The following is a 60,948-nucleotide window of genomic DNA, read 5'->3' as shown; positions in this document are numbered from 1 at the left end:
GCTGCTAATGCTGCTACTAATGTTCCTGCTAATACTGCTACTGCTAATGTTCTGCTCCAGCTAATGTTCCTTCTAATACAACTACTGCTGCTACTGCTAATGTTCCTGCTAATACAACTCTTGCTGCTACTAATTATTATTATCATTATTATTATTATTATTATTACCTGCTACAGCTAATGTTCCTTCTAATACAACTACTGCTGCTACTACTAATGTTCCTACTAATACTGCTACTGCTAATGTTCTGCTACAGCTAATGTTCCTTCTAATACAACTACTGCTGCTACTGCTAATGTTCCTGCTAATACAACTCTTGCTGCTACTACTAATGTTCCTGCTAATACTGCTACTGTTCCTTCTAATACAACTACTCTGCTACTATTAATCTCCTGCTAATACTGCTACTGCTAATGTTCCTGCTAATACTGCTACTACTAATGTTCTTACTAATACTGGTACTGTTAATGTTCTGCTACAGCTAATGTTCCTGCTAATACTAGTACCGCTAAGGTTCCAGCTACATGCTAATACTATTGCTAATACTTCTATTTTTAACGTACGGAGAAGGAAGCGGGAATAGGGTATCTCACCAGGCTCGGCTTTAAAAACGACGTGATGACGTTGCGGGCCGTGCGTGAGCTGTCAGTTAACGCCGGGCAGATGCAGTCAGAGGTGAGTGTCCCGCTGTCGTTGAGTGAACCGTCTGTGTGAATGAGCTCATGCCGTTGTCGGTCCTCGTGTGAGGGATTTATAACCGTGTCCCCGCTGGAAACAGCCGGGACGATGCTCCGTTAGTCCGACAGGCTTTTACCTGCGGTGACGGCGGAGGAGGAAGAACGTTTTTTTTTACCGTGAGGAGTGCTAGTTAGCTGTTAGCCGTTTGCTGCTAGCAGAGTCCTGCGGTGTGTTTTGCTTACAGAGCTAACGGAGCTAACACACAGCAGGACTGTGAGTCTCTTCAGAGCCACGTGAAGCGTTACAACACTGAACCCAGTTTATTGTGATGACACCTCAAAATGAACATCAATACATGTCGTAAATAATCTGATAGTTGTTAAAGACACGACATCAAACTGAAGAAAACTTCAGTGATGGAAAGTAATTAAGTTCATTTACTGCAGTTTTTTGTTGTTTACTGTAGCACTCAGCAGGTGACTGCAGTCAGCCATCAATTCAGTAACTTCAAAAACAGAGTCAGGGCTCCAGTTAACTTCATGTTATCTGTCAGATGTGAAGACTAACTAGTAGTTACTAATTAGTTGCTACGAACTAGTACGACGAACAGTTAGTTGTAACTAGTAACAACTAATAGCTGAGGAACATGGGTCATAATTGAAGGGAGATATTTCCAGAGATGTTCAGGAGACTCTTTCAGTATGTCAGTCCAAATGAGATTTATATTAGAGCTGACAATCTAAATCTCACTATGGCCAATTGTAAAATCCAAATCACAGAGGCTGCAGTGTAACATGATGATGATATTGTTTATTGTTAGCACCATCAGTGTAGTGGAGCTACAGAGACGCCCCGGCCTATAAATCAAATTCTCCAGAAGTAAAGGAACATGTTTGTTTAGTACAAGACCAACAAGGACACATCATCATTTTTATATTTTATTCAGTGAGAATGAAAGAAACGACCATTTACACTGAAATCACAATATGGTTTATATTTTTTGCACATCGTGCAGCTTTAACTTAGAAGGTGTGAGATTTGTGTTTTCTTTATCATGATTAATTATTATATTATCAATATTTAATAATATAATCCCAGTCCACATTTAACCATTATGTCATGAAGAAGAATCTGTAACAATAAATACATAAAAACCAAAAAAACAACTGAAAGGCACCAGTGACTGCAGCTGTCAGATACATTTAGAGCAGTAAAAAGTACAATATTTAGAAGTATAGTAGTAGTAAGTAGAAATATGAAGTAACAGAAATATTCAAGGTACTAATAAATACTTAAGAAAAGTATTTGAGTGAATGTATTCATAGTTTTTTGGGGGTTTTTTTTATCCCAAAGGTAAAAAAACTAACAAATATGAAACTAACTACAATGAAATAAAGAAAATGTCTTTACCAGGAAAAGAATTGGTCAAACTAAAGCTCAGTAATTGAATGTAAGTGTTTGATACTCAGACCGGAGACTGAGGTGAGTGTGCAGCTCACTGATGCTGAGACTCCACATTCAGAACAGGATCACAGAACATGACTCATGTTTTAAATTGAAAGTACTCAAACACAATATGAAGCAGATTTCAAGGTTTCCATGGCTCATGTCTCATAATCACGGCAGCTCAGATCCATGATGTCCTGAGAGTTCAGTTCATTTTAATTAGAAATATGAAGCGTGTGGTTCAAGATCATTTATTGATCAACAGCTGAGTTTCTGAGGTGACAGTTTATTTAATCGGCCTGACATTTTAAAGTCCCAGAGACATCAAGAATAAACGTAAAGTAAATAATCAATATTGATTTTCTCAAATTACTCTAAATATATTTATTTATTAAATTACCAACAAACTTTGTATTATTGCAACATTATTGTTTTATTCGGATATTTAGGCTCAAACTAATAATTATTTTCATTATTGATTGATCAGTTTGATTTATTAAACATTAGTTAACAGCAAAAAATTAAAAATATCCAAAATACAGTTTAGTGTAATTAATCAATTAATTGATTTAATTTAAAATTAATTTATCAAACTATAAGACACACATCTGAAAACCTGGAACATCAAATGTTCGATATTTATGCTGTAAAAAATTCTGTAACTATTGATTGATTATCACAATGGTTTCTGATTAATTTCCTTTCAGTTGACTAATAGATAAATCAACCAATCACTGCAGCTGTTTCCAGGTCTGTGGCAAAACAATCACTATTTGTTCTGCAGCTTTCAACTGTATCACATGTTCTTCATCAGATGATTATATAATAAGATATTAATATCAATGAGATATCAAATCTGATCAGGTCTTTGTCTAAATCACAATAATGTGTAACATAATGTTATGTGTGATGTTATATACAGTACAGTACAGTGTGTCGTCTGCGTAATCAGTGTGATTATTGATTAAGTGTGTGATCGTTAGAGAGTGAGCTGTGCTCTGATGGCAGATCAAAGCTGCTCAGACTCAGTCCTGGATCTGGATCCGGTCTGAGTCTCACAGTGCAGTGATGAAGAGAATCGAGACAAATATAAAAAGGCTTTTGATATTGTATATATGTATATACACACATACACATATTTATGTATATATAATTGTCACACTGTCCAGGAAGAACAGTCTCATGTCCCTGAGACCCCGTTAGACCTCCAACTCTTCCCATCTGTTACTGAGAGAGAATAAACATCAACAACTCGTATACGTCTCCTTCATTCCTACTGAAGGTCGTTTTACTTACTGTCCAACACTGTGGATCAGGTCTGATGTGGATCAGGTCTGAGCTGAGGTCCCAGACTGATCAGACCTACAGAAGTATTTCCTGAACGGAGTCTGACACTGATTGACAGTCTGATAAAAGTGAGTGAGTCTCCATTGGCTTCAGTTCATTATAGATCTGATCAATACGTCGTCATGAGCTCACACGGGCCTGATGGGTAATACTGAGCTTTTTCATATTCACATGTTTCTACATTGACAGATATAAAAACAGTCAAAGGGCCTTTAATGTTTTAATGTGTCATATCTGTATCTGTTGGATTATTTAATGTGTGTGTGTATAAATATAAAATTCCAATGTGGATGCTGTTATAAATACAGTGGGAGTGAATGAACCTTTAATGCTTCATCCCACTGAGAGTATGAACAGTGATCACTTATAGGTGGAGCTTGACTGTTTTAAATATTATATTAATGCAGCACACAGCTGTGGTCAGCACAGTGGGGGTGAATGGGTCTGCACTGACTGTAGTGCAGGTTCTAACTCAGACACAACATGTGGCCACACTACAGCTGATCGTACACAAACACTGAGTCATGATTATCGAGGGAACGCTGAGTCTGTTGTCACTGGATAAAAGCTGATTTTTGTTGGTGTCGTCTCAGAGACGTGTGGAGGACATGACGTGTCGTCTTTGTAGCAACGCTTCCTTTATGATCTGTTGTCACACATTTCACCTTCTTATCAAACCTGTGATCTGGAAGTTACACGTGTTCTTCCAGCTGTCCAACAGACCAGGGACAGTTTCCCTCCTCAGGGTTTGAAGTGTCGTACTGGTTTTCAAAGCCTGTGTTGGTGCTAACACTCCAGGCATCGATCCATCAGAGGATCAGCTGATGGATCCACCAGAGTCCAGAAGAAGACTCAGACCTGGTTCTCAGGTGGTCTGGTCCCGTGTGGTCCACATCAAGGTCCAGCTGTCACTACAGCTCTACCTGTCTCTGGTCACATTAATTAAATTGATTAAATCATAATTAACAGAGTGACGTTTCAGTCCGGTGAATCAGGTCTGATGCTGGATCACATGTGGGTGGTTTGTCAGAGCTAATGAGAGCTGCAGAGTGATGATGATGATGATGACGTCATGAGGATGAAGCAGTCCTGCAGCCCACAGATTGATCACAGACATCAGCAGAAACATTTCCAGCCTGGTTCCACTGACTGACTGTAGTTTCCCGCCTCTGACTCAGCCTCGGGTCTCGGCTCTTATTAACCCTTCGCTGCTCGCTGGGGGGGGGGGAGTCCCCACCGGGGGAAATGGATGACATTAACCCTTTGTTTCATGTGTGTCGGCAGCTCTGAGCAGGAAAGGTGTCTAGGTGAGATGAGTCTGCGAGCTGGAATCCCCCCCCACCCCCGCTGTGGTTTGTGGGGACTGTTGTTGTTTAAGGTGGAATGAGGAGATCTCTCACATTTACTAACAAACTTCCTGTCAGGACGGTCAGGCTGGACGTGGGCGGCACATACGCTTTTATTTACTTTCTCTGTTTCCACCCTTCCTTCTCTTCCTCATTCCTTTTGTCCTTCCTACCTAACCTCGTTACAGCCTTCTCTTCTCTGTCCTCGTTTTCATCTGTCCATTTTCTCACCTTTATTTTTTAATTAATCAATTAATTGTTTTTTTTATCATTGTTGTTTTTGACCTTTGAATTTGTCTTTGTTTACTCTTGTTTTTTGCGTCAGTGTTGGTTTAAAAGACTTTAATCTATTTTTCTCTAACTTTCATTTCTTCAGTTGTCGACTGACTTTGTTCCATTTGCCTTTTTTATCATGCTGCGTCATTTTTTATTTCCATTGACATTTTTCATTTTATTCAATTTTTCCACTTTAATTTTTGTTAGTTGAGATAATTGTTTTGTCAGTCATTTGATTTGTTTGTAGTTATTGTTCCAACATTTATTTTTCCATTGAACTTCATTAGAAATGTTTTTTAGGAAACAGATGATGTTTTTCTGTCTACTATCAAAACAACATCACTGACAAATATAAATATAATGCAACAGAAAAACTTAAACTTTGGATTGTTTTCCTTTTTTGTTTAGTTTTTTTAATTAAACTGTTGTTTTCCAGTCTTGACCAGACTCAGGACCACTCTGAGGGTCACAGACAGACTCATATCATCATCATCATCATTATTATTATTATTATCATTATTATTATTATCATTATTATTATTATCATCATTATTATTATTATTATGATGATGAATGATTTGTCTTTGTGTAGTGACGGACTCTTGCTGTGTGGATCTTCACAGTGAGACACTGAGCCGTAGAAGTGGCTGATCTGGTCCAGACCAAGGCCTGAACCTGAACCCAGTCCACATTTCTTCATTTTCAAAAGGTCACGATCCACCGCGTTAATCAGACCATCTCTGCCCCACCCCCACCCCCGACACGTTCACATTTTCATATTTCACATTATTTTGACAGCATTCAGGAAATAGATTGGACCCTTTCAGCACAATAGAGGACATTACGCCAGTGTTTCCAATGAGATTCTTATTTTGAGGCATTTGCATTTAACCTGTGCTGAGCCGGGGACTGACGGAGACGGAGACAGAGACGAGCGCAGAGCAGATTGCACAGCTCATTTCCTTCTCCAGATATGAGTGGCATTACGAGCTACAGGAGCAGATATGGACTGATTGAGCAGTCTGTGGGCGAGCTGAGTGCTGCTGCCGCTGCATTAGCTCCCATTGTGGGCAGCTAAATGGAGGGCGGACTGGAAATCACTGGGAGGGGATTCAGTGGAAGGACAGAAAGCTCAGGGACTGTAAGTCCTCCACTTCCTGCTGCCGGCAGCGTAAACCTCCTGGCATCATAATGGAGCCGGAGCTGCTCTATCAGGACACGTCGCACACAGAGTGTCTTCCTGCTCATTGTGGTTGGTTACTGCTCAGTTCACTTTGTGCAGCAACAATAGTTTTTCATTTAGTGGCTGAAAGGAGGGAACGTTCAGGGAGATCAGCTCCTGGTTCAGGACTACGTCGCCTCCATCAGGCTGCAGCTCGTCTCACATTGAAATGAGTCGACTCACTGAGGTCACGACCTCTGTGTCCTCTGTCTCAGGGTTTTAACTTGTTGTTGTTGTTGTTATTATTATTATCATTATTATTATTATTATTATTACATGTGTATTGTATAGTAAATAGATCAATCAGTTTCCTGATCAACTGTGATCAGTTCTACAGCAACAACGTGGAACAGATGTTAATCATCCACCTGATGAACGACCAGGATCGTCCTGAGTCTCTGACAGGAAGTGGACGCAGATCTGTTTCCTGTTTGAGATGATTATTTATTAGATCACTCAATTCCAGTTCTGATAAATCAATAATCATTAGCTCGTTAAGAGTTTGTTATTGATCCTGAGACTTCGTCTCAGTCAGTGACGTGTCAACAACCAGGAAATGGTCACATGACGATGAACCAGAAGATTATTGGTTTAAACTCATTGATTTACTAAAATAGTTGTTGATTAATTTGTTAATCAATAACATGCCCCCCCTCTCTGTCAGCCCCCCCCCTCCCCCAGCGTCCTGCTGCTGGAAGCGTTTTACGGAGGATCTCACAAACAGCTGATTGACCTGCTGAAGGAGAACATCGACGGCTGCTCGGTCTTCACTCTTCCCGCCAAGAAATGGCACTGGAGGGCGAGAACCTCGGCTCTGTACTTCAGCCAGAACGTCCCCGCCTGTCCGTCATACAGGTGAGTCAGTGACATCACAGGATGTGGAGCAGTGAGGAGAGTCTGACTGCAGGTCTCAGTGGACCCCCTTCTCCACAGCCTCCTTGTGGTTCAGTGGAGGTGGTCACAGAGCCGGACCTGGTTTGAGCGACATGGAGGGACAGACATGGAAACTGATCCAGATCAGACCTGGATCCTGATCCACATGTTCTCTAAATATCTGAGATCAGGCTCAACAAAGGGTCTCCTTAACAAAGGTGTCCTGGTCTGTGTGAACCGTCCTGATGTCTCAGACCAGACCAGAGACTAAAGACCAGACCCTGATGCTTTAGCTGTGTCTGATAACTCAGTCACTCAGAGAAGATACTGTGTGTGTGTCTGTGTGTGTGTCTGTGTGTGTGTGTGTGTGTGTCTGTGTGTGTGTCTGTGTGTGTCTGTGTGTGTGTTTCTGTGTGTGTGTGTCTGTGTGTGAGAGAGATGTAGGACTTTGATGTGGTCTCTCACTGACACCCAGATCTGGATTAGACTGGCTTCCTGGACCTGGTCTGTAGAACAGGTCTGACTCAAACCAGATGAGTCCTGTCCTCAGAGGAGAGAGGACTTCCTGTGGATCAGGACTCATGTGGTCTAACAGGCTGTTTCTGTGTCCAGTGGATCAGACTGATCCTCAGATCTGGTTTCTTACTGCAGCTCTGAGCTCCTGGTCCTGGTCTGAGTCTAGGAGCAGGATCTGACTGAAACATGACTCTCTCACCAGTTATGATGGGTCCACTGAGTCTGTACTGGTCTTTCTTTGCAGAGTCCTGTTCAGCAGCTCGGTCCTGAACCTGTGTGAGCTGGTGGCTCTCAGACCAGATCTGGCCCGTCTGAAGAAGGTCCTGTACTTCCACGAGAACCAGCTGGTTTACCCGGTCCGCAAAGACCAGGACCGAGACTTCCAGTACGGATACAACCAGATCCTGTCATGGTAAACTCCAGAGTCCTGCTCCTCTTTGTGTCCTTTACTACAGGTGGTCTTTACTGGTCTGACTCTGTACTGGTCTACATCACCATGAAGTGATGACATAGCTGTGATGTCATCAAACATCACAGTGTGTTTCCGTGGTTACAATCATTAATTAGTAGTAATTGCAGAGTTGATTTTTAATAGACCAACAATATAAAAATTAAGAGCAGCATCAACTCACTGTAACTGTTTGTTTCAATTAGCCTGTCAGGTGATGGGTTAACGAGCTGGGCTGACATGATTGGTTAATGAGCTGACGTGCTGCAGTGAGTCATGCGAACTCACAGCTCTAACAGATACTGATTGTTGTTGATCTGCACAGCAGCATGTCAATAACCCCCCCCCCCCTAACCTCGTTAAGACTGATCATTAAGACTGTGACTGGACTGAGGCCAGATTACTTTACTAATGTGAATTATAATGAAACTCAGAGACTCAGCCTGAGCTGCTGCTGTTTGATTCCCGGCCCTGCAGACGACCAGAGGAGTGATTGGTAACAACAAACCAATGAAGATAATCAATTAGTCGATCGAGTGAAAAATAATGATAAACTACTTCACAATCAAAACATCAGATTTTCTTCGGTGACTTTGGTGAGAGGTTCACACAGAAACAGAAGTGGACCAATCAGAGAATTTGTTTTGGTTCATAACCCTAACCAAAGAAGAAGAAAATATAAACAAAGATGAAACAGGTATTGATACAGAGAGCTTCAGTGTGATGTTAACACTTCAGTTCTCTCATGTTCCATGTTTCATTTGTTCTGATCTCAACAGATCAATCATCAAATCATGTTGAGAACCAGAACCGCTCAGTCCCTGTCAGATCAGGTCTAAACAATACAGGACTTTAGACCAGGTCCCACAGGTACTAGGTCTTGGTCTCTGTCCCATTAACAGTAGCTGTGATCAGCTGTGATCAGCTGTGTGTATCATGATGTTCAGAAACTCAGAAACAGGAGGGTTCTTAAGTTCCAGGTCACTTCCTGTTTATCCAGAGTCATAGAAAATATTAAATATGAACCATCTGCGTAAAGTTTGTCATACTTAATGTGAAGTCTTGAGTAATGGCTAAAAAGTACTTTGTAAGGTCACACTGATTTTGACCTTTGACCTTTGACCACCAAAATCTAATCAGTTCATTAAGTCCAGGTGAATGATTGTGTCAAATTTGAGGAAGCTCCTTCAAGGAGTTACTGACATGTTGTGTTCATGTACAGACGGACAACATGAAAACAAAATGGCTGCTGCTCTGACTGTCGCTGACATGACATGAGGAAGTCTGTGAACCATCTCCACTCCTTTCTCTTTTCTCTTTTCTAGTGCTGTTAGCCGTTAGCTAAGAGATAAGACACAACATGAATGTCTCAGACTGTCTTTGTGTCCTCAGCCTGGTGTCAGATGTGGTGGTCTTTAACTCTCTCTTCAACATGGACTCCTTCCTGTCCTCCATCTCCTCCTTCATCAAGAAGATCCCAGACCACAGGCCCTCAGGCCTGGACCAGCTGATCCGTCCTAAGTGTGTGGTCCTCAACTACCCAGTCCAGTTCCCTGATGTCAGCAGGTCAGTGTGAGGCTCCTCCTCCCCAGACAGTGATTACATCCTGATCTGCAGGTCTGAGATCAGCTCAGTGGTTCTGACCTGGACCCTGGTTCTGGTCCTGATCTGCAGGTCTGGTCTCTGTTAGTTCAAATGAACAGCAGCTGTTGGTTCACATCAAAGTGACCCAGATCAGGGATCTGGTTAGACTGGGAGCCCACCAGCAGAGTCCTGGTCCAGGTCTGTAAGGGGGGGGGGGGTGAGTGGTGAGTGTGAGAGAGCCTCCTTCTCATGTAGAACATTTAAACATGTAACGTACATCATGTTGTCATGGTAACAGTTATTATGTTACACTGACTGTAACTGAGTGTTGCCACGTTCTAAACAGTTCATCCCAGTGACTGAATGTAAAGAGGAAACTGAAGGATCTGGATCAGGGGAGGTCCTCCTCAAACCCAGTTCAGTCCTGTGAGTCACAGTGAAGTGAATAAAAATGTTCAGCAGAAGAAGAAAAGAGACGGAACAAAATGGTGTCTTTGTGGGGGGGTCTGGTGTGTGAATGCTGAACCCCCCCACCCCTCTCTTTGTGGTCTGGGTGTTTGTCGTCTCCATCTATCAATCTGCCTTTGACTGGTGGACTTTTGTAATCTAATAGTGATTGACCTGAGCCGGCAGAGACCTGCAGCGGGACACAAAGACATCCCATCCATCAGGCCGACGCTGACTTCAGTCCGAGACCACATCGATGTGGACTCACGTGACCAGCAGGTGTCTGAGTCAGACTCGGCCTTTTCTTCTTCTCTGCTCAGGCTGTTTGGTCTTTGTTCAGCTGTCGGACTCTGCTGGTTTGCCATAGACCAGGATCTGATCCAGTCTGATGATGATGGATCTCCTCTCCGTCTGCTCCATTCTGGTTTTGTTTGTTTGAGGTCTCCTTGGATGTTTTGAATCCAGGTGGGTCCAGTTCTGTTGCAGCAGGTCTTAAGTCTGTAAATTAGACATTAAAGTTTCTTCAGGTCTCCTCAGGATCAGGTCTGATTATCCACTGGTCTAATCAGGATCTGGTCTTCCTATCATGGGTCTATCTAGGACCAGGTCTTGGTTCTGACATAGAGTGTCTTGGGCCCCTTATTTCGGTCTCTGTGAAGACTGGCACTTCATGGTGTTAGCTTAACAAGCTAATGTGGGATAAGCTAATGGTAGCTTGTTAAGCTAGCTTGTTAAAAAAAAAAAACATTGGCTTAAAAAGCTGTTAGCCTAAACAAGCTAATATTAGCCATAACGAGCTATTTTAGCCATAACAAGCTAACATTAGCCTAACAAGTCAATGTTAGCCTAAAGAGGCTAATGCTGTTAGCCTGAAGAAGCTAACGTTAGCCTCTGGACATGAACATGATGATATCTCTGAGCTGCTGGGTCTGTCTGACCTGGGATCTGATCCTGAGCTGCATGTGTTGGTGTCTCTGGAGTTTAGAGATGTGATTCAAATCTTTATTGATTGGTCATTGTTGATCCTGATCAGGACCAGACTCTTCTTCGTCTCTGGTCTGAGAATAATCCTCCTGACGTCACAGTTTTCCCTCCTTATGAATCTTACATAACCTCATGTTGTGGTCCAGACACTCCTTTAAACGACGAGACTCAGACCAGGACTGATCAGGACTTTGGTCCTTCTCTGTGGTTCCCTGCTGGTCTCTGCAGGTCTGACCTGGTCTCTGCAGGTCTCTGCTGGTCTCTGCTGGTCTCTACAGGTCTCTGCTGGTCTCTGCAGGTCTGACCTATTCTCTGCAGGTCTGACCTGGTCTCTGCAGATCTCTTCTGGTCTCTGCAGGTCTGACCTGGTCTCTGCAGGTCTGACCTGGTCTCTGCTGGTCTCTGCTGGTCTCTGCAGGTCTGACCTGGTCTCTGCAGGTCTCTGCAGCTCCTGCAGGTCTGACCTGGTCTCTCCTGGACTGTGGTCTCCAGCCTCTTGTGATTAAATGGTCTAAAGTAAATGGAGCTGTGACCTTCATCTCTTCATGTTTAATCAGACTCAGAGGTGAGGTCATCACACAGATTACTGTTGATTTATCAATAAGATAATTGCCCCCCCCATGTTTTTATTGCCTCCAGTCAAACATCTAATTTCTAAAATGGATTATTGAATCACGTTTTCCCAGAGGCCTTGAGGCAGAGACATCGCTGTGACCACAGCCGTCCATCTGTCTGTCCAAATGTCCACCTGTCTTTCTGGAGTTGTGTTCAGTGTCTGTGTCTCCACGTCTTGTTATTGTCTCCATGTGGTGAAGTCTGTCTCCTTGTTCATGTTTCAGTGGTTAAATGTCTTTGTCTTTATGACTGAATGTCTCTGTCCAGATGTCTCAATGTCTTTGTGACTAAATGTCTTAATGTCATGTTGTAGTCCTGTATTGTCCTACTGTCTCACTGTCTTCACACTGTCTCCATATATTTTTCCTTCATGTCTTCACGTCCTCATCTCAGCGTCTTTGTTTTTATTACATGTTAAAGTTTTGCTGTTTTTCTTTCTCCACGTCTCGTTTCTTTAAATCATCTTTACTCTTTAAAGTCATGTGATGATTGTCTCTCTTCCTCTTCTCTCTGTTGAGGCGGAGTGTCTGTCCTCAGGACCCGCAGCGTCTCTTTGATCTGATAATAACAGATATAATAATTCTGCCTCAGGTGACGCTCCTTAACATAACGAGCTGTTTTACCTCAGAACGACCTCCTTCATCCTAACTGGAAATGTTCAACTGTGAAGGTGAAACAGGGACTTGTTGGTCCTGGTCCTGGTCCTGAGACTGATTGGATGAAGACTTGATTAAAGTCGTTGGTCTTGACTCTGGACTCTGACTGAGAGATTAAATCTTTTCTCTGAAAATTTTTAAAGACCCAAAATGTTTCAGTCTTGAACCTGAAGAGGGACTTGACTGTCTGGACTCTGGACTCTGGAACATCGGGTCTGCTGATGAAAACCTTCAGACACTGACAGTCTGGTCTGGTCCGGTCCTCAGTCCTCGTAGATCTGATCTTCCTCATGAATCATGTTGCAGATCCATCAGTGGTGATGAGGCATTCAGGGGTGTTCAGGAGAGTTGGAAGCTGCTGTGTCGATCTGCAGTTGTTGACTGATTTCTTCTTCCTCTTCTTGTTGTTTTCAGGCTGCTGCCCAAACCCAAACTGGTCCTGCAGCAGCAGAACAGACCTGAGGAACCTCAGACTCCACGGTGAACACGCCTCACATATTCTCGCCCTCCACAACAGGAGACAGGGGTTTATTATTGTGAAGGTTATACTCCACACTGACACACTGTATCTGGGTTTCTGCAGGTCTTAGTCAAGTCAACTTTTATTTGTATAGCGCCAATTCACAACATACGTTATCTCAAGGCTCTTTCCAGACAGAGCAGGTCTAGACCTTCTCTTTATATTATTTACAGAGACCCAACGGTTCCCACCAAGAGCAGCACTAGGAGACAGAGGCAAGGAAAGACTTCCTTTAAAGAGGCAGGAACCTCGAGCAGAGAGAGAGAGAGAGAGAGAGAGAGAGAGAGAGAGAACGTACAGGGATAACAATATTAATTATAGTGACAGTAGCAGCAGTAACAGCGATAGTTATGTAGTGGCAACTGTAGTGCTCCTACTGATAACAGTAGTAATGGCAGCTAATAACATTAATAATAATCATTGTTAATTACAGTAATTTGAGCAGGTTCAGCAGCAGGTGAGAAACAGGATCATGGAGCAGTAGCTGGTCTGCAGCTGCAGGTCCAGACTCTGCAGCTCCGGAGGCGGGAGGAGCTGCAGGGAGGAACAGGGAGGAGAAGGAGAAGGGAGAGAGAGGCACACAGCCTGGGAGCTTCATGTGCTTGAGGGAAAAAACAAACAGTTAAAATGATGCAGTGATTTTCCGAAAGTTTACAGTGATCTCGTCGGCATGACAACCTGGACTATAGTGTACTGAGTTTACTGGTTTATTGAGACTGAGGCCCACCTGCTGGTGGTAGGATGGCAGCAGGTACAGAGCCTGGGTCTGTAAAAGAATAAGAAGCTAACTGAGAGTTAAGGCATGAAAATACATTTTAGGTTTAGATTTGAAAGTCTGAACGGAGTCAGACAGTCTGATGTCAGCAGGGAGGTTGTTCCAGAGCAGAGCAACTGAGAGGAAAAGGCTCTTTAACTCTGGGAACGGAGGGCACGAGCTGGAGTATAAGGTTTAAGCAGATCAGACAGGTATGAAGGAACAAGTCCATGTAGAACCTTATATGCCATCAAAAGCACCTTTAAAGTCTGAAAGGAAGCCAATGAAGGGAGGCTAAAATCGGTTTAATGTGGTCAACTTTTCTTGACTTAGTAACACTGAGTTCAGTTCTTTAGAAACAAAGACGTCAGAAGGTTTGAATATTGCAGACTCACCTACAGCTGCAGGTGATGTCACTGTCTTGCATCCTAATAGGTCAGGAGTCATTTCAGTGCAGTCATTGGTCACTGTGTTACAGAACAGCTTTTAGGTTTTTCTCTTAAATAATTAACCTTTTAAAATGAATCTTAAAATGACGAGATCCATTTCACAAAGTGAGAAAAGATTAAAAAAAGATCCTTATTATTATAAAAGATGTTAAACATCTAAAGAAAGTGGTTTTATTTGAGTAAAGAACATCATGTTGTTAATAGACAGATAATATAATAATAATAATAATAATAAACTTATTTTCTTGAAGTCCACTCGTTTGTTGATGGATGTCATTCTGACTCCGACAGGTGTGAGGAGCATCAGCAGGATCCACATCAGTCCACATCTGAACCCAGACCAGACCAGAACCCTGTTCCTGAGGAGGACTCTGAGGACCGGGTCAGACCTCTGCATATCGTCTGGCCTCACAGGTGGTGAGTTCGATTCCTTAGAGGAACAGAGACGTGGTTCCCGCCGTCAGTCACATGATGCGTTCAGGTCACACAGACTTCGTAAGAAATGTTGATTTATATTATATGAAATCAACATTCATAAAATTTAAAATCATTCTAAATAAAACCATTGTTAAAATTAAAAGTAATTTACATGAAAACAGTTTAAAAAGTCATATTATAAAATATTTATTCATTGTAATATGTTAAAATATGAAAAATGTACTTTTATAAATATGTGATTTAAGAAAACATAAAAACATGTATTATGAATTTCATATGAAAAGTCATGGTGAGATATAAAAAGAAAATCAAGTTGGAAAGTGATGATGTCATTTTAGTTTTAAAATGAGAATACGAGTCCTGCCATAATTTACAATAACAACATTAAACAACATTGTAACAACAAAAGTTGTCCAGACATTATGAACATATAGATGCAATTTACAATTATGTCATAATATAATAAAATCAAAATGTTTATAAGGTTGTAATCTGTGAAGACTGTGATTTAAGTCACTAGAAAATGAACAAATCCTTCAATTCCAAAAATAAAGAAGAGTCAAAAGATACAGGTACAGATATTCATTTAAATATGAAAACATTGTGTAAAGACATGATGGTGATTTAATCCTCTGAGAGAGAAGTCCTGATGTTTATATAAACCTGAGTTGAACATGTTTTAAATCAGATTATAGAACGTGAAGTGGAGCGTCGTCTCTCTGTTTTTCACCTTCTCTTGTATCAGTAACAAAAGCAGCCGCCATGTAATCTGCTCTGAACTGAGCAAAACACAGATGGATTAGAGCTGCGACGAGCAGGCCGCTTTTATTCTGGTAGGATGGAGGATTTCCACAGAGATGTTCTGTTAATCTCTCTGATTGAAGCTTCTCTCCATTTCATCTGTTTTTATGTTTAATCTGTGTGTGGCCTGGATCCTCAGATTACAGCTCCGTCTTATTGCTGCTGCTGCTTTTCGGTGGGGGGGTGGGGGGGAGGGAGGGGGGGGGGGCGTGGCGGGATGAACAGAACTAGTTTCAGGTGAAATTGCTGCAGCCACCTGGAGCGTTATCGCTGTCCTGCGCGAGGGGGGGGGGGGGCGGGGGGGGGGCTGAGGTTAAATCTGTGTGAGAGCTTTATCTTGATCAGGATCAGCTTTTACCTCTAGAGGATTGAAGTCAGACTCTGATTGAAAGAGAAAAAATAAAACGACAAACAGCAGGTGGTGAAGATGCAGCCGTTCGTCTGTGGAGGGAAAATTCACTCTGATTTTATTTCACCGTCAAAATCACCTGAATTCATCAGGATTGATTTGCTCTCTGATGGTTTTTTACAGTTCATCACTCAGAAAATAATTCATGTTGCTCAGTTCATTTTCTTCCGTCCAGTCAATTGTAAACTGAACCTCTCTACTGCAAGATAATCAATCGATCCTGTCATTGATCAGACATCTGTCCTCTGTACAAGAGAGAAAAGTTCAGCAGCTGTTTGTTCATCAGTAACAACATAACAGTAGAACAGCTGATGTTCTCTCTGTTCTGTGTTCTGATGTTCAGCACTCAGCATCTGACCTCAAACATAAAGGTTCTGTAATAATAAAGATTTTACATTTTTACAGTACAGTGTTGTATAGTGTATTTTACAGTACAGTGTTGTACAGTGTATTTACAGTACAGTGTTGTACAGTGTATTTATAGTACAGTGTTGTACAGTGTATTGTACAGTACAGTGTATTTACAGTGTATTTTACAGTGCAGTGTTGTACAGTGTATTTACAGTGCAGTATTGTACAGTGTATTTTACAGTGCAGTGTATTTATAGTACAGTGTTGTACAGTGTATATAACAGTACAGTGTAGTTACAGTACAGTGTTGTACAGTGTATTTACAGTGCAGTATTGTACAGTGTATTTTACAGTGCAGTGTATTTACAGTACAGTGTTGTACAGTGTATATAACAGTACAGTGTAGTTACAGTACAGTGTTGTACAGTGTATTTTACAGTGCAGTGTGTTTGAATTCATAACTCACCTCTTGGGTTCCACATGAAGCAGAATATTCAATGAGTCGTCAGTAAATGAGACCATCAGTTTTTCCTTTTGGTTCCTCATGAATATTAATCAGCTCACTGCTCTGCTCATCTGGGTTTATTACTAACACTGCTTCATGTGGACCCTGATGATGATGATGATGGTGGTGAAGATGAAGGACCACAGAGATGGTTGTAGACGGGGAGGTGTCAGAGTGAAACAGTTAAGTCCACAGTCTGAGGCTGGACCTTGAACACATCGTCAGTATTTAATTAGCCTGAAGAATGAAACATGTAAATGATCTAAGACCAGTTTAACATGAGTCATACAGACATGTCAGAGACATGTTGAAATGACGTGATGACCATGAATGCATCACAGTACAGGTGATCATGTCACCTGACACCTGCAGGAAGACTCGAGCCAATCAGAGCAAATGAAACTAAGTCATGATGTATCAGCTGGTGATCCGATGATGTAATCAGCTGGTGATTTGATGATGTCATCAGCAGCACCAGTGACAGCAGTGACACTGTAGAACGAAATGAGACGTTTTCCTCTGGTTTCTGATCAATCAAGACAAAATGATCGATCAATAAGTAAACAATAAATTGCTGATTCATTGATAAGATCAATCATTGGTCGGAGCTTTGGTCCAATGAAAACTGAAATGTCACGACTCGGTTTGAATTCTGAATCTGTTTCCTTCAAAACAGATGGAGCTGATTATATTATTGATTAATCAGCTGGTTATTTTCTGATCAGCTGATTAATGGTTCAGGTTGCACAGATTCACTTCCTGATTTACAGTCAGACAAGCAGAAAATCGTCTCATGAAGAAGAGACATTTAATTAAAATGGAACACTTATCATTAGTTATGTTCTGTTAACTGATAATTGATTATTGACTGGTCACAGATTTATTCAGTCTCACAAGATTTGAAGCCGTTTTTCAGTTTTCTGACTTTTTGACTGATCAACTGATCAATAGAAAATAATCAGCAGATCAATCAGTGGTGAAAGAAGCTGAAGCTTTGAAGTTTGTTTTATCAACACGTTCATTCAGAGAGAACAGCAGCTGGAACCAATAACTGATCATTTCTAATTGATGAGTCGATTGATTATTTCAGATCAACATGTGGAGGAAGAAACTTCCGTCCAGTTTCAGTTTGTTTTAACGGAGTAAAACCCTGACAGTCAGAGCCTCCCTCAGTAATTAGCTCCCACTCCTCCTCTCGGGGGGCGGGGGGGGGTATCTCCCTCTCCCTGTCTTTGTCCTGTCTGTATCAGCGCTGGGGGAATAGAGGGATTGGCTGCTCACAGAAGAGTTAAAAAGGTTTTGGGGGGGAATGAGGGAATTATCTGAGTCCGGGGGGGCGACGGGCTGAGAGCTGAAAATGAGAAGAAATAATCTGCTCACTAAAACCTCACCTTAGGAAATCCACGAGGTGCTGCTGACTGCAGGCTCCGCCCCCTGACCTTCACACTGTCAGTGTGCAGCTGCTCACCTTCGTTAACAGTAGCTTTGTTAGCAACAGTTTCATTGACAATAGCTTCATTAATAACAGCTTCATTAACAATAGCTTCATTAACAGCAGCTTTGTTAACAACACGTCGTTAACTACAGCTTCATTAACAGCTTCGTTATAACAGCTTCATTAATAACAGCTTCATTAACAATAGCTTCATTAACAACAGCTTCATTAACAATAGCTTCATTAACAATAGCTTCATTAATAACAGCTTCATTAACAATAGCTTCATTAATAACAGCTTCATTAACAATAGCTTCATTAGCAGCTTTATTAACAACAGCTTTGTTAACAGCTTCATTAACAATAGCTTCATTAGCAGCTTTATTAACAACAGCTTTGTTAACAGCTTCATTAACAGCTTTATTAACAACAGCTTCATTAACAGCTACTGCTACAATCATTTACAGGGCAAAAATCAAACGATAATAATCATTAAATATCTGCTCATTAACAAATGAGACACTGAATTCACCTGTAGTGTGAATAGTGTTTATTTATTAATCAGCTATTTTTTACCCACAATCACCTGCTTCATATTAAAAATTAGTTTCCCAGCTGATGTTGTATTAATATTGCCATGTTCCATTAATCAGCTGTGTTCTGTATTAACACTCTCATTAATCCTGATCATAACGACCAAATATCCATCTTAGATTTTAACCCTTTAAATCCCAGTTTGTTAAAGCCACTGTTGTTTTTACGAATTAAAAAAAATTTAGATCCAGGTGTTCTCTGCACACACACACACACACACACACACCATCTTATTTGCATACATTGATTCCAGTGGTCCACAGTGCTCCATGATACAATATAATATAGTGGCTCTAACGTGTGCTCCACAGGACAAATGTGACTTCATCTGGAGGGATAGAAAAACATTTGGAGCCAGAACTTCAGAATAAAAGCCTAATAAAATACAATGATGATTTTATGTTGTGATGACAGGAAATTAAGTTTTAATGGGGACGTGTTTCCTTAAGGTCCTGAGTGTAACTATTCAGAATATTTTAGAGTATAAAAAGAGCTGAGGGTGAAATTACAAAAGTAAAAAATAAAAACTGAAAACACAACAAAAATTAAATTAATTTTTTATCGTGTTGAACAATTTTTTTCCAGATACCGTGGTGATGAAACAACCTAGAGTTTGTCTCATACAGTCTTCTCTTTCCATCCTGATACCTGAGTGTCTGACTGTCTTTAAACGCAGCACCATCTGTCTCTGTAACACTCTGAATTCTGAGAGCTCTTGAACATCTCTTGAACCTCACACCTGCTTCTCTGGTTCCTGACTATCATGTGAAACCTCTGCTCAACACCTTAGAGCGTCAACTCATCCACCTGCTGCGCCCTCACCAACAGGCCTCCAGGGAGCTCCTCCTCCTGTGTGTGTGTGTGTGTGTGTGTGTGTGTGTGTGTGTGTGTGTGTGTGTGTGTGTGTGTGTGTGTGTGTGTGTGTGTGTGGGAGTGAGGTGAGTGAGTGCAGAGGTACGGGAGCGTGAGACGAGAGAGCGAGATGGTTGATGTTCATAGGGAACATGATAAAAACCCGGAGCTGTTCTTCTCCACGCTGCTGAAACTGAAGGACAAACATCTGCACTTCCACCTGTCGGTGCTTGGAGAAACCTTCACTGACGTACCAGGTACAGACACACACACACAGTCTTTACCAGGTTTGTGGTCCATGGCGGTGCTGACGGTTTTGTGTCACTTTATGGTGGCACGGAGGACTGGATCAGGACTGGACTGAAGCAGAGATTTCACATATGGATCAAAGTTTTTTTTGTTTTTTTTTAAATGGGTGTTTAATCTTTGAAGTTATTGATGGTGACAGAATCTGAGCCGATGAAAAGGATTTGTCTCGTCAATAACTGATTGATGTTCAGTGGGTCAAGGTTCTGCCATGAGTTTCAGATCTGGTCCAAGATGCTGGACCCATGAAGACCTGCTCAGTCCAGTAGACAGCAGGTTGTCAAAGTTTGCTCTGACTTTTCTCTCACCTTTAAAACTCCTCATGTTTCATTGAAATGATGGTCTGTGTTATGAGATTATGTGGAGGTCAGAGGTCACACTGCCTCAGCCTCAGGACACTTTTTAATTGATAAAACACACCATGTATCATCAGCTGATGATGCTATAATGACTCTGTGTGTGTGTGTGTGTGTTTTAATGTAATGAACGCACTCTGATCAAACACACTCTGAGATATTGAGACATAAAGTTTTACTGCAGCATAAACACACTGACCGTAAATCCAGCTTCATATTTCCTGATTAGCTTCATGAGCGCTGGAAGGCAATCACATTAGGACAATTTTAATCAACTTTGATTTTGTTAATAGGGTCAGAGTATTGATTGTGTTCACCCCTCACCTGTTTGTCTTTCTGCTGCGCTCATAAATGTCCACATTCATAAACATCAGCTGTTTGAAAAAAGACTTTTATCTCATTTCTCCTTCTCATTATTTACAGTGGGACATGTTGGATTTGATTTAAAAAAGTTGAATTCTTCTTCTTTACGATTTAATCTTCATCAGCTCTTTTATTTCTAATTTTATTTGTAATTAATAACAGGAATGAAATACAACTGACACCAGATGCACATCCAGATACTCTCATAGAATTAACTATTATTATTATCGTTATTATTGTTATTGTTATTATTGTTGTTATTGTTATTATTATTATTATTATTGATGTTATTATTATCATTATTATTATTATTATTGATGTTGTTATTATTATCACTATGATTATTGTTGTTGTTATTATCATTATTATTATTAATATTATTGTTATTATTAATATTATTAATAATATTGTTATTGTTATTATTATTGTTTTTGTTATTATTGTCATTATTATTATTGTTGTTGATACAGTGAAACAGCTGACTGTGATCACGTCAGTCAGATCAGACTCTTGACTATAAGACGATTTATTTCAGATCAACATCTGACGTCTGATTATTTCTGACATGAATATAAAGTAATGACTCATTTTTTATTCTTATTCAAATGAGACATTAGTTATTACAGAAACCTGAGTTGGCCTCTCATCAGTCAGCTGTGAATCAGCTGAGCTCATGTCACCTGGAGACACAGTCTCACCTGTGCGTTTCTTCTTCTGTGGTTGTGCAGAGATCTTCTCGGAGGCGAGACGTCTGCTGGACTCTCACATCCTGAACTGGGGCTTTCAGTCCAGTAAAGACGACTACCTCCGAGTCCTGTGTGAGGCCGACGTGGTCGTCTCCACCGCCAACCACGAGTTCTTCGGAGTCGCCATGTGAGTTTCATGATTGATGAGACTCGTTCTGTCAATACTTTGATTTACTGAGGAAATCGTTTGTTCCTGTTACAGAAATCTGTAACAATTGAATTCTAATAATGAAAACAGAAAATAACAAAATAAAATAATCTCAGATTTTTAAAGAAGAAATAAATCTTACAAATATATCTGTGTGTGTGTGTGTGTGTGTGTGTGTGTGTGTGTGTGTGTGTGTGTGTGCTTTGTTTCATATGTAGAACTAACCATTATTTTCATTATTGATGAATCTGATATTATTTTTGTGATTTAATCAATTAATGGTTTAAAAAAAAAGCCGATCACAAAGAGTGGAAAGTGAAAGGAAAGAGATCAAAGTGTTTCTGTGCAGATCTTGAAGGTTTAAGTTAAAAATAAAAAACGCTTCTTCAAATCCACAAAAACACGTTGTTTACATGAATTAGTGATCCACTTCGTTACTGCAGCTCCAGTGTCTGTGAGAAACCTCAGTGCTCCTCACACTGCAGTGACTGTTTCATCAGGTGGTCTCTTCAGATCAAGGTGTTGTTTAAAAGAGAGACCTGGTAGAGTCCAGCACGGTCCTGTGTAGTCATGTATGGTCCTGTATGGTCCTGCAGGTGTGACCTTGCTGTTTGTTTGGATGTGAATCCGCCTTCAGCTCAGACTTCAGTCACCTGGACTCTGAGGCTGACTCTCTGATCTCAGTGCCGGTCAGGTGGATCTGAGCTGCAGGCTGGACAACAACAACCAATCAAATGCTCGGCTCTCTGAGGCACAGCCAATCAAACGGCTCTGATGTGAGTGTCTGATCTTCACTTGATTCATGTCAGACGTGTTTGTAGCTGATGGAGACTCAGTTTTTATCCACAGTTCAGACCTGATCTGGTTCATGATGAAATCAGACAGATTCATGATCCTCATCAGTCTGTTTAGTGACAATGTTAGCAAGTTAGCATTTAATGCTAAGATACTCACAGATAATTAACTTTCTAACATTTTATAATATTATTTAATTAGAACAAAAATTCTGTATCATTTCATCTTGTTAGCATGCTAACATTAGCATGTTACCATGCCAATGTTTATTTTCATTACCCCTTTCACTGCAGCGGTCTCCTTAGTCCGGGACACACAGTCCACTGGGGAACATACTAACACGTAGCATAGGAGCATGTTAAAGTCATAAGACATTAGCATGTTAGCATTCCATGCTAGTGTTAATGAATTGACAGCAGATGTAGATTCAGTTTGGTCATTATTTGAAGAAAACAAACAAACAAACAGATCAAATTTCTTTACTTCAGTGTCCTTCAGACAGTAAAGACAGAGTCCTCGGTGAAGACAGAGACAGTGTCAGTGAAGAAAGACAGTGAAGACAGAGACAGTGTCCTCAGTGAAGACAATGTCTCTGAAGACAGTGTCAGTGAAGACAGAGATAGTTTCTTCAGTGAAGACAGTGTAAGTGAAGACAGAGTCCTTAGTGAAGAAGGAGACAATGTCCTCAGTAAAGACAGTCCACAGTGAAGACAGTGTCCATGAAGACAGTATCAGCGAAGTGTCCTCAGTGTTGATATAAATAATAACCATAGTAACAGTCAGAGTATTCTCTGTGTAATGAGTGCAGACCTCTCACTGTTCCCTCCCTGTGATAACAAATCAGGAGCTAATTATGGCAGAGAGAAGAAGAAGTGTCGTCCCTGAGGGGGGAGTCGTGTTTGTGTTTGTCTTTGATCCAGAACCAGGAGGGACCAGACCCTCAGCCCCCCACAGAGCTCTGCTGAACCTCAGTCACAGTCTGAAGGTTTTCATGGAGAAATGTTTTAATGCTTCAGTGTTCACATGGAGATCAGGTTCTGTTCTTCTTCTGTGGTGCTCAGTGTTTTCTTGACTCACCGTTAACGTGTCAGATTAAAACACTTTAATGTTCGGGAACATCGTCTGTGTTAAGACTACAACTAAAGTCACAGTGTCTGTTTTTATTCAGAGGTGAATATTACATAAAATAATATACGCTAACATTAGCATACCCCCAGGCTAACATTTTTTTAACAAGCTAATGTTAAGTGTGACATAATAAAATGTTACCATCTGTAAACATGTTGAAATACTAATATCAGCATTTTATCATGCTAACCTTTAGCCTTTTGGCACGCTAATGTCTAAATGTTCAAAGCACACCTGAGCCTAAGCTAAGTTAGCAGAGCTGCCATGTTAAAGGACTGATATTTTCATAGACATTACATATAAAACATGATGATTTTGACATGCTAACTGTGACGGAGGTTATTTTCTCATTTCTGACATATTAACATGTTACCTGAAAACATGTTAATGTGGGCATTCTGTTGAAGCACAATAAAGATTGTGAACCTCAGTTCAGCTAATACCTGTAACAGTTTTAGCCACCAGTGTTTGCATGTTAATCTTTACATTATCAAAAAAATTAAAAGAAAATTATCTGAGACTAGTTTTCATATTAACAGTTGTAGTATGTGTAACATGGCATAAGGATCTCTGGCAACAGCTCAGGTTAACAAAATAAAAGCTTCAGTTTGGGTTGACAAAATAAAAGTTTCAACTCCGGTCGACAAAAATAAAGCTTCAGCTCAGGTTGACATAATAACAGAACTTTTCTCTTTAGCTTTCTCTTTAGCTTAGACTCTCACAGACGGTTTAATAACGATCTCTCACCAGAGTAGAAACAATAGAAACAGTAGAAACATCTTTGTGTGAGTGGAGCTGACTGTTCATGTGTGTTCGGCTGAATGTTCATGTGTGTTCAGCTGAATGTTCGTTTGTGTGGTGCTGAATGTTTGTGTGTGTGTGGAGCTGAATGTTCGTGTGTGTGGAGCTGAATGTTAGTGTGTGTGGAGCTGAAGGTTTGTTTGTGTGGAGCCGAATGTTCATGTGTGTGTGGAGCTGAATGTTAGTGTGTGTGGAGCTGAAGGTTTGTTTGTGTGGAGCTGAATGTTCGTGTGTGTGGAGCTGAATGTTCGTTTGTGTGGAGCTGAATATTTGTGTGTGTGTGGAGCTGAGGTGCTGCAGACTTTGATCCTCATTGTCATTAATGAGTTAAACTGATTAATCATGATGTCAGTGTTTCTGCCCCTCAGTGACGATGAACTCATCCAGTTAAAGATCAGATCATTAACGAAACATTAGCTCACATCAGACCAGCGAACTGAACTGACCTCAATAATCCTGATCAGAGACTCAGGAGCCGGACCTCCAGACCAGGACCCATCAGGACTGAGGTCCTACTCAGAGCTGGGTTCCATCAGGTTCTTGGTTCTGATGAAATCCAGTGAACGAGTCAGATCAGCTGTTTAAATATGAATGTGTGAGCGTGAGCAGTCCTCAATTATTCATCAAGTAGCTGCAAAATATTTAAATAGGTCACATGAGTTCAATCAGTCCTGGTTGTCATGACGACTCACACTGACTCACTAATGTTTAACAATCTGACTCACCTGATGCAGGTGTGAAGCTGCTGTTTTCTCTTCAGCACACACACACACACACACACACACACACACACACACACACACACACACACTGACAGCGGTTGTGTTGGTTGCAGGTCTGGATGAGACCAGTCAGTCCAGACCAGTAATGAGACTCTGCACCTCCCTCACAATTATCATTTCATATCATATTATATATTTTGTGTCCTCTGGTGTTTGGAGGTCATGAACCGTCTTCACTTCAGCTGTCACTGAGAGAAAATCACTTTTAATGAAAGTTGTCCTCACACTGTATCGGCTCTGGAAAGTTTATCAGTTCCACTTCACAATAACACTCCACTTATAAAGGGTTAATGAGTGGTTTATAACTAGTTAATTAATTAACTTGTTCACGCTTTATAAATCATTTATAAGCTGTTTTAACACATTAGATAAAAAGGCCAACAGTGACCTATTTCCTGCCAAATTAATAGTCCAGTCGGACCAGAGTCAGTGTTTGTACTGACTGTCCAACAGTTAAGTGAAAACATAGAGCCTGAGCAGACATGGTCTCAGTCCTGCACCTGTATGTACAACTGTCTGAATGTTTCCATGGTGATGATGGTTTGTTGTCTGTTCATGTGTTGACAGGTTGGAGGCTGTTCACTGTGGCTGTTTTCCTCTGTGTCCCAAAGCTTTAGTTTATCCTGAAATATTCCCAGGTAATAAATGTTACAGGTCGGTGTCATACTGGACACGTTGGTACTGAACCATTTGGCCCAGTTCAGAGTCAGGTGATTATTTACTGGTTACAGTGGTTTCTTCTTCTGCTGTGCTCTTCATGCAGCAGAGTACCTGTACTCCACGCCTGAGCAGCTGTGTAAACGGCTGCAGGGACTCTGCAGGAGGCCAGACGTCGCCCGCAGACACGTCGTCAAGGTAACTACAAAGAATTTTGATTTAATTTAAATTTGTGTCAAATCTTTTCATCCAGAAACACTGCATTTCCCATAATGCATTTCATCAGATGATTTACCGAAATGTAGGAAACGCTTCTTTAAATCAGTAGTTCAGCATTTTAGAAAAATACAGTTATTTTCTAAAATGTTTAAAATCTGTAAATTCAGTTTGTGAGGCTGAAACCACATTTTAATTTCAAAAACACGTTTTATCCCTTCAGGTGAGTTTTATGATCAAATAATATCAAACCAGATTCACACTGAACTTTTTTATCACACGTGGCTTTTGTTTCTGTAGTTTTTCTTCACCAAAACAAAAATAAACTAAATTCACATTTTGAATGGGAGGTTTGCTCAGGTAGAAGCTAACTGTGCTAACTCTCAGCTAACTCTGTGCTAGCTGGAGATCATGCTACTGCTTATTATAAGTAATAAAAACATACAGTAAGTTGTGTGTAAAATGAGTCTGTCGACTTGTTTTTGTTCCTGGATCTTTCTGATGAAGAATCAAATTTATACTTTACTGAAAAGATGAAACAGGTTGGTGACATCACTTCAGACCAATTCACTCTAACACCAGACTGTTGAATAGAACTGTGTCAGTTAAATTTTCTGAGATGACTTTTCACATAAACACTAGAAACATGGAGAAGTGTGAGGATTGTGGGGGGAGCTGTGCTCAGGTCCATGCGAACTGCAGATCTCACACATGTTGAACTGATTATTCATAAATACATGTTCAGTGTGTGTGAAATGATTCTTCTGTTGTGCAGGTCGACACCTCCTCCTTCTCCTGGACCCGTCTGAAGGATCGTTTTAAGACTCTGCTGGCAGACTCATGTCCCTGAACGCACTACGGACCAGGACACTGAGACTTGAGTTCACGAGCGTTGGAGGTTTGGAGGTTTGGAGTCGGTCTTCATCATGCCTGACTCGACGCCACGTCCCGCAAAAAGCGGCGGTGACGTCCAGGCCAAGCGTCTTGGGCACCTCTGAGCTCCGTCTGCCGAGCTGGAGACGCCAAGTCTGGACCTGTAAATGTCCCCGTCGAGCAGAACTCTCTTTTATGTGTGTGGTTTGGGGGGGGGGGGGGGGGTTTAAAGTGTAATAGCTTTCATGTTTCCACAGGCAGTGCCACCTCATATATCCGCCTGGATCCATTTTTATCCTTTGTTGTGTTTCTGTTCTTCACCACACGGACTGAGTGGCAGCCAGGAGCCGGGTCCAGGAGCCGGGTCCGTCTGCTGCTCCACCTGAGCTGCCAGGTTCAGGCCTGCAACCAATTATGTCCATCAAGTGGATCTACAGACGTTTGTTACCAAGGAGATGACAGCACATCACACATGAGCAACATGTAACTTTATTATGACTTTATCCAGTCCGTTATTAAAACGGGATGAGACCTGCAGCTCCATTTATTAACATCAATCTCCTCATGAGATTGTAATCCTAATCTATATCTGATCAATAAATAACTAATAATATTTATGGAAGACAAAAGATGAAATATTACACAGATCAATCATTTAATAAATAGTGTACTATAACGAGTCACAGCATGTGAGAAGAAAAGAGCTGAAATTATTTATGGAAGTTCATTTATGACAACACAAAAAGGTCTGATTTAAAAAAAACAACAAAAAAAATGTTACTGAGCTTGAAACATTTTTGTCTTTTATTAACAAACTTTTGTCTAATAACAAAATTAATTGTTAATTTAATAAAGTCAAAGTGACGTGTCAGCACATTCCTGCAAAGTGACAAGAATCTATTAAAAAGCAGTGAATCAGACGAAAATACACATTATAAATACAATAATATGATAAAGTCAAAATGACCTGATAAATAAAATTTACCAATCACACTTTTGCAGCTGGTAAATTAATAAATTAACAGGTAAATGAAAAAAATTAAGCTATTAGGTAAAAATGTCAAAAATGATTCTTCGGTACTGAAACAAAAAATGTGATAACAGAAAATAAAAGATACTAAATCTATGATGTAGAAAATCATGTAATTGTCATTTCTGCTAAGAAAAAAAAAGTTACACGTAATAAAAAGACTTTGGTTTGTCAAAATTATTTGATACTTTAGTTTTTATGAAACTTAATTGTAAATAAAACTAAAAAAAATTCTTCTGACAAAAATTTGAGACCAATCACGTTTCATCATCATCAGTACACATGGAAAACTTCAGTCAAATCTCAAGTCAGTCAGACTCACAGTGCAAGGGGGCGTGGCCTTAACGACAGCGCCACCATGGCTGATCAGGTCACATTTCTTCACAATAAGCCGACAGGTTCTGTCCCTTCACGGCTTCAACTTTAATCATGTGATAAATTTGACAAATTAAAAACATTAAGTGGAAAATCGTTGAAAATTATAGTTTTAAGTGGAAAAACAAGATTCAAAGTCTCAAATAAAAATATTAGAAACCGGAACCTGTATGAAATATGTATATTTCTATTTGAGCGGTTTGATGGATGGTCCAGCTCTAAATTTTAAAATAAATTCTGACTTTATGATGTCACTGATCGATGAAATAAAATATAAATAAAGTAAACTGTTTGTAAATATGAAGTGCAGTAGCACCAGACTGGTTCAGGTCACGACCCGATGACATCATAAACCTCCAGAACAACACGCTGCAAATAAAGTTTTTACAGCAGAGTCTATAAAACACAGAGGCATTAAAGCTTTTCATTGGCCTGTTAATATGTGTGTGGACGGAGCTTCAGGTCGAGGACGTGGTGTCGGAGGACTCGTCTGAGCGCGCTCAGTCTGACTCTCAGGCTGCTGTCTCTGTGGATCTGTCCTCTGATGCGTGGCTGCAGTGAGTCGCTCTCTGCTGTAATTAAAGCCTTTTACTCTGCGGCCCGGGGTCACGGATAAAGTCACAGCAGCTTGTTTGTGCGTGAGATGTTTGTGTCGCTGCAGCAGCTGAATCAGTGACCTGAGGCCTGGAGCTGAGACCTGCTCTCTGAACTCAGCCTCAACACGGAGACACTGACTGTCCTCTGACACGTTCACTGACACTCGGTACACAGGATTTCATTTTCATTCATATCCAGCCCCCACCCTCTTATAGATGTCTCTGCTGTTTGTGGCCAGTTCAGTCTCTGACCATATATTTAATATCTGTGTAATTAATTATGTTTTCTACAAAGTCTTTTGGACAATTTTACATCAAATGTTAAAAGTGTTTTTTATGATCAGATGTAAAGTTTCAGACGTTTAATGTTTCCATGAGTCAGTGACTTACACTGAGCTTCAGCTTCAGACCTGTTTCTCCTCCTGTATCAGTTTGCATGGAGTCAGACTGTCTCATTACCAGCAGCTGTGATCAGCTGTGATCACTTCCTGTCTGCAGTGTATCATCATGTTTTACTGTGAAACTGAAGGAAACTTGGAAACAGGATGATTCTCTATGAAGTTCTGCAGAGATGAGAATCTTCTTTCTTCATGACTCAAACACTGTCCACATATTTAAGGTTATGAGACCATGTATTAAAAATGAATTCAGATATTAATAGTAATTATACTGATGAATAAGAATAAATGAAAGGGGGAGAACTGGCACCAAATCAAACTCATTAGAAAAGATTATAAATGTTTTTCATTTTGTCATCAGCTGCGTTTCGTTACATTTTAGGGAAATGTGAAACATCAACATGAAATGTAGAATATGTTCATGTGGTTGGACAGTGAAGCCATTAAAACCTCTGTTTAAACATAATTCAATCAAAGGCTTTTGTAAGTTTAAATTTCAGGGTGAAATGTTGTTTCACGGTGTTTGTGAACAAATGGAGCTTTAATATTCCAGCTGACAGAGTCACAGAAGAAGAAGAAGAACAGAGAAATGTATGAAAGTGGAAGAAAAGCAGTTTGGTTTGAGGCTTTTCTGAAAACTGTTGGATTATCAACAAAGAACAGCGACATTAATTTCACGCTTCAGGAGTGAAGCTGGTTTCAGTCTGACGGCTCTGCACAGCTCTGATTGTAGCAACAACACCTCCAGCATCAAACACTCAGACAGACACACAAACACCCAGAGAGACGAGGTGTTGGTGACGATACACCCGGGTCCTCCTGACGTCTGACGGACCTGCTGCTCTGCTGGCAGCTCGTCAGCAGCAGCAGAGTTAGCATCATGTAACTGTGAAGTTCAGTCCAGTTCCTGTTCTTCAACCGACATGAGCATCAAACGTTCTGGTCTCTGCTGAACCTCAGTGACGCTGCTCTGTTGGTCAATGGTGGACATTAGCCTTGCTAGTAGCTCAATTTGCTAATGTCCTGTTTACACTGTCATTAGCTGCTAGCGTTAGCTGCGTTTAGTTGATGCTGGATGTCGCTGTGGCCTGCTGCTGTTGAATTGTTATCGTTGCCCTGCTAATGTTACTGATTTTTGCTTTGGTAGCTGATTAGCCTCATGTTGTGTTGTCCATTAGATTTGTTTCCACACGACACACTCCTGGATAACTAAACATTTTACCCTGTTGAACTAAAGTGGTAAACTTTAGTTTGCTGTTAGCTTTGTGACATGTTGAGTGCTGGTAGCTTTGCCTTGCTAATATTATGTTGTATTATGATGACAGCTTAGCTTGGCTACTGTTTTGTTAGCTTTGTCTTACTAACACACGTCTAGCTGCTATATTTGCTAACTGCAGTTTTTGTATTTATTGTACCTTTGGATTGCTATCATAATTTGTGTTGTCAGCTGGTGCTGGATCACGTTAACTCAAACTAAACTTAATGTTAATTCAAACTAAAGTTTGAACCCTGCTAACTTAATCATGCAAATGTTAGCTGATGCTCAGTTGCTGAAGTGACATAAGTTTTTGAGCTTTTTGCATAAATGATTCTGGACACACCCAGAAAATAGTTTTTTTTTACCCAAGGTGTTAGCTTTGTTCCCTGTTGTTCTAATGTATGAGTGGTTATAGCTTAGCTTAGTTTGGCTAATGTACTGTTAGCTTTGTGCCCTGTTGTAATGTATGAATGGTAATATCTTATCTGCCCCCCCTCCACAGTGTCCTGCTTTGTCACACCTGCCCCCAGCCTTTGATTCATTATTGTGAACACTTCCCTGGAAGAGGAAACACGGCTGTGTTTAAACGTGTTAGATAAATGTGTGTGTGATGTGGAAATGTAATTTATCCAGTTTTGTAGAGAGAGCAGCAGAAATAAAAGGAAACTTTAACCATCAGCATCAAAGCAGCTCGACTGTCGACTGTCAGCCACTATCTGGGGATTTATTTAAAAATGCAGTTGAAGTTGAAAGACCCATTTTTAAATGAAGGCCAGCCTCAGTTTTCCTTCAGCTTCAGAGGAAGACGCCCCTCCCTGGAGACGCCACAGCATTAAAGGTGCCGTAATTATCCAAGCGAGCTGCCAGCTCCACATTAGCTTTTTACCGCTGCCATATGTTAGCTGCTGCTCGCCGGTGTGTTCGAGAAGGGACAAAAGCGCGAGAGAGAGGGAGGGAAAGACGACGCTGTCCTTGTCTGACACAGTCATATGCTATCAATATACTGCCATGTTTTTAATGGGCCCTCTGGTTAGAACGTGGCACGCTGCGCCTCCTCTTTTTCATCTGATTTTCTTTTCTGAGTGAGGCAGCAGGCAGCCATCCATCACCGCGACTCTCCTCCGCTCTCCAGAAACTCCACAGTCATTATCTGACAGCTGCTGTGAGAGGTCTGGACTGAGGAGACCGTCTACTGCAGCAGGAACACTTCAAACCCTCTGGTCACTGTTCACAGTGGAGTATGTTCTACATGACACCACATGTTAGCATGCTTACATTGACCATACTAACATGTTCTACACAACACAACAGCATAGCCAATGACGAGGATTAGCATTAATGCTAATCTAAGGCAGGCAAATTATAAGGCAAGTAAATTATTTTCATTATTGGTTAATGTGCTGATTTAATCTGTTAATTATTTGATCTATAAAAAATAATCTTGAGCAAGAGATTGTTTAGTTTTTATTCTGTTTTTGGCCAATAATCCAATTACTAGAACATAAAGACGAGGAGCTGGAACTCAAATATTTGGTGTTTTTACTTGGAAAATGATTAAACATTAAACATCAGTCAAAATATGTACTGATTGATTTTCCTCTGATCAACTAATCGATTAATGACTAATCATTGCAGATTTACTAAGGTTGTCTTTAAATTCAATGATAACATTAGCATGCTAACACGGCAAACATTAGTACGATAAAATGCTAATATTAGCATCTCTATATGCTAACAGATTATGTGACTCGGTTCTGTAGGAAATTAATTTCCTCGGATATTCACCCTGGTTACAGCTCTGTGTACAAACACTGTACTATGACAGAGCAGCAACATGCTGCTCTGTCTATCACCTTCATCTTGACCTTTGACCTCAAAAATCTGACCTGTGGTCAAACCATATAGATGACAGTCATGAACAGATATAACTTTGAGGTCCCAGAATATGGAATTTAATACTGAGTGTTTAAAACTGCACAATAATGTCTTCATGATTTATATTAAAGATGTATATATAAACACTGCAGCTTTCTGGAAACATTTTACATAATATTTAATTTTAAATATTTAGCAGAACAAACAGAACCAACCTGAGCTGGTCGTTGTCTCGTAGAGGCTGCAGTTCATTTCACACATGTATTAACTGTCACCATATGTTCATCACACTTATGTCCATGTGGCAGATTCAGATTTTTAAGTTGAATATATTAGTAAACATAACTTTATTATATATGTAAAAATTCCAGACCATTAGGAAACCTGTACATGGCCTGTATATCAGATTACTGTGTATAGTATATATCAGACTGGTGACAGTGAAAGTATGTGACACAAAAGTTTTCAGGCTGAACTGAGCCGTGCTGCTTAGAGCTTTGGTGGCCTCGTTAGTCTCGTTTGGTTTTTCAAGTGTCAGTGATCTCCAGGAGGGAGGTCATGAAACTGAGCCCCCTCCCCCCACCACCACGTCCTCTTCCCCCTCCTCTGCAGAGATTTAGTGAAACACTCGACCACAAAGCCTGTTTAAGTCTGTCACTTTCCCATCGTTCCCAGTGCCGCTGCCAAGTCCTGAGACATCTGATTGAGGGAATAATAAAACACAGAAACGGTTTTCCCATAATTACAGCGTCTCTTATCTCGGCACGAGAGGCTGGAGAAGAAAAGAAGTTGCGTCGCTCTTTAACTGGATATGAAGGAATATGAAAGTGTTTCCTGCTGATTTGAACCTGATGTGTTGAACTGAACCACAGTTTGTTTCAGCTTCACTCTCCTGCTGTCGGCTGATCGCTCTCTGACTGAAAACTTACCATCGTTACATTAATATTAATATTACTATTAATCTTTACCAGGAAGTGAGTGTTTCTCTGTCCTCACTGTTTGTGTTGTTTAATTACTGAGAAGAACAAGTATAATTTCCAAGGAACGAGATAATGATGATGATGTCACATACTGAATAATTATAGAGGTAGAAATATCAAATATCTCTTTGTATTCGTCATCACTCAGCAGGTATTCCATCAGTCTGAACATTAGTCTCTGTTTTCTTTATCTTATGTGTGACTCCGTGTTACTGTGTATGTTAAAACATACTTTACTCTGTTGTAGACCACGAAGGCTGATCTGAAGTGAGACAGTCTGGTCGAGGAGGCCTTCTCTTTGCATCACCAGCTGTTCCCGCCCTTAATGTTGCATCAGAAAGTGCAGCTCCTGTTGCCTAGCAACCTTGACAACAGGTAACTTTTTGTCACTAAAACTTTTTGTTTTAAGTGTCTTGGTTTGAACAGTTGACCCGTTAGCTGTTGAACTGAAACACTCAGTTACTGGATATTGGATTTCTCTTCATTATTGATTGATAGATTTATTTTTGACAGAAAACATCACAAAAATGTTTTTCACACAACAGACGAGACGTCGAATCTCTGGATCATGTGATGCAGCAGCGAGGTGAGACACAGAAGCTTCCTCTCTTACAACAGTTATAATTTAGGTGTTTAGTGATAATCAAGGAACGAGGATCCTCTTCCTTCATGTAACAGAACGTGTGACAGAACGTGTAACAGAACGTGACAGAACGTGTGACAGAACGTGTGACAGAACAGGTGACAGAACGTGTGACAGAATGTGTGACAGAACAGTTGCCAGAACGTGTGGAAGAACATGTGAGAGAACGTTTGACAGAACGCGTGACAGAACGTGAGACAGAACGTGTGACTGAACATGTGACAGAACGGGTAAGAGAACATGAGACAGAGCGTGTGACAGAACGTGTAACAGAACGTGTAACAGAACGTGTAACAGAACGTGTAACAGAACGTGTAACAGAACGTGTAACAGAACGTGTAACAGAACGTGTAACAGAACGTGTAACAGAACGTGTAACAGAACGTGTAACAGAACGTGTAACAGAACGTGTAACAGAACGTGTAACAGAACGTGTAACAGAACGTGTAACAGAACGTGTAACAGAACGTGTAACAGAACGTGTAACAGAACGTGTAACAGAACGTGTAACAGAACGTGTAACAGAACGTGTAACAGAACGTGTAACAGAACGTGTAACAGAACGTGTAACAGAACGTGTAACAGAACGTGTAACAGAACGTGTAACAGAACGTGTAACAGAACGTGTAACAGAACGTGTAACAGAACGTGTAACAGAACGTGTAACAGAACGTGTAACAGAACGTGTAACAGAACGTGTAACAGAACGTGTAACAGAACGTGTAACAGAACGTGTAACAGAACGTGTAACAGAACGTGTAACAGAACGTGTAACAGAACGTGTAACAGAACGTGTAACAGAACGTGTAACAGAACGTGTAACAGAACGTGTAACAGAACGTGTAACAGAACGTGTAACAGAACGTGTAACAGAACGTGTAACAGAACGTGTAACAGAACGTGTAACAGAACGTGTAACAGAACGTGTAACAGAACGTGTAACAGAACGTGTAACAGAACGTGTAACAGAACGTGTAACAGAACGTGTAACAGAACGTGTAACAGAACGTGTAACAGAACGTGTAACAGAACGTGTAACAGAACGTGTAACAGAACGTGTAACAGAACGTGTAACAGAACGTGTAACAGAACGTGTAACAGAACGTGTAACAGAACGTGTAACAGAACGTGTAACAGAACGTGTAACAGAACGTGTAACAGAACGTGTAACAGAACGTGTAACAGAACGTGTAACAGAACGTGTAACAGAACGTGTAACAGAACGTGTAACAGAACGTGTAACAGAACGTGTAACAGAACGTGTAACAGAACGTGTAACAGAACGTGTAACAGAACGTGTAACAGAACGTGTAACAGAACGTGTAACAGAACGTGTAACAGAACGTGTAACAGAACGTGTAACAGAACGTGTAACAGAACGTGTAACAGAACGTGTAACAGAACGTGTAACAGAACGTGTAACAGAACGTGTAACAGAACGTGTAACAGAACGTGTAACAGAACGTGTAACAGAACGTGTAACAGAACGTGTAACAGAACGTGTAACAGAACGTGTAACAGAACGTGTAACAGAACGTGTAACAGAACGTGTAACAGAACGTGTAACAGAACGTGTAACAGAACGTGTAACAGAACGTGTAACAGAACGTGTAACAGAACGTGTAACAGAACGTGTAACAGAACGTGTAACAGAACGTGTAACAGAACGTGTAACAGAACGTGTAACAGAACGTGTAACAGAACGTGTAACAGAACGTGTAACAGAACGTGTAACAGAACGTGTAACAGAACGTGTAACAGAACGTGTAACAGAACGTGTAACAGAACGTGTAACAGAACGTGTAACAGAACGTGTAACAGAACGTGTAACAGAACGTGTAACAGAACGTGTAACAGAACGTGTAACAGAACGTGTAACAGAACGTGTAACAGAACGTGTAACAGAACGTGTAACAGAACGTGTAACAGAACGTGTAACAGAACGTGTAACAGAACGTGTAACAGAACGTGTAACAGAACGTGTAACAGAACGTGTAACAGAACGTGTAACAGAACGTGTAACAGAACGTGTAACAGAACGTGTAACAGAACGTGTAACAGAACGTGTAACAGAACGTGTAACAGAACGTGTAACAGAACGTGTAACAGAACGTGTAACAGAACGTGTAACAGAACGTGTAACAGAACGTGTAACAGAACGTGTAACAGAACGTGTAACAGAACGTGTAACAGAACGTGTAACAGAACGTGTAACAGAACGTGTAACAGAACGTGTAACAGAACGTGTAACAGAACGTGTAACAGAACGTGTAACAGAACGTGTAAGAGAACATGAGACAGAACGTGTGACAGAACGTGTAAGAGAACGTGTGACAGAACGTGTAAAAGAACATGCGACAGAACGTGTGACAGGACAGTTGACAGAATGTGTGACAGAACATGTGACAGAACATGTAACAGAACGTGTTAAAGAACATGAGACAGAATGTGTGACAGAACATGTGACAGAACGTGTAAAAGAACATGAGACAGAACATGTGACAGAACATGTGACAGAACACTCAGTTCTCATTGTTCCTCCACCTCGTCTCTGACTCTAATGTTCCTTCTCTCTAACAACATGTTCTGTCGGTTCCTCTCAGACACTCTGTGTGTCGACTTTCAGGTTCTGGATCAGCTGCTGTGTTATTTTCCTAATCCAGCTTTAGGTATTGTGAGGTCCAGGTTCAGCCCCCCCCACCACAGATCCAGCAGCAGGACTAAAAGTGTTGTGGGCAGAGAGTCTGGCAGGAGCAGAGACCAGAGAGGTTCTGGCTCAGGGACCATGATCCAGAGCCCTGGAGGACTGTGGTGAGGACTCGGTTCTGAAGGTGAACCCTGCATTTATCTCTGTTTAGAACAATGTGGGTGAGACCCCTCCCTCCCCCAACAGGCCTCTGCAGGAAGGTGTCGCAGTAAGAGCTGGATCTGGAGTCTGGGGGGGGGGGCTGAGGCTTGGCTGGGGCACAGACTGTGGGGGGGGGGCCGCTGTGGATCCAATCCTGGAACAGGATGGAAGGACTGTGGCGCAGGGCGGCGCTCCAAGCTGTCAGCGGGCTCTTGACGGAGCTCTGAGGTGGGGGGGCCCTCGCGGGGCCTCTCAGCACATAATTGCATCCAAAAGGTGTTGTCATGGCGCCAGGCGAGCTGCGGCCGGCGAGCTGCGGCCGGCGAGTGCCGCGACGCTGCAGAGCTGCACTGATGTTATCTCTGGATACATGTCAGACACACACACACACATACTCAACCTCTACAACACACACACACACACACACACACAGGAAGAATCTAGTGAAGTAAAAGTACCAGCACCTCGTGTCAAAATAAAAGCCCTGCAGTTAAGAAGCTTTATCAGTAAAATTGATTCAAAGTAAAAGTATTTATTTAGTTTACTAAATAGCTGCTAATGCTAACGTTAGCCATGTAGCATTAGCTAAAGCTCACATGTAGCACCTTTAAATTTAAATGTCAACCCTGTTTCTATTGTAAACTGTGAACTTCATGTTCAACATGTTTTTCTCTGTTCACCTGCTGCAGAGGAAGATCAGGACGTGACATTTATTTATTTTATTTTGAAGTGCTTTACAATAAAAGCCCCAGACTGAGGTTCAGCTGCAGTTAGTTTAGACACTCTGGTTCTAGTTCAGTATTTAAAAAGTCAGCAGGTCCAGTCTAAGACCTGAACCACGACCGAGAGGACCTGAACACAGCTGTTTTAGTTCAGCTGCTTGTTTCATCTGACACATTATCAATGTTCTAACTGATAACTGATTATTGATGACCTTCTCCATCAGTCAGACTTCAGTTAGTTTCATGTCTTTAGTCTCTCAGACTCGAACACATCCATCAGTTTGAACCTGAAAATCTTAAAACAACGTTCTGTCGTCATGTTTAATCAGTAGTTAATGAAGAGTAGAAGTTCCCGCTCTTTCTGTTTCCCGCTCACTGAGCTGTGATGAGTGATGTTGTGAGGGATGTCTCAGTGTCTGACTGTGTCTTGACTTTAACCCTGCGAGCTGTAGTAACTGAACGCGTTGTTGGCGTCGCTCCGTGTCTCTGAGGGTTTCTGTTAATAAGGTCAGGATCGGGACCGATCCATCACCTTCCAGGACTCGGCTCCTAAACAGTTAATAGTGTGTGATGGCCGACATCTTGGCCTGCCATATGTCATTACTGCGGTGAGGAGGGAGAGCGAGCGTGCCATGCATATTCCTCCAGCTCATTACCGAGCCTCGTCCTGACGATCATCCACTCCGACACAATCATTCTGAATAATTATCATCTCGCCTCCGTCTGAGTCAGATGCCGCCGTTTCCTTTAAACTTTCCTCTGATGTTAAAGAAAGAGCAGGAAACTGAGGATCCTCTCTGCTGCAGCTTGTCCTCACCCAGGTCAAAGATCACCTGCGATGATGTGGAACCTTCTGCATGTAGCAGGTTTCTTTGTTTACCAGAGACCTGGTCTAGACCAGCTGGTCTCTAAACCAGCTGGAGACAGGACAAGGTCAGAACTGGTCTCCTGTTAGCGACTGAGTTAACTAACCTGTTAGCTCAGACTGACCTTCACTGGAACTCTGAGCAGGTTCTTGAACCGTCATGTTCTGATGATACAGCACAGCAAGAGAACATGGACCTGTGGACCTGCAAGTCTGGTTCTGTGCAGGTACAACCTGGTCCACAGTATCTGTCCTCATGTGGATGTGTTCCTGCGGTTCAGTGGAGTGAGATTGAAACCTTGTCAGGATCTGGACTCTGTGATTAACCTCAGCTCTGCCTGTGAACATCCAATAAGCCGCCAGGATCCCAGAGACCAGGACCCCATCACTGAAGTCATCCTGCTGGAAACATCATCCAGTCTCTACGGTATCAGGACTGTGGCGTGTCCAGGATCTGTTCTGATCAGGATCAGGACTGTGGTGTGCCCGGCAGCTGGACTGATGTGAACTGATGGATCCTGATATCTGGACAGGAGCTGACGTGTGCGGCTGAAGATGCTGATGCTGATTAATTAGCATCTAATTTTCCTGAGGGGGGGTTGACAGGGAAAGGGAGCTGGACCATGATGGTATCCCCCCTCCTCACCCATCGCCTGGGGGACTCCCACTAATTGGGTCAGGATCATTGACTTGTTCAGGATCAGGGGACAGAGGAGGAGGAGGAGGAGGGGGAGGAGGAGGAAGTTGATCTGAATCCAGAATCTTCTCAGACTGGATCCTGATCCTGAATCAGTGGTGGGAGGTCTTTAGAGACCGTATGTCTGAGTCCAGGCAGACGATCATCTGAAGACCTGATTTGATACTGTGAGTTGTTTTACTGTGATACTGTCACCACAGGAAGTACTTTACTACTGAACATGTCCGGACTTGGTTCAGAGACAACATCTGTGACTCCCACAGATTTATTCTGGTCCCAAGCACACAAGGACGGGTTTTTTTCTGGAAAAAGACAAAGCACCAGGACCAGCACCAGGACCAGGACCAGAACCAGGACCAGGACCAGGACCAGGCCTCGTCGTGCGATTAGGGGGCACAGACCAGACTGTCACTTTATCACACTGTTGGTCGGTCCTGGTCGGTCCTGGTCCTGGTCCAGAGGTCCGTGCAGAGGTGTGGTCTCTGCTGTGGAGGGTCCAAACCTGGAGCCAGTCTTAGGTCTGTGGATGTTTAGTGGTGAGAAACAGAGGAGCTACTTGGAGGTAGACTTCAGATCTGGTTTCCTCCCCACATCGTCACAACGCCGGTTCACAGCACAGAACAGATTGAAGCCAGACCCCCACAGACCGAGAGCCGCTTCACACCAGCCACAACAAAGACCTGCAGACCTCAGAGTCCATCAGGACCCAGAGCCCGAGCCAGGACTGAAATAAACCCAGCACAGACCAGGACCATAAAAAACTACAATCCAACACCGACTTCATGTGGGCGACAGATCCAGACCCTCAGAACCTCCATTAGTAAAAAAACACCGTCATCACATGACTGATAACACAGAGCAGCAGCCAATCAGTGAACTTGTTTAACTTTTACATTTTATCATCAACTTCCTGATTTCAGCATTTTACCAAACAGTGACCAAGCAGCTTAGCATTAGCATTTAGCAACATTTAGTTTTAATTCAATGTATTAAAGGAGCTATTTCTAAGTTTAGCTATTGCTACATAGCTCATGTTAGCATTAGCAGCCATTTAGTTACCAGTCTAGAAGAAACAAACTTCATTCCTCATCTGTCTCCATAGGTGGAGACAAACAACAATAATAGCGCTTGTCTCTATCATGTCTTTTCTTCTACTGAAGTTAGCATGCTAACCAGCTAGCCCGGCCCACCTACTGAAGTTGGCATGCTAACCAGCTAGCCCCGGCCCTTCTGCTGAAGGCTAGCTCTGCCCCGTCTCATTTCTGTTGGAGCTTTTAAGGTGCAGAAACCTTTAAAATAATAAAATAAAATGAAAGATTTAATTAATTTAATTTAAATCCAGCCAGTGCTTTTATGTTTTTGGGTCAGTGTATGAAGGTTTTATTCCTTAATCCAGGGATGAATCCCTCAGTTCAAACCTGTTAACTCCTGAATATGGAATAGAAGTCATTCATCTAAACACCAGATCAAACTAATATGAGATAAATAAGCATTTCAGAGCAGGTTAATGTCCATGCATCAGATCAAGTTACACTACAGTATTATGGCTGTTCAGTTGTCCACATACTTCTGGCCATGTAGTGATCTGATCCCACATCACTGACGGAGTTCTGGTCCTCAGATAGACCTGCTCTCTGAGCCACACTGACTCACACATGATCCTCATTTACTGTGGTCTGCTGCGGTTGAAGCAGCGAACGCGAAGCACGAAGAGAGGGAGACCACATCAGTCCACGCCTGGTCCTGGTCTCTGAGGACCGGGTCTCCCACAGGAGACGTTTCTGAGCTGATTACTCTGTGGGCAGAGACAGACTCAGAGACTCTGCAGGGATTTATCTTCTATCATCACAACAGGACTGACAGTACAGGGAGTGCTAGCCTAGCCTAAAATGTTAGCTTAGATTATCATTAAGAAACACACGGGGGGGTTGTTAGCCTAGCTTAGCACAAAGAAACAGGAGGAAACTGTTAGCCTAGCTTACCACAAATAAACAGGGGAAACTGTTAACCTAGCAGAAAGAAACAGGAGGAAACTGTTAGCCTAGCTTACCACAAATAAACAGGGGAAACTGTTCGCCTAGGTTAGCATAAATAAAGGGAGAAACTGTTAACCTATCTTAGCTCAAAGACTGAATGCAGGGGCAAACTGTTAGCCTAGCTTAGCATGAAGAAACATAGGAAACTGTTAATCTATTTTAGCACAAAGACTGGAGCAGGGGGAAACAGTTAGCCTTGGTTAGCATAAAGAAACGGGGAAATTGTTGGCCTAGCTTAGCACTACAAACTGGGGAAACTGTTAACCTATCTGAGCACAAAGACTGGAAGCAGGGGGAAACTGTTAGCCTAGCAGAAAGAAACAGGAGGAAACTGTTCGCCTAGGTTAGCATAAATAAAGGGAGAAACTGTTAACCTATCTGAGCACAAAGACTGGAAGCAGGGGGAAACTGTTAGCCTAGCAGAAAGAAACAGGAGGAAACTGTTCGCCTAGGTTAGCATAAATAAAGGGAGAAACTGTTAACCTATCTTGGCCCAAAGAAACAGGGGAAAAATTTTAGCCTACTTATCATGACGAAATGGGGAAAATGTTAACCTATCTTAGCTCAAAGACTGAATGCAGGGGGAAACTCTTAGCTTAGCACAAAGAAATGGGATAAACTGTTAGCCTAGCTTAGCAGAGAGAAACAGGGAAAACTCTTAGTTTAGCTTAGCACAAAGAAACAGGGGGAAACTGTTAGCCTAGCTCCATCAAGATAAAAGTCTTATTTTTATGTTGTGCTGTTTCTTGGTTTGTGTAACTGTGTCTAATGTCTTTAATTGATTTACTGTATTTACTTATTTAACACTCATCAGCAACCTTGTTAACTACATGTTAGCTAGGAGGCTAGCTACCAACAGTGTGCTGAAATGGTTCCGTGATGAACAGAAAAGATCAGAGTTCCTGAGTCTGAGCAGGAAACACATGGACAGTACAATGAAATAAAACAATGTTGATTCAGTTTAACGTCCGTCCTCGTCTGTGTCAGGCGTTAAACTTGTCCATTATATGTTAAACAGATTAAAACATTAATTTCCCTCCTTCTGTCTGACTTTCTGCCTGAGAACTCAAAGAAACCGACAGCGAGAAATTAATCCTCTCTGGTGAAATGATATTGTTTTACAGCGTCGCTCCACACCAGTCGACATGCTTACGTAACCTTAATTCTCCTCTGAAAGTTTGAATTTGCTGAGGCCACAGTTAACAGGCAGTTAATATCTAAATGGGTCGGTCCTGCCTTTTACGTTGATTAGTTCTTCAGTTTTTCCAAAATCACATTTTCTCCTGGTGCTGAGTGAAAACACAGAGCAGTTTTAATTGAGAGGACAGAGACTGAGCAGAATGAGAATCAGCTGTAAAACAAGCAGGAGAGCAGAGCAGAAATAAATTGGTTTGTATTACATCATCACACTAGCTGTGTTCAAGCAATTTAGACTTTTTACTTTATTTTCTATAAACAGGATGAGAATGATATGGAAGATCAATTTTGCCAGGAACAGGAAGAAACACATGAAAAGATCAAAAAAGAAAATAAGATTTAGAGTCAAAATTATAAGATTTGACATATAAATTTGAGACAGGAAGTCAGGATTACAGAATATTTCTGTCAGAATTACAAGATAAACATTTTAAAAGATGACAGTATGTGATTCTGATGCAAACTGTTTTTTAGTTAATAAATCTCAATTTTGACATTTTAACGTTTGATTTTTCAGATATAAACCTGAGGAATGAAATGCTCAGACTATTTTTAGTCACTGAAAAATTCAATCACATTAAAATAGTCAGTCAGGATTGTGGCATAATAACCAAAATTAAAAGATAAAATCTCAAGATTATGAGGTACTAAGAACATTGTCTACATATACTCAAAATGTTTAAATGGTAAAATTATATTTAATTTAATTTAAACTATCAGCTCGGTCAGTAATTAGGAGACGTGTAAATGACTGATGATGAGATCATAAATCCAGTTCTTGTGACAGTAAAATTTTGGGAAAAAATTTTGTGTTTGTTTGTTTTGTGGGATTTAGTAAATTAGTTTTTTCTGATAATTGAGGTAGGTCATTTTTTATTATTATTGTTTGAGAATTTTCAGATGGAAGATGTGTGTCGCGGCAGTGACGAGACGCTCAGTGTTTTGACTTCTTTGTCTTTTCTGACAGAAATCTTCTTCCAGCTGACCTTTCCTCCTCTGGGTGTACAGAGACTGGGAGGCGAGGAGGAAGACCACCTGTCAGGTGACACCCCCCCCCCGTGAGGAGAAGCTGTCACAGACACGAACTCTCCTCTTCACTGATAAAATATTGTCTTCATGTCCTTCACACATTCTTTAAATCTCCATTAGTAACAGGATCTGAATCAGGTCTACACACCAGCTCCATACAGCCCCCCCCTGCCCCCCCAAACCCAGTTCACTTTCACTGACAAGGCTTTTGGTTTTTTCTACCACTAACTGAAGGTCCAGCCTGTTTTTAACCAAACCCCCCTGAACCATGTCAAGCCTTGAACAGTTTCCCATGATCCTCCTGTGAGAAAGATGGAAAAGAAAGAAAGAAAATCTTTAGGAAGTCTTTAAATCTGAAACGTGTCTGTGTGTAAACTGTGTCTGTCGTTGAGTCTCAGTTTGACAGTTTTCACCTGAAAGAACATCGTTGATCTTTTCGACCCGTCGTCTAAAAGTCAGATGTTTATGAACAAGGATGTGTTTAATATCTGTCATATCTCTGTGTTTGTGTGAAGCTCCTCATCTGCTCTGCTGCAGAGTCTCACTGATAATCTCTGATAAAAGCTGATGATCAGTTCACAGCTGCAGAGAAAGTTGTTGACGAGGAGCAGAATGACGATGAGGAGGAGGAGGAGGATTTCCACATCTCATCAGACGCTTTCGACACTTCATCGCAGAGTGCGACTCTCCAATCTTAGAGCGGAGGAGATTAAAAGGGGAATTACAACATAATCTTAAATAATCCAAACAGCACGGACACTGGAGTGCAGAGTTATTCTGAGGTCTGACAACACTGTCAATCAACACCCGGATTACAGTTAAAATTAGCACGAAAACCTGCTGTTAATTTGTCCTGGTCGCCTCCCAGAGACGATTAATCTGAGAGAGATGACGCTGTGATTAAACACATAATGGATTTAATATTTCCACAGCTGCTGATGGAGGATTCATGTTACTCTGAACTCTGAGGAGAAAGGCCGGGTCTGGATCTGGTTTGGTTCACGTTGTTACAGGCTTCTTTAAGTCTGACAGGAATTTACATGTCGAGATTAGAAAATAAGTCTTTATTTCTGCATCGGGTCATTTTAATGTGCATCCTTGTGTACGGTGGCCAAGAGGGCCAAGTGCTGGGAGTAGTGGTAGTAATAGTTGTAGTATTGTTAGTATTTTGATCACTGTTTATTTTGGCCTTTATCTGTTTCCATGGAGTCTAAGTGTCTCAGTAACAGCAGCTGAATCAGCTGGGATCACTTCCTGTCTGCAGTGTGTCATGATGTCATCACTGGATCACTGTGATACTGAAGGAAACTAGAGTCTACTCCTCCTCCACTCAGACTAGTTCCAGGTCACTTCCTGTTTATCTATTAAACATCTCTATGAAATTTGGTCAGAATTTCAAAGTCTTGAGTAACAGCTAAAAAATGTTTCCTGAGGACACCGTGACCTTGACCTTTGACCTTTGGTACCCAAAACCTAATAAGTTCACACTTGCTTCCTAGTGAATGTTTGTGCCAAATTTGAAGAAGTTTCTTCAAGGTGTTTTTTGAGATATCATGTCCACAAGAATGATACGGACAGACAACCTGAAAACAAAATGGCCGCTGCGCGGAGGGACATCAGAGATCATGATATCCTCAGGAAGTGAGTGGATCAGATCAACATGTGGTCCAGGTCTGACCCAGTCTGGACCAGTTTAAACCTCAGCATCAGGCTCTGAGTGTTTGAAGGTCTCGTCTCTACGGTAACAACAGTAAATGATCCACAGCTCTGCTGCTGGTGAGAGGACGAGCTGTAATTTGACGTGTCCTCTCAGAGACTCTGTCCATCTCGTGTCTCAGCTGCAGGAGTTTCTCTCTGAAACCGGATCAAACTGAGACCAAACGTCTCAGGGCTTCAGCTGAAAGTTGCTGGTGTTTGAATTGATTTCTGAGAGAGGGATTAACACTGTATAGCTGTGGTCTACTCCAGGCGGCAGGGTTGGTGGGGGTGGGGGGGTTAAACACTGCGTGGAAACACACAGTGTTTGGACTGAAGTATTGGGGCTGAAAGCACGCAGGGTAAAATCATCAGGGTGTTTATCAGTAACATCCAGCCCAGTGCACACACACACACACACACACACACACACACACCCACACACACACACACACCATTCTGTATATATATATATATATATATATATATATATATATAATCCCGTCTGAGGGTCTGTGATCTCGTGCAGCAGGATTTTCATTCATGCTAATATTTTCTTTGTTACTAACCTTTTGTTTATTTCATCACAAAGAAAGAAAGAAAAAATATCTGTCTATTTCCAGTATTTTAATGGAAAAGTTGACTTTTTAAATTAGTTTATTCTTTTATGCAAACATGACTTTATAATGTTTATAGGAGGATTTTTCTGTCACCACTTCACCTCCAACTATCTGCTCACTAATAACCATGTGAGAAAACAACTTGTCAAATTAAGGAGAAAAATCTTTTTTGTTTCTCTGTTTCATGAGTTTTCATCATGGCGATTTAACATTGTTATGCTAATGTTACGTGTTTTATGCTCACTTCATTTTTTTATTACTATTTTTTTAACCCTAACATTATGTATTTTATGCTAACGTTATACAAACTTTCTGGCTAATGTCACTTTTTATGCTAACGTTACTGTCTGTATGCTCGTTACTTACGTTACTGTTACTAACATTACTTTTCTGTGCTAACGTTGCATTTTACAGCAACATACTATTATTTGTACTAATGTTACTTTTTCTATGCTAGTGTTACTTTTAATAGTAACATTATTCTTTATGCTAACAATATTTTTTATGTTAATGTTACTCTTAATGCTTACGTTATTCTTTATGCTAATGTTACTTTTAATGCTAATGTTACTCTTTATGTTTAACATTACTTTAAATGCCAACATCACTCTGTATGCTAACGTTATTCTTTATGCTAACATTACTTGTGTGACCAGGAGCTTCTGTGCTGTTAATTAATGGTTTGAGCCTCGGTTCATTTCTCACCACCTGGAGCTAAGAACAGAAAATGAAAATGAGGTTTGTACCAAATACAATTTAACCTCTAAGCAACTTTTCTAAATAAATATAAATATATATAATAATAGTGAAAACAACACAGTGGAGATGTGTTTCAACTCTGCTCGACACAGTAAAGGCAGAGGGATGAAGAGTGTTTGAGTTTCCGATGAAACAATTCATTGGTCGATGGCAACACTTGATCATTTTTTGAGTAAATTTGATTCTTTGAAGCTTTTAATTGTGAAAACTTTCTGTTTTCTGTCTGTGAACTGGGTCTCTCTGGTGGAAACAAGACGCTTGAGGACGTCACCTCAGACTCTGTGAAGCTGAGTTTCATGTTACACAGTCTGAACAATGAATCAATAAAATAACCACCAGATTAATTAATAATGGGTGTTTAACTAACCACAGTCTTAAACTAACTAATAACCTAACCAGCACATAACCAACCACAACACTAAGCCCTCTGATGACATCACACTCCATACAGGTGTGTGTGTATTAGTGTCCTGTGTGATCAGGTGAGTATGTGTTGGTGTGTCTTCTCTCTCTATGTGTGTGTGTGTCTAGTGTTTGTGTTGTTGTAAAGTTTCTTCTCACTAACTTTAAAGTTTCCTCCAGCTGCTGATCAGCTGACAGTGGAATCAGTGTGAACAGCAGATATGAGATCTGAGCTCAGATCAGTTTCTGAGAAGAGGATGACAGTGTTTACTCAGCTGCTCTTCCTCCTCCTGTCTCCTCAGTATCATCATCCTCTCCTCTATACCAGCTGTGACACCTGAGAGACTCGACGCCCCCCCAACACAAACAGCAGCAGAAACAGGAGCAGCTGGAGGTCGCTCGGTGCCGCCTCACAGACCCCACACTGGGTGCTGGTTTTCCCTCAGACTCCTCTCAGGTTCAGAGCGAGCGGGTGGGAAACACGAGTCAGAGGAAGTGAGGTCGGCAGAGGACGCCGATCTGCGGCGGCAGACTGATTCACAACAACAACGCTGACGCAGACGAAGAAGTGAAGATTTAACCTCTTAAAGTCCACTGGACGCTGCAGCCTCAGTTCAGCTGCCTCAGGTGAGTTCTGGTTCTGGTTCTGGTTTTGGTCTGGACCCAAGCTCTGTGTCCTTGTTCAGTCTGTGTGAAGTGTTTAAGATCCTCACGTCACTGCAGCAGCTGAAAGTCTTTTACCTTTTCAGTCTGTGAGAGGAGAATAAGGGTTAAACACTTCTCACTGTTGTCATGGAGATAAAGTTAAAAACATGAGTAGTTCTGTTTATGATGACTGGTTAACTGGCTAACCAGTTACTATATACTATTAACTGGCTAACCAGTTAACCAGTTTAAATAAACTCACATTCAGTGAGTTTATTTAAATGAAAACGTTAAAGTGAAACTGATCAGAACATTTCAGATGTTTGAGATAAAGATATAAAAACAAAAAAAAGATTTAAAAAATAAAGATTAAAAAATAAATTATGAACTTTAAACTACAATTAACGACTTGTAATGGTCAAAACACTTCCTGTGTTCTCCAGATATCATGTTGTGGATGGTCTGGTCTACCAGATGTTCCTGACCTTACTGTTGCGTCGCCTAGCAACCTTGACAACAGGTGACTTTCCCTCACTAAAACTTTTTGTGTTGAGTCTCTTGGTTATAACAGTTGTATCGTTAGCTGTCGAACTGAAACACAATACTGACATTTAACAGTGTGAGACTCCCTGTCAGTGTGGTTTGCTTTCATTACCGGAGCGCAGTGCATCTTGGGATATGTCGAACCAGGAGGAATCCAACATATCCCAGCCTTTGTCGTCCGGGGAACAAAGGACACACCTGAAGGAGCAATTTGATTTAAGACAGTGTGGTGTGTCTTCAGGTGAGTCCTCTGAAGGAGGAGACACAGCTACAGTGACAACACCTGAGGTCGTGACCTGTCCCAAGGTTTGACCTTCAGATATTAAAGGTCATATGGAGACGCCTTGAATTGGATGACATTCAGCTGGTTTTGACCTGTGGACAGGTGAGTCTCATGATGAAACACCACAGGTTGAATCAGTGAACATGGATAGTGAAGTAGGACGGTCCCGGTCCTGGATCAGAGGACTGTGGACCCTCTTGTTCCCGGAGGCTCATGAAACTCTGAGTTTCTCTGTTGAAATAATCAAGAAGCTGAAGTTTGAATAAGTGGTTATGAATTTTTCATGCGTGTCTGAATAATCTGAGCCAGTGTCTGGTTTGACTGAGTTAAAAGCAAATAACAGAAACAAGTCCACCCCCCCTCACCCCCCACCCCCAAGCCCCACCCCCCCTCACCCCCCGGCCTCTGTAGAAGAAACAAAAGCAGACAATAGTGTGGTGTCAGAGGCTGTGGTTTTATCCCGTGGCTGCTGCGACTCGCCTCCCTCTCATCATTAATTGATTTTTGTGACGACTCTGATCCGACAAACAATCTGCAACAACAGACTCACAACAACCACCACACCAGCGAGACCGCCACCGCCACAGCCGCCGCCTGATGAAACGCCGCCCGGGGGCACAAACTAATGAGTCCACTCCAGTGCGTGGAGACGCTAACCTGCAACGCTTTTCTAAACACTTTGTCTTTGTCTCAGTCTCCACAGGAAAATTTGAGTCCTGATCCAGCAGGACCCAAAGACCCGGATTTGAGGGGGTCAGAGGTCAGATCTGTTTGGGTGTGACTGGGGTTTAGTCTGAAGAGGGTCGACATGGTTCTGAAGTTATCTGATATAAAAAAGTGTTTGTGTCTTATCGTCCTCTGAGACCTCATACAAGAACACAACATCCAGAATCTGGTCCTGATCCAGAACCTGTCCAGGTCTGGAACTGGACTTAATGTCTGCTTCATTAAAATATTAAAATGATGATACAGAACCTCTTGATGAAAGTAACTGTCAGGTTTGTTGACATTCATATTCTTTCATAACCTGAACCCTGGATCCTGGTCTTCACAAGTCCAAAGTTCTGGACCCAATCACAAGAAGGATCTGAGGAAAACCGTCTTGTGTTACCTGACACAGATGAATCAAAGTGACCCAAACATCTGAGGATGGTGAGACCTGATCCACAATAGACCCTGGGACCTTCAGACCTGGTGTCAACCGACCCAAAGATAATTACACCGGATCCAAAAAGGACACAAGGACAGTCAGACCAGATCAAAACTAGACCTGAAGATAACGAGGCCTGTCCGAAAGGGACTTGACGAAAGTCTGATCCAGTCCTGATAGACCCAGGGATAATTAAACTGCATCAGAGAGGGATCTTAGGACAGTAAGACCCGGTCCAGAGGATGATCAAACCCCATCCAGAACTGAGCCGTGGACTGTTGGACTCATAAAACTGGATTAGATCCAGTCCAATCCTTGTTGTCTTTGTGGGACCTGGTCTTGAGGTCCAGAGGTTCAGGCCTGTGTGTCTCCATGTGTCTTGTGTGAACCGTCCTGATCCTGGATGTAATCGTCCAAAGCCTCTGACCTGAGCACTTTGATGAAATCCGTCTTAAGCGAACGGTGCCTGATTACTTCCTGTGATTACAGCGGTGAATCAGAAGCTGCAGCCAAAACCCTCACAGGAGGAAGAGGGTCTGAGCGAGACCCAAAAAACCCAGACCACATCAGAACACCAGACCTGGTCCGTCAGTCTCCTGTCGGACATCAGCTGTGACGATGTCACACTGACACCTTTTACTTTGAAAGGTATTTTTCCTCTTCATCCATTACAACGTTAGAAATCCTGAGGGACAGTTGTGAGTTTGTCCAGACCCCACCCAAACTGATTCTGGTCTGTTTTAGGGCAGCCGCTCCAGACTGCGAATGGTTAAGCTACTTCCTGCACCTGACAAAACCTGCTGACACCTGACCACAGTGTGTGTGTGTGTGTGTGTGTGTGTGTGTGTGTGTGTGTGTGTGTGTGTGTGTGTGTGTGTGTGTGTGTGTCTGAGTAAACTCTTCGTCCTCCCTCCTCCATCATCATCCTTGTGGTCATGTCGTCATGTCGTTACCTTTGAATCATCAGCAGATGAAATCCTCTGCGGACAGGAAGTTAATCTCCTGGCTGAGCAGCAGAGAAAAGGTATTTTGTGCTTCACTCCTCAAAGCTGCTTAAAGACTGAAGAGACTTTAATTTGTTCTTGAGAGAAACAGTGAGAGCAGATTTCCTCAGATTGACCTACAGATCATCAACTCACTCTTTTATTCTGAAGGAACCAAACAAACTGTGCACCTCTGTCTCAATCACATCCATCTGAAATCAATGACAGACAGCTGTTTAAAGGACCAGAGGGAAACAGAAAACTGGATTTAAATTAATTAACAGAGTCGTTAAAAACCAATGAAGAAATGTTTGAATCTGGTCTCAGGTTTAAGTACAACAATAACGCATCATGTTTGGATTCACAGTGTGTCCCCCCTTCATCACAGGTCCTTTAAATATTTATTGTTTATTATAATTACCAGGACACATTAAAGATGTTTAAGTGATAAAAAAAGTTTTAGTTAAATCAGTTGAACTGTCTCTTTATTTTGAATAATTTCAAACAGACCTTAATTTGGAACTATATTTTATCAACCACTACTGTATTCCTACACAGCTCTGTCAAAAAGCTGATTGGTGGAGTGATACAGTGAATGCACTAGGTGGTAGTTCTACGGTTCACAAAATGTAGTTTCAAAGTAAAGGTCTGTTTGAAAATATTCAAAATAAAGTGACACTTCAATTGATATCAGTTTTTTAATGTTTCTAAAACATGTTTCTCTGCAGCTCGTCTCTCTGCTCCTGCTCCTCCTGCTCCTTGTGCTCGTCCTGCTCCTCCTGCTGCTGCTGCTGTTCCTGCTCCTCCTCCTGCTGCTGCTGCTCCTGCTGCTGCTCCTGCTGCTGCTGCTCCTCCTGCTGCTCCTCCTGCTGCTGCTGTTCCTGCTCCTCCTCCTGCTGCTGCTGCTCCTGCTGCTGCTCCTGCTGCTGCTGCTCCTCCTGCTGCTCCTCCTGCTGCTGCTGTTCCTGCTCCTCCTCCTGCTGCTGCTGCTCCTGCTGCTGCTCCTGCTGCTGCTGCTCCTCCTGCTGCTCCTCCTGCTGCTGCTGTTCCTGCTCCTCCTCCTGCTGCTGCTGCTCCTGCTGCTGCTCCTGCTGCTGCTGCTCCTCCTGCTGCTCCTCCTGCTGCTGCTGTTCCTGCTCCTCCTCCTGCTGCTGCTGCTCCTGCTGCTGCTCCTGCTGCTGCTGCTCCTCCTGCTGCTCCTCCTGCTGCTGCTGTTCCTGCTCCTCCTCCTGCTGCTGCTGCTCCTGCTGCTGCTCCTGCTGCTGCTGCTCCTCCTGCTGCTCCTCCTGCTGCTGCTGTTCCTGCTCCTCCTCCTGCTGCTGCTGCTCCTGCTGCTGCTCCTGCTGCTGCTGCTGCTGCTGCTGCTCCTGCTGCTCCTCCTCCTGCTGCTGTTCCTGCTGCTGTTCCTGCTGCTGCTGCTGCTGCTGTTCCTGCCGCTCCTCCTGCTCCTGCTGCTGCTGCTGTTCCTGCTCCTGCTGCTGCTGTTCCTGCCGATCCTCCTGCTGCTGCTGCTCCTGCTGTTCCTGCTGCTGCTGTTCCTGCTGCTCCTCCTGCTGCTGCTCCTGCTGCTGCTGCTGCTCCTGCTGCTGCTGCTGCTCCTGCTGCTGCTGCTGCTCCTGCTGCTGCTGCTGCTCCTGCTGCTGCTGCTGCTCCTGCTGCTGCTGCTGCTCCTGCTGCTGCTGCTGCTCCTGCTGCTGCTGCTGCTCCTGCTGCTGCTGCTGCTCCTGCTGCTGCTGCTGCTCCTGCTGCTGCTGCTGCTCCTGCTGCTGCTGCTGCTCCTGCTGCTGCTGCTGCTCCTGCTGCTGCTGCTGCTCCTGCTGCTGCTGCTGCTCCTGCTGCTGCTGCTGTTCCTGCTCCTGCTGCTGCTGTTCCTGCCGCTCCTCCTGCTGCTGCTGCTGTCCCTGCCGATCCTCCTGCTGTTGCTGCTGTTCCTGCTGCTGCTGTTCCTGCTGCTGCTCCTGCTGCTGTTCCTGCTGCTGCTCCTGCTGCTGTTGCTGTTCCTCCCGCTCCTCCTGGTGCTGCTGCTCCTGCTGTTCCTGCTGCTGCTGCTCCTGCCGCTGCTGTTCCTGCTCCTCCTCCTGCCGCTGCTGTTCCTGCTGCTGCTCCTGCTGCTGCTGCTCCTGCTGTTCCTGCTGCTGCTCCTGCTGCTGCTGCTCCTGCTGTTCCTGCTGTTCCTGCTCCTCCTCCTCCCACTGCTGTTCCTGCTGCTGCTCCTGCTCCTCCTCCTGCCGCTGCTGTTCCTGCTCCTCCTCCTGCTGCTGCTGTTCCTGCTCCTCCTCCTCCCACTGCTGTTCCTGCTGCTGCTCCTGCTGCTGCTCCTGCTGCTGCTGCTCCTGCTGCTACTGCTGCTCCTGCCGCTTCTCCTGGTGCTGCTGCTCCTGCTGTTCCTCCCGCTCCTCCTGCTGCTGTTGCTCCTGCTGTTCCTGCTGTTCCTGCTGCTGCTCCTGCCGCTTCTCCTGGTGCTGCTGCTCCTCCCGCTTCTCCTGGTGCTGCTGCTCCTGCTGTTCCTGCTGCTGCTGTTCCTGCCGATCCTCCTGCTGCTGCTGCTCCTGCTGTTCCTGCTGCTGCTGTTCCTGCCGCTCCTCCTACTCCTGCTGCTGCTGCTGCTGTTCCTGCTGCTGCTGCTGTTCCTGCTGTTCCTGCTGCTGCTGTTCCTGCCGATTCTCCTGCTGCTGCTGCTCCTGCTGTTCCTGCTGCTGCTGTTCCTGCCGCTCCTCCTACTCCTGCTGCTGCTGCTGCTGTTGCTCCCGCTGTTCCTGTTGCTGCTCCTGCCGCTGCTGATCTAAACTGAATCTACTGCAGGTAAAACACTGACTGTGATCAGAACGTCTGAACGACATATTTAACCCTTACAAACTGTTTGAGTCAAGTTTGACGCATTTTGACATTAGACAGCAGTAAAAAATACCCTTAATTTCTTTTAGCCTGAAGTTTGATGACTTTTCCTAAAGTGAACCAAAATAACACGTTCACATTATAAAGGTACCTGAGCTGCCACTTCACTGACTGAGGTTACGGCAGCAGACAGATTGTACTGAGGCCTGGATCTGACCTTCATCTGGTTATATAATTAAGAATGTTCTTGCCATTTTCACTTTCAATGAAATATATTTAAATCATTATGGCTGTTATGTTTTCATGTCTTAGGTAAAACAGGACATGATATTGTGTGATAGTAGTTTTTCTCCAAAAACCAGTGATGAAACCTAAAAAAATACTCTCTCCCAGCTGTGACACATTAATTAAGGATTAATCCTCCATGTATTAATGTCATAGAGGCTGTTTATACTTTCTACATAGATCTGTAGTTCAAGATTCACTATAGACACTTAAGATCTTATCATATTTAATAACTATGATGTATGATGTATTATTATTGATAATAATAATAATTATAATAATTATAATCAAATAATTTTACATGTGATGAATCAAAGGGCACATTGTTTTCACACGTTTCATATTTTTCATTTTTTACTTGTAAATCACAAAGAAACATTTATTATGGACAGTTTAAAAATCTGCTGAACAGTAAAACCTTTTAGCCACCACATGATAATTACTTCACATGACTAATTATAGTTAATGAAAGAAACAAAATAACAATAATGATGGACAGAGTCGTTCAGTCAGTGATGAAGTTGTTCATTAATCATTTGTAGTAAATGAGCAGATGTTTTCACCTGGACTTGATGAGTACTTCCTCTCTGAGTTGCTTCTTCTTTGTCCAACAATAAAACTAATGAGCTGCAGAGTCCAAAAGATGATCACAAACATTCCTTCAAATTAAAATTCCTCTGAGGGCAGACCTGATGAAACTGACTGTGCAGCGTGAACAACTTTCTGTTTTTTCTCCATCTCTGTGAAGTGGATCTTCACTTTGACACGTTCACACATATTTTGTTGCAAATTGGAAATAATTAACTTGGCAAAAGCAGAATGCTTGAGCTCTGTATTGTTCCTTTATGAAGGAGTGTAATTAATGTTTAATTTAAGAGGCGACTGCAGATGTAGAAAAGGCACAAATGGCAGCGAGCTCTCTGTAGCTGCTCTGCATGTTTAAATATTCATGTCTCCAGTCAAAATAAGACTCACATCCTCTTTATGAAGAAAAAAGTCATTTATTTCTTCTTTTTCATTTTCTCCATGAGAAACACACCAACATTTCTGTCTTTGTCTCCAGGCTCTGAACTCAGTGACCAGAGGACTGAGGAAGGGCTGCAAACAGCTCCACGGTTGTCTCTTTGTGTTTGTCTTCTGTCTCTTTGTGTTTGTCTTCTGTCTCTTTGTGTTTGTCTTCTGTGTCTTTGTGTTTGTCTTCTGTCTCTTTGTGTTCGTCTTCTGTGTCTTTGTGTTTGCTTTTTGTCTTTGTATTTGTTCTGTCTCTTTGTGTTTGTCTTCTGTGTCTTTGTGTTTGTCTTCTGTCTCTTTGTGTTTGTCTTCTGTGTCTTTGTGTTTGCTTTTTGTCTTTGTATTTGTTCTGTCTCTTTGTGTTTGTTCTGTCTCTTTGTGTTTGTTCTGTCTCTTTGTGGTTGTCTTTTGTCTCTTTAAGGTTTTTTGTCTGTTAGTGGTCTTTTGTGTGTTGACTCAGGACTCTGTTGACTCAGGACTCAGGACTCTGTTGACTCAGGACTCAGGACTCTGCTGACTCAGGACTCAGGACTCAGGACTCTGTTGACTCACATCAGGACCACGATGAGCAGAATCAGGTCTGTGTGAGACCTGATGTTTAAGTCCTGGTTCATCCAGCTGCTAATTAAAATCCTGTAGAAGTCTGGATTAACTTCCTACAGTGACAGTTTGTGGCTGGCGTGTGGCTGGTGTGTTGAACTGTACCTTTGTCTCTGATGAGATCAGGTCATGTGACCTGTGGCTGTGATGTGGCTGCAGCGAGCGCAGAGCTTATCTCCAGTTTTCATTAAGAGAGTGAATGAAGGAGCAGAGGGGGACGTCGTCTCTTCCTCTAATCTTTAATACATCTCTGAAGAAAGTGGATCTGTTGTTGAAGTGATTAAAGCTGAGACTCCTCGTTGTGTTTAAAGACGCTGCAGTTTAATCATCCTGCACCATGAATCTGTCGACTTCCTTTAAGATTTAAGAGGATTTAAAGATGAATCCAAGTGAACAGCGCTGATGTTAAACTCTCCGCCTTGCCTCTTATTGTCCGGCTGATCCTGGGTCAGATCTGAGCTCCTTCTGTTGATCACAAGGTGACATTTTATCACAATAATCCAGCTGTCAGGTCATCAAACGACCTTGTGTGAACTCTGTTTCTCCAGAGAAGCTGCAGAAACTTCATCAACTGTTTCCTCGGAAACGTTTCCACCTTCTTCTTGAATTCACTGGTTTCTTCTTCTTCTGTTTGATTTCATCATTTTAAACCTCATCGGTCCCTGAAACCTCATTTAACTCCATGTTCTCTGAAGAATCACTGGTTGGTCCAGGTCTGTGGACTGGTTAGTCTGGGATCAGGACTGGTTGGTGGTCTGGGTCCGAATCTGTTCCAGATCTGAAGTCAGTGGACTCCCTCATCCTGCAGCCTGTGGAACATCAAGGATGTGTGTGTGTGTGTGTGTGTGTGTGTGTGTGTGTGTGTGTGTGTGTGTGTGTGTGTGTGTGTGTGTGTGTGTGTGTGTGTGTGTGTGTGTGTGTATGTGTGTGTCTGTGTGGTGTTGTGTGTGTGTGTGTGTGTGTGTGGTGACTAGATAATAAATGACTGGGGGGAGGTACCTTTGCATACAAATACTCTCCCTCTGTCTCTCTGTGTCTCCCCCAGCACTGGGCTGAATAAGAGCGGAGAGGGGGGGTGGGTGGGGGTGGGGGGGGGGGGGATCACCCCTCCTGCAGGAATTCAAAGCAGCTCCCGTCGCCTGGATTTAATTTGCATTCTGGGGAACGATAGCACGGTGCGAGGCGGCAATTGGAGCGCACTCAGTGAGGCGGCGTGCCCAGCAGCTCTGCCACAGAGGACAGTCTGGGGGCCACCTGCCCCCCTCCCTCTTTAATCCACAAGTATTTGATTTAGAGCGTCAGGAACGTCCTCTGCTTTGATGTGCGTTTGTCCCGTGGACACAACATTAAAGACTCTCCTTCAAGCTGGGGCAAATTCAAATACCGTTACCTTCTTCTAAGGATTGCAAATGTGCTTAAATATGCCCTTTAATGGTGCATTTCCTCCAACCGTGAGCTCAATAAATTAGTTCCCCCTGTGAGGAGAGGCCTCAGCGCTCGCCGCCTCTGATTGGCCGCTGAGTCGTACTGAGAAACATCGGTTTCCTCATTTTAATACAGAGGTGGGTTAATACCAAGAGAAACACAGTGAGTTCAGTTCATCAACAGTTCACCTCACACTGCTGCTGTCAGGCCCCACCTCCACCTGAGGACAGGTGAGACCTGAGGACAGGTGGACTGACAGGGTCAAGGTCTGAACTGACCAGGGATCAGTCGTCCTCTCTTAGTGTAAAGGTCTAAAAGTATTTATATATATTTTTTTTATTTTATTTATTTATCTATTTTATGTATTTTACTTTATATACTGAGCAGCAACATAAATGCCCGTCACAGTGAGTAAAGTTGTATTTTTTACATGAAAGTAAAACAGATTTCCTCTGTGTCTACCTTCACACTCTGAACACATTCAGGGACTTTAATGTGATAAAATAATATCAAACTTTAATATCATTAATTACCTATATTCTAATAAAGAACAATGAGTTTTGAGTCACAATCATCAGATCATGTGAAGTCTGAGTTATTGTTATGTCCATCAGTCCCACATGTCTTTGTTTTTGGCAGCTGTGGGCTTCCGTACAATCAGGCCTGTACACACACAGTTTGACCATGATGTGATGTAATGTGTGTGAGGAGACGAAGGATGAATTCATATTTAATTCAGTTGATAACACAGAGCTGAACGTCCAACAGAACAAGCCCGGTCCTGTCGCTCTCGGTGTCCCTGCTCTGTAACCACGACGTTAATGTGATCGTCCATCGTCTCGGAGCTGAAGGTGACAGGGTGCGTTTGAAATGCTCACAGGAATTAACATAATTGCTGCCTGGCATATGCTGTCATGATGCTAATTAGCATGTTTTCGTGTCTTGCCCGATGAATAATTGAAATCAACAGTTTTTAGCCAAAAACATCAAGAGACATCACAACTCATTTCCTCAACATGCGACCCTGAACGCCTCATGTGGTGTTCAGGATCATGAACAGTTCACAACTGATGACAAAATATTAAATAAATTAATAGACAAAGGGCTTCAGAACAGATTTAACTGCCTTTTTGAACATAAGCTGCTAATCTTAGCATGTCTGGCTAACTAGCTTATAACCTGGAGTTAGCATATGATTAGCTCACTTCATTATCGTCTGGGGTTAAAGAGGGACACCTGGTCCTGGACTGAACCTTTGTGGGAGTCCAGGATGCTGTCATGCTGAGTGTAAACTAGCAGCTCTGTCCGGGTCTGTTCTGGACTTCAACAGAACCAGCAAACGTCCTGAAAAACGTTTCTCTCACTATGTTAAAAATGAACCTGGATGAAAATAAATCTGTTTACAACCTAATTAATCACTGATTTAATGCACCATCCGGGGAGAACGCTCAGTGACCCAAATCCAACACAGCCATGATGCTACATGACCGACTGTGTTAATGGACCTGAACCAACCAGTCCAAAGAAGTAACCTTTTATAATGTCACAACGCTGTGCTTAAGGTCTGGGTTAAAATAAGGACTTAGTTAAGGTTAGAGAACCTGCATCGCTATGGTTACTACTTAATAATAAACACCTGGTTAAATGAAATGAAGCTGACTGTCAATTTGAAACAGGAAACAAAGCCTCTCTGTTTCCATCCAGTCTGTCTTCTCTCTGAGTTTGGGTCTCTGTAACTTAATCACTTCCTCCTTTGTTCCCACCTCTAGAGGGCGCCATTGCCTCCGTAAATATGTGGTTTTACTGAAACGACCAAAGCTGTCTTCAACTGTTGGAAGTTGCTGAGCAGTGAAATGACTCGGTCGTAGTGAGTTGCTGCACGTCGTCTGAGTAAAATTCTTATCACAGTTTTAAGATGATTGTTGATGAATGTTTTGATCAGTTTATTGATGCTAATGAAGCTAATGAAGCTAATGAAGCTAGTGTCAGTGACAGACCGGACGGTTGTCTGACTTCCTGTATGAAGGTCTGTGTCTGATGATGATGTGGAGCTAAAAATAAAGGTGGTGTCCTGCTGTGAAATGTCACGGTGAAGCTTCAGATGAACACAGACTGAGTCTTCCTTTAACTGGTCTGAACACTGATAACTGCAGGTGTGTGTTTACCTGTTGGTATGTTTACAGATGAACACGGAAGATATTTGACTGATCCGATATCAGTTCTTAAGATCCATCAGTGTTTATGTCTCTGAACGTGCGACCGTATGTTGTGTGTCTGCGGGGTTTGTGTTGGTGACGGTGATGTGGATCATCTATAAAACTGATGTCTGTCTGAACCGACCCGATCCAGGTCTGTGTGGACCTGCTGCAGGTACAGGACTAAAGGGCTGTGTAATCAGGATGGTTCACTGACTCTACTAGACTGATCTGAGATCAGTTTTTGACTAATTTTGTCTTTGTGGAAGTGGAACTAACATCTGTCTGATGTCTGATGATCTTAATACTGATTGGAAAACACAGTATTATCTAGCTCGTTTAACACACTTCACATTTCTGAATTAGATTGTGTTTAGCATCTACAGAGGAACACTAATGTGAGCTAGTTTCTACCTTTAGCCTTAAGTTACAGTTGAGCTAACTAATGTTAACTAGTTCCTAACTAGCGTTAAGTTACAGTTAAGCTAACTAATGTTTGCTAGTTTCTATCTTTATCCTTCAGTTACAGTTTAGCTAACTAATGTTTGCTAGTTTGTTACTTTAGCCTTCAGTTACAGTTTAGCTAACTAATGCTAGCTAGCTGATTGCAGTCCTTTCATTTCCAGTGTTAGCTTGTCATTTCATCACTAATATAAAATGTCATATATGATCTAATGTTACAAACTCTGGAGCTCAGTCATGAGCAGTGAGACGATGGAGGATCAGTTGTTGTAGAGAAACATTTTAACATCAATATAGAGTTCATTATTTCATGTTAACAGTCTTTGTGGGTCTGAGGTGGTTTAGTTAGTCTGTTTCCTTTTTGATATTAGCTTCTACAACAGACACCATCCTTGTTTTCACTCAAGAATTCAGGAGTTTTACCTGTCAGGTCATTGAACAGTATGAACAATAATAATAATAATAATGATAATAAATATGTGTGCTGAAGGCTCAGTGATTGTATCTGTTGTGGTGGAAAGTAATCAAGTACATTTACTCTAAGTTGTGTACTTAAGTAAAATTTTGAAGTATTTGTTCTTCACTTTATACTTCCACTCCTACATTTCTGCCTCTACTCTGAGCGTGGAGGTTTGGTTCAGCCTGTTTGGACGTGGAGGTGTGTTCACTGACGCCCTCTGAGGAGACATGGGAAGAGATCAGCTGATATGTGTGGGAACGTTTCAGTCTCGGGTGTTTCCTCCTCTCTCTGTTCCCACGTGTAGGAATCCCCGTCTTGACTCCGGTTCTGGTCCTGGTCCAGATCTGATCCACTTGCGTCTGTTTACTGCTGTGTTGGTGTGAAGGGTCACGCTGGAGGTTTTTATCTGAGTGTAACTGACTGTGGTGAGAAGTGATCTGGATCCAGAGATGAGGAGGCGGAGCCTGGTGGTGTTTATTGATGGTGGTGGACTCAGACCGTCACAACAACATGAATCTGTTTCCCACAGTCTCCCAGTTAATGACCAAAAGTGTTTGTCTTTCACTGACCCAGGACCGGGACCAGGACCAGATCTAAACTAAACACTGAGAAGAGCCACAACAACAGCTACACATAGATGAAGGTCCCGGGACTCTGACCCCCTCCTGACCTGTGGAGGCGGAGTCTCTGGTGCTCGTGCAGGTCCCTGTTTTCAGTGAGGACGATGACCCCGGTCTGGTCCTGGTTCAGAAACCTGTGACGTCAGGACATTTTCAGGATGCTGATCATTGTGTGTCGGTGATCTCAGCCAGCCCCCCACCCCAACCCCATCCCGCCCCCTCCTTGTCCACACAGCTCCTGGTCTCTGCAGCTCGCTCTCACACAGCGGCGTCTTTGTGCCGCGGGTCATTAACATACCGAGGCCTCCGCACGCTGCAGATCTGTGATGTGACCAACGTGGGATTAAAGCCAACACACATTCCTCAGGACGCCATCTGAGAGGAGGGAAACTACTGAGGAGGCTACGGAGGACCAGGACTGTCAGAGACCAGGCCCAGACCAGGTCCAGGTTCTGGTTCACTATCTTCAGTTTATGAGTCTTTATGAAAACAGATCGCATCATAAACTGAATGTGATTTTATCTTCTTCTTCTTTGTCATAGAAACAGTTTGTTCTTAAACTCTGCAGCTTTAATTAATTTCACCTCAGACCTAAAGAAAAAGAAACTGAAGCTTTAATTCAAATTAAAATAAAAATAAACATTTAACGTTTTGGTAGAAATAAAGGAAGTAATTTATCTGCCAATAATCTGATTGATTAATAAGTTAA

At 42.3% G+C, this 60,948-nt stretch overlaps 1 protein-coding gene across 1 annotated transcript; it reads left to right on the top strand.

The window, feature by feature from the left end:
- Positions 1-641: 641 nt before the first annotated feature.
- On the top strand, positions 642-26,936 carry gtdc1 (glycosyltransferase like domain containing 1). The gene is made up of 11 exons (XM_022757182.1): positions 642-675; positions 6,980-7,170; positions 7,949-8,116; positions 9,545-9,718; positions 12,853-12,918; positions 14,453-14,578; positions 19,694-19,803; positions 21,300-21,444; positions 25,539-25,609; positions 25,735-25,826; positions 26,620-26,936. Exons 1-11 carry the CDS (start codon positions 664-666, stop codon positions 26,692-26,694), a joined length of 1,230 nt encoding a protein of 409 aa, XP_022612903.1. The 5' UTR covers positions 642-663; the 3' UTR covers positions 26,695-26,936.
- The last annotated feature ends 34,012 nt before the right edge of the window (positions 26,937-60,948 follow it).

Source organism: Seriola dumerili, unplaced genomic scaffold (genome assembly GCF_002260705.1).
Source record: "Seriola dumerili isolate Sdu_G_001 unplaced genomic scaffold, Sdu_1.0 BDQW01000266.1, whole genome shotgun sequence".
NCBI lineage: Eukaryota > Metazoa > Chordata > Actinopteri > Carangiformes > Carangidae > Seriola > Seriola dumerili.
This window is presented reverse-complemented; position numbering and strand designations above follow the sequence as displayed.

Bases quoted from the DNA above. Each gene is read 5' to 3' on its own strand.
- gtdc1 (XM_022757182.1), top strand. The intron at 19,804-21,299 runs GTACAGACACAC...GTGGTTGTGCAG, and splicing joins AACCTTCACTGACGTACCAG to AGATCTTCTCGGAGGCGAGA. The intron at 25,827-26,619 runs GTAACTACAAAG...TCTGTTGTGCAG, and splicing joins CCCGCAGACACGTCGTCAAG to GTCGACACCTCCTCCTTCTC.